The sequence below is a fragment of the Xiphophorus couchianus genome, chromosome 3, assembly GCF_001444195.1.
Source record: "Xiphophorus couchianus chromosome 3, X_couchianus-1.0, whole genome shotgun sequence".
Lineage (NCBI taxonomy): Eukaryota > Metazoa > Chordata > Actinopteri > Cyprinodontiformes > Poeciliidae > Xiphophorus > Xiphophorus couchianus.
Genome location: NC_040230.1, coordinates 22,026,194 through 22,098,282, shown reverse-complemented (window position 1 = coordinate 22,098,282; position 72,089 = coordinate 22,026,194).

Here is a 72,089-nt window from a genome sequence, read left to right as displayed (position 1 = left end):
TCTGAAACTTGATGTGGATGGTTGTTAGTCCGATGTGTTTGTGTTGCATTGCGATGACCTGGTTATCTGACCAGGGTGTAGCCTGTCTCCTGTATATCTACACTAGACCAGTGAAGGGCAGCCCCAGGCCTTATGCAAACTTTCAAGGATCAACTGGATATGCTTGGATGGATGTTCAAATGGTGGCCAGAAATCAAAGACTAAAAGAGGCAAGCCTGTAATGTTGTTTTTTTTCCTCTTTACAGCCATGTACATTTATACATCATTGAAGACAATACGGCTGGGCACATTGGGAGAGTGTTGTAAAAACACAATAAATGCTCACCCCTTCTCACCTTGAAAACCAAAGCTGATATCTTATTTCTGCATTGTTCTGCAACAAAATTCCAGGATACACACATTTCAGAATTAGATCAGGTTGACAAGAGAAAGTAAACATTTTTAATAGAAACAATTTTTACTTCAATGTTCCGTATGACCAAAAAAATATAAAATCGTACCCCATCTCACCCAGCTCCAAAAATTATTTGTATGCCTTTCTATTAATAAGAAAAAACATAAAAGTGCCTTTGATATTTCATATCTGCAGATTCCTTTACTACAAAAAACATTTATTTTTTTTCATTAAACATCCAGTGTTCAGTTTATTTTTGAGCAGATACAAAATGAAAAAAAAAAACAAAGAACAAAGACAAAAAACAAAAACAAAAATCCTTGTGTAAGAGAAATGCTTTTTATTGCTTTCTTATGGGAAACAACTAAGTCCCCACCAGATGTTTAAATGAGTGTGTGGAACAAAAGATTTCTAAGGAGTAAGCTATATAATAAACTAAATAATAATCATTAGTTTATTCCTTGTTATTTTATGATGTTTAAAAGTTGACAAAAAAAATATTCAAGATATCAGATTTGATTCATTTTAAATCTGAAAAGCAAACATGAACAGTCTTGTACATGAATGTCTGCTGTCGTTTACTTCCTGGGTTTGTTCAGTAAAGCACGATTTCAAAGCATTCAGCCATTTACGCTATTTGAGCAACATTAAATCTGTTTGATGAGTGCATTATGCATGTTGTTTAGTATGTTGTAAAGCTACGCTGTTCATCAATAGACTGTTTAAACTGTAGTCAGACTGGATGGAAACTACAACAGAATAGTGGAATAAATGCCTTTTCCTCCTTGACAAACAGCCTTTGTGAAACAAGTGGAAACCTTTACGTGATATCCAAGGCTGCATTTCAATTGGTCTAATTAGGATGCTAACACATCTTGGGTCTGTGCCAAATGTTTGAAGACTGACATCCTTTTATTCTGTGTCGGGATTTAAAGTAAAAGGCATGGACTCGGGGACATCCATGTTCATGCACGCACACTCACACACAGTCACAGAAACACACTGACTTCTAGAGCCAAGGCCACATTCCACATTGACTGAAAATGTTGTGGAGGGGGGAGAGTGGGCTCTGTAATTTTGTTTTCAAAGGAGAAAATTTGATTCTCTGATTGTAGGATAATAGGAGCTGCTGTACTTAAACAAAACAACACAAAAAAGAAAAACTGACAAGACGGATGACCAACACCCGATGTTGGGCAAGGCTGCACAGAAAATGCATTCTATTTGTTCATACAATTTAGAGATCAGTGATAATGCATGATCTGCCTGTGGTGTAAACTTGAAACACTTAGAATAATTCCACTTTGGCATTAAATCACATTGTTGTTCATGCATAACTGATAAGATTTCAGTGTCTGAGCTAATTTCATAGCAGGTTGCAACCTGCCACTGGCTGCTGATCAGTTAAATCATTTTTATATGTTTTTCTTTGCACAGAGTTACTTTGTAAGTATACGCTCTGTGACCACTAGAGGGTGCAAAGACTTTGAAAAATGATAAGCCTTACGTCTGCTCCCATTTTAGAACGTCTTCTCATTGCAGTGCGTCAATAACACTAATAGTACTTTAGTGATAACATCATAATATATACAGATTAAAAAAAACAAACATAATATTGTATAAAATATACCAAATTTAGCAGGGCATTAAATATTCCACCTTGTTTGCGTGCAATCAGTGGGGCAAATGCAAATCTGTCAAGAAAAAAAAAAAAAAAACAGTCCAGGTTACTATTCATGCTTGATATGAGGAATGTCTGCATTTTACTCTCTGGGTGTGACATGTGCTCCGTTCATGTGGTGAAAATGACTGAGAAAAATGCCTTCCATTCCTGCTACAGATCCTGTGAACAGCTGGTTAGGGTTTGTTCTTACACTCAGAGTCCCCTAGAGTCATATAAGGATCCTCACAGATATGCTCAAAGCTGCACCACCAGAAACGTAAGCCTCGGTAAAGATATCAGCACAGCCTTTCTCAGACCATTAAAGTTAAAATATGTAGACAGTTATTCTGCCATCTTTTTTAGGAAGGTTTGTTTACAGTTCAACCAGAAAGTCTGCTGTGGTGGATTTGGAAGTGGAAGATTTTTTCTAATCAGTGTTGTAAAGAGCTTTCTGGACTGCATCCATATGAATTAATCCAGACAGCAAAACTAAGGGCTTAAAAAATAGCACTTACTTTAAGACAAAAAATTTTACTTCGTGAAGGATCACATCTAACAATGAATGTACAAATGACACACGAGTAAAGCGCTCCACAAAACCAAGTGAAGGAATAACAAAAATAATAGCCAAGTGTTTTGAGACTAACAGAAGTTTAGTTTTTTCACAAAATGTACTGCTTGCAGGTCTCCAGGTCTTTTTTACCAGATAGTTCAATGGTGTTAGATAATAAACACTGCATACTTTTAAAAGCTTCATTTAAGAAATACACCAAGTTTCTAGAAAGCTCCAATGAAGTCTCAATTGGATTAAGATTTGCAGAATTTCTTGTCAGTGGCCTCTATATTTCAATGTTTTGACCCCTAAGCCACTTAGTTGTCACTTCACTTTCAACACTTGACATGATGATCTACTGTGTTAGAAATAATATTTTTCACCAGAAAGTTGACCCGATTCCTTTATTAATATCATTGAATAAAGTATATATTCACAGTCAACTCTGAGAGAGAGAGCAAACTCCTGAATGAGAATACCAGACACAAGTGATCTCAGGTGATATGTATCAAACAATCTGAACTGGACTTCTACAGCAAAATTACTTTTATCCCAGCTCTCCGCGCTGTCTATTCTTGGGACATTCTGCAGAATTTGCAAAATTTTCTTGAGCAGATGTTTCCTCATTGCGACCCTTTTTGACATCAGGTCAGCATCCTAAGCTTTCCAACCCGCTGTGCAACCAACAGCAATCTCTTCAGCCTGCTGCTGGTGGTCAACAGTTCTTTCTGTGATATTTTGGCGGATTTTCTTTGTGATATGCCACAAGATAACTGTGGATTTGATGTGCATCTGTACATAACACATGTTGTGAGTCAGTAGCTTACATCACCATCTGGGCTTTCCTAAATTGTTTAAAGACATTGCAATCTTACTTTATGTAATTATCTGAATTTATAGAATGTCATCAAAAGTTCTCCAAAAGATAATTCTGACATTTAAAAAACAAACAAAAAAACCCACTGATCTGGGAATATTTAGTCTGTCCGAACATTTTAAAAATCTGCAATGGTCAAAAAAAATCTAATTTAACATAAAATTATTTAATCTTTCTGTTTTTCTTTTTACATTTTGTCCCTATCAATTTTGATTCCGTTCTTTGAAAGGATAAAGCAGTCACACATGAACTGATCATTGATTTTAAACAAACACTTCTACAAGAAGTAGAAGCCTTCCTACTTTATTAAATGTGAGAGAAAGAACGGCCTTCCTTTTCTTGGAAGTGTTTATGCGTTGCGCCAGGCTCTGCTCTGTCTAATGAATCTCACAGCAGGGAACCGTATTATAGCGCTGAGTCTTTCAATCAACAGTGATAACAACAAGGAGGATTAGCAATGTGATGGGGGGGATTTTCTTCTTTCATTCTAAAACTTATTCTTAATTCACTGAGTCACTTCCATTTTATTTTCCTCTTTGTGGGTTTATCTGAGTGAGCAGTTGTGCTACTAAATGTAATTGGACTGTACTTTGTTGTATAAGCTTTCATTATGCCTGAGTTCAGTTAAACACTATTCTATGTTCCTGTGACTTAGTTTATGTTATGTGGAATTTTGTGCGACTATTCACTGTAGCACAGTGACAGGAAAAGTAAAGATATCTAAAAACCTAAAGTGTATCTCTTTCTACGCAATGATTGCTGGACTGGTTATAATTCAGATCTTTTGTTGGGTCTACAAATATAAGTAATGCAAGAAACTGCATTACTTTTAGGATGTCATTATACAGTCTAAAAGAGATCATCGAAGATGCGATTTTACTGTAGATACTTGTGAATGGTTTTGTATGCCAATATTAAAGAAATAAGATTGATTGTAAAGAATATTATGAAAAATGCAGCTCTGTTTGACAAAAAATAAATAAACAACTGGCATTAAAAGTTAAACTTTTTTTTTTAATCAAAACTCCAAATGGGTTCTGACCAGGACTTATGGGAGGGTGTGTTTTAAGGTAATTTAGGATTTATGTTATTTATCTTGCTATGTTGTTTTATTGTTTTTAAATTGGTTTAAAACTATACATGTCTCCCTACTTGGGGACGTGTATTGCAAACTAGGTAAGGCTAAAAATATTAGTGTTCAGTGTTTGTTTATACTTATCACTTGTCCCCATTCAAATAAATAAAGAAAGAAAAGGTGCAGATAGAAACTGTAAAAGGTTCAATCTCTCCCTCTAGTGGGCATATTTTGGTAAAGACGTAGACCATCAGTCATGATGGTTTTAGAGCTCCACACATCAAACCTTTCAGTTTTCAATGGTCAGCAGACAGAAGACATAGTTTTACTGCTCCTAGTATGAAATAAATTCATTAAAAAAATTCTATTATAATTTGTCTTCTTATTTAAATCCACAATTTTACTGAACCTTTCTCAAATAAACTAAATAAATGAGATGATGAACACACAAAGAATACTAGTAAACAAATTACATACAAAAAAAAAAAAAAAAACAAGACTGAAATACAAGAAGACATCCTTCTGTCTGGAATATTATATTTGACAGCAATGGTGGAACACTAAGTGGGCCCTGATGGAGAGAAAGATCTATATAACGCAAACATGAGTAAGCAGGTCTTGTGGGAACCCTTCCTCTTTGACCAGGCTAGTGTTTCTCAGTCAATTTGCCTCTGCTACCTTTGACCCAGATCAATAGACATCATTGGAGGAGGAGTGATAAAAGAGAGGAGTGACATCATCTTAGTTCACTGGAGAAAGTGGGTCTTTTTTGGCTGTTTGCTTTTTATTCCGTCTGCCAGTACATGTGTTAGAATACAGCAACAAAATGTAAAGGAAATGACATTAGCATCTTTAACGATGGTCTTCAGATCTTAATTTGCATAGTAACAGACTAGCTGTACGCAAAGTTATGGGTATGTTTATAACAATTTTTACTAAACAAAAACAAACATCGATCTCTTTAAGTGTTAAAATATGTGTCTCTACCTCAAGATGAATATTTAATGATGCGTAAACCCTGGGAAAAAAAAAAGAAAAGAAATTCAAGCAAACTGTCAGCCCAGCAGAGACAGTGTGCAGTAAAAAGAGGGGGATACAAAATGCTTGAGCCCTCTCGTCATTACGATAGCCCCTGGTACCCGGAGCCACCAAGGAATCCCTTAATTCCTGCAGCATTATGCACTTCAGACTCTTTCATGTCCTCCGTAAGGGAGACAGCAAATGTGGAGAGGGGGTTGTGGGGTCGCTGGAAAAATTCTAATATGTCTCTTGCTATGAAAAAATATGCACATACATTTAGCATTTAGATTCTCCAAGGGCAAAATAGAGGAGATGGGCACATGTCATAATGTGTGTGTGTGTGTGTTTGTGTGTGATTCGCCCCTGTGTATATGCACAAATGTTTATGCGATCAGTCCACCCCTTTAATGGTTCTGTCTTATTGTGTTCGTGGTGTGTGTCTTGGCCCGCTGTGGTTACCATGGTAATATTAATGATTTAGCTCCTCGACAGCGGAAGAAAGAAAGGTCATGTGTGCTCTCCAGCCTTGCTAAATGTATACAGTGCTAAACTGACAGGTGGAGTATTGGTAATACTGATGGAGTAGTTGACTCATCAGGAGAGGTTAACTGGTTTCCTGTGTGGGTGGCTGAGTGACTGACTAGATATCTGAAGTTTAGACTGGCTGCCACTTCAGTGGCTGTGCGAAAGTAAATTAAATGACTGGTTGATGTGCAGGCATGTTCGCTGACTAACCTCATGAGTGGCAGGCTGACTGGATGGATGCCTGGCTGGTTGGCTGTCTTTAGGATTAGGTGAGCATCTAAATGACTTGTTAGGACAGAGAGCCTTATTTTGTGCTTTTTATTGACAATTGTTGAGATGCTTTGATTGTCTCCAAGATAATATATTACACATTGGTTTGATTGTTGAATGGCTCACTAATTCAAACATAAGACAAAAAAAATGTCATCAGCTTACAGTAGGGTAATTTTTATTGTTGCATTATTGATGAAGGTTTTGTTTGAGTACAACTAAATAAGGCATTTCTTAAATTTTTGTTGCAGTAGTGACGCAGTCAGGGTCTTTTTATTTCCTTTAGTCCTTCTTTTAAAAATCATCCTGTCTTTGTATCTTTTTAAACCAGCATGCTTTTAATTACTTAGTAATATAATATAATATAATATAATATAATATAATATAATATAATATAATATAATAAAATATAATATAATATAATATAATATAATATAATATAATATAATATAATAAAAAGCTGGACAGAATAGACTTTTTTTTTCCAGTGCAATCAAAATCACTCTCCATTATGCACTTCTCCAGATTAATGGCATCCAGAGTTGCTGCAATTAGTTGCAGGAAGGGAACTGGGACAGGTAATATTTCACTGGTTTGGCCACAGGAGGGCACAGCAGGCCCATCTCTCGCCCTGCTGTGTTATTAAGATGGAAACGGCACCAAAGGAGAAATGATCTGTATATCTTCCTCTTCTTCTCCTTCTCATTCTGCTTGTATCTCAACCCTTTGTTAGAAAATCTTTTCTCTATTTAGATGTGATCCTAATTAACCACACAGTTTGGGATTGCCATTCAAAGATATACAAGTGTGCGCGCAGTCATGCACGTGGTTGTGCTGCTCTCCGCAACTGAGGACTTCATTATGAGTAAAAACGGCCTCACATAATTTTAGGGATTGCCTCACTGGGAGTTTTTAAATGTTCACCCTTTGTTTTTTCTCTAATTATCAAAGAACATCATGGAAATGTTCTGATTCTGTCAAAAGTAAAATATTATGAAGCAGTAACAACCAGTTCTTAATTTTAAACATAGTATTATTGTTCGACAATTGTTCGACAACACAAATTCAAAAGTTCAAATATTTTCTAGACTCCTGTTGTTCATTTTTCAGGACACTTGAGAAGAGGATCTTCATAGTTGTCAATTGTTAATATCTGTACGTTCCACATATTTTAAAACAAAAATGCTGAAACTGGCTTAAAGTTTTCAAAGTGTGTTGGACCGTTATTATTTATTTTTATTTATTTTTTGCTATCTGAGTCATGAAGTGTTTGGTAATGGACTCAAAATGCAGACAGAAGCTGGGAGCCTGGATCCTCTTCAATGTGTTTAATGACAAAAATTAAAATTTACAAAACTCAGGGAATGTAGGGAGTCAGAGAAGAACAAAAACACAAATCCAGGGGAAATACCAGCGAGGAAACATCAGGAATGACAGAAGGAACCAACAAGAAGTGAATGAAAGTGGTGTGATTAAAAACTGGAAGTAAAAAAAAAAGAAGAAAGAAAAGTAAATAGTCACTGGAGCAAACAGATATCTGTAGTATAACATATTCCCTTCCTGTTAATGAAGCATGGAAGAGTGAAGTGTTGTAAACCCTTGATAGTTCAGAAAGTTGTCTTCTGTGAATAAAAAATGAACATAAATCTGACAGTCAGGCTTTTAGTCACGACACATGTCTGTCTCGGCTTGTGGACTAAAATTAATGCGCAGGTACAGCTGAACACCACAAACTTTGCACACATACATTTACTGGGCTGTCCTTGTAAGCCATCAACGAAGGGATTTTAAGGTCCTAATCTAAGTAAGCAGATTTTTATTTGTGGATATGAATAATTGAGCATCTATTAGAATATCCTTCACTCATGCATTGATGGAGGTACACATTAATATTTCAAGATATTAGTGAGACCTGGCCTGACAGGATTTCTGTCTATACCATTTAAAAGTCAATTTTTCCTGACAGCACCGCCTCGTGTCTCTTTAAAATGTGCATTTGAATGACCACGATGACAAGGACATTAGTAAAATCTGCCTTTACATGACATTTGTTTTATTGTGCAAGCTCCAGCCTCAGATCATTGCAATTATCCATGCCATGACCAAACAGAATTGTCAATTTTTTGTAGATTTCTTGGAAAAAATTGTCTTTGCTCAGTGATGTTATTTTGCAAGCAAGAAGTCGTTACCCACAGATGTCGCAGGTAGTTTGAAACTTCACAGGACGTCTCTCAAGCAAGTCCAGAATAATAACAAATGTTAAAGGCTCTGTGTCACTGACACAACTGTTGTCATGACACATATCAATGGTGGTGTATGAAACTGTTGATCTTACCTCAAAGGCACAGTGACATGTAACGCAGAAGGCTGGGACCAAACTCACAAGCAGCAGAATGTGAGTGACTACTCTTTTCCTGAAGCCACAGTGAGTATAATTTTGCATGTCCCAATCATTATTTTTGAAAGAGATCAGTCCTCTATAGATGGGATACATAATAGTTCTTGTCTTAGAAGCAACACCAAGTGATGGACTAAAACATACATTTAGATTTTTAGTGAAACTGAGTCAAAATCATATGTTAAGTTTAAAAACTATTTAGTTTTTAAAAGTTTTATCAGTCCGGGTTGTTGGTGTGATTTGCAAAGGAAATTGCAAAAGTAGTCTGTGTATTTTCTAGGCAAAAAAATATCTGTATGCCTGTGAAAGTGTTTAACAGGCTGTTAACATTTCTGAATCAGTGAAGCTCCCTCACAGCTACAGGTTGTAAAAAAAAAAAAAAAATGAAACAATGCCATCATATTAGCCTTGCTGTTGAATCTGAAGCTCAGCCACATTATTTGATAAATTTTTTTAATTTTGATAACTTGCTCGAAAACATTATTTTTTCTCAGAATACCAACTTTTCCCCTCAGTCCATATGCATCGATGTGTTGTTTGTGTGTTTATTTATTAGCTCAAGCTGCAATCCTGAAATGTTTGTCTGCAGGTTTATATTTTTGTACCTATGTGCATGTGTATCCCCCTGTTTCATGTGTGATAGATGGCAGCTGCTGTCACCCGGTGGAGCTGACAGTAGTTAAAGACAGTAAAGCTGTATGTGAAACAGGCCTGCTGTCACTTCCTTCCCTGTGTTATTTTACTTCTCTCTAATGGGCTTTATTTCATTGTCAGCTGGCAGTCTACCTCCTCCTCCATTTCCTCTTTCTTTCCCTTCTTCCATTCCCTCGTTCCTCATTTTTTTCCCTCCCCCGTGACACATTCCAGGCTGTCTTTGGAGAACAGCAGCGGGCCAGAGACCCCCTGCCAGCTGCAATAATATGGTTAAACAAACCGACAGGCCGAGTTTGTGTGGCTGTGTGCATTGACACATGTGCACACATGCATTTGTTTTAGTCTTTGGCTATGCAGGAATGCATATGCACATCAACATGCGAGTCCGTTGCTCATCTTCATGGCCATAACATGTCTTCCTCTGTATGACTTTTGTTGCATCCTGGAAAACCTATCAAAGCCTCCCCACCTCCCCTACCTATTAAAATGCTTTTCGTGGCACGTTATTAGCCCCCGTTACAAGGACAATCTATCTAAGCTCGAGCTAAAGGGGAAGGAGAGAGAAGGTGGGCCGGGTTTTGGAGTTGTGAGGGAGATTCCTGTCAGCTCAGAGAACATTACCTGTCCCAGAGTGCTTGTAACCACAGCGGGTGTGCTGACCCACCAAGACCCTCCAGCCTCCTGCCTTTCTCTCTTATACAGCTCTCCCCTCCCCATCATATACAGAATCCCAGCTCTGATGGGGACGAACAAACAAACGGCATCTCAAAGGGTACGAATACACAAACGTGCAAACACTTTAAGCAATACACTGATGTAACTGGATGAAAAACCAAAATCACTTAGTTAGGACAGATCCTCTTTTTAGATCCCCTGCAAAGCTCTAAAGTTGCTGGAATAAATGCATAGTTAATTTAGTTGTTGTCATACGGCGGGAAATAGATGCTCTTTTGATATTTGAAATAAAGGTTCGACTAACGTACTAATAACCCAAATGCCATAAAATCCAAACTGTCTGTGTTTTTTGCTGTTTTAATGTTATTTAATAGCTTTTCTAACTCATAAAGCCATCCAACCATCTGAGTAGTTTCCTACAGTCTGTAAGGTTTCTGTAACATGCATGTCACAAAGCAAAAGAATCGCAATAAACGAAAACCAATTTGAACTTTCCCATGTCTATGAATTATTTGGTGGCTTTTATATTCTCCTCGACTGCTCCTGGGAGAATCATATGTATCGCATCCTATTGCATTCGATCTGCTCATTTGCTTGAGAAGTATGAATAAAATAAATAAATAAAATAAAAAATCAAGTATAAAAGGTTTGCTTTTTACCATCGGCAACCACTGCGCAATTGTGAGGGAAAGTGATGGGTGGGGTAAGGTGAATGGAGACACACGGGAATGGGAGGAGGAGGGTTGTAAATGTGGAATAATGTAGCGAGAGTGAATTTGCATGGTCAAGTGTCAAAAAAATAAAGTCTTCCCCTGAGCCTTGTCAGGAAAAATAACATAAGTGGCACGCTCCTGCACTGGCATGCCATTAGCGGTTAGTTCTGCCTGTCATCAGTCACTGAGAAGAAGAAATGGTCGTCATTATCCCCAAAAAATGGACTGGAAAAGATGGATCCACCCCCCCACCTCTCCCTCTGTGGCAATGAAGCATGTGCACTTGCGATGTGTGAGAGGGCACTTGCAAACAAAACACATTTAAGCCCAGAAAAACCCAATACACCTGCATGTGTTTCTGTGTGAGAGAGACTATGCATGTCTCGCCGAGACTACACAGAAATGCACCAAACACATGTATGATTTGGATCTTCTTTTACTTACGGACAGATAAAAACTGCCACTTTGAAGGAATAATAAATAAATACCTGCTGCTCCTTTACAGATAATTTTCAAGGCAAATTGTAAATTAAGAAGGGCAGATGATTGCTTTAACATTGATTTAATCTTGTGTTTTTAAGGTTATGCCTATTAAATACATTAAGAGTGTTAGTGGCACAACATGGATGAATGAAAATAAGAGAGATTTTTAAGACTTTTCTTTTTGTTTATTATTTTATACATAAAGGCCTTGGATTAAATTTTCAGTACAGTTTCCAAAGTGTTGTAAGAAAGGTCTGGCATATAATAAATACGCTAATCAGCTTTGCAGTACCCCACCAGTGAGCTTAAAAATGTAATTTTTAATTCATGAACGTCAAAGCATAAGTTACTCTTATGAACAGTTTCAATTTATTGACTTTTACAGAACTTAGTAAACTATTTTTATTACGATGCTGTGCTAGGTTGAACAGTGGCGCAGTTGCCTTGCAGCAAGAAGGTCCTGGGTTTGATTCCCGCCTGGGATCTTTCTGCACGTAGTTTGCATGTTCTCCCTGTGCATGCGTGAGTTCTCTCCGGGTACTCCAGCTTTCTCCTACAGTCCCACAGACTGCTAGGTTAATTGGTCTCTCTCTAAATTCTCTCTAGGTATGAGTGTGTGTGCATGGTTGTTTGTCCTGTCTGTCCCTGCGACAGACAGGACAGACAGGTCACCAGTCTGCGACAGACTGGTGACCTGTCCAGGGTGTACCTCTCCTCTCGCCTGAAACATTAGGTAAAGATAGGCACCAGCATCCCTCCTGACCCCACTAGGGACAAGGGTGTTAGAAAATGAATGGATGGATGGATAGATGGAGGCTGTACTAAGAATATTAATAAAATAAATCAAAATAGTAATGTACAGGACACCTTAGGGAATATCAACAACAGTACTCTTTCCTTCTACTTCCAATCAAGCAAAAGCGTTTTGTAAATTTAAAAAAATCTCTAAAACTCTACACATATGGTTAAGTCCTTAAGGTTACAGGTCAGAGGAAACTGCACAACTACCATCCAAATGTAAAAGTACAGCGCATGTTGTGTAGTCCTTTACAACATAGTTGTAAACCTTACATGTCTCAAAATTTAGAATTGCAAAAAAAAAAAAAAGATTTCAATAAGATCAATTAATAAAAACTGTTCTGTCCAACAAAATATTCAAAAGGACAAAAAAATACTGATATAAGTGTGATTCAGCCTTATTCCTTCTTTCGTAACTTCCACACCAAAGAGTGTTGTTGTAAATGCCAAACTTTTAAAGCTTAGATATTGTGAGTTAATCAATTGAAAATAAGCCGCATGTTTTAAGTTTTAGACTTGCCAATCTCTAATCAGAATTGGTAAAGCATAAACTTGACAGTTTCTGAAAACTAACCAATTTCTCGACTCATCGTTACTTACGAGTCATGGATTGAGGTTTTCATCTGGTTTTCATTTTCATTTTACAATCTACTTCCAGGTAAAGACTGGAAATCACCTTAGTCCTTTCTATGTCCTACATTCCCACCAGATGAGTTGCACTGTCTTGGTCACTAGCTCTACGCAGTTTGTTGAAAACAGAAACTGCTACAACCCTTTAAATGCTTTTTTCTGAAAGATTTTGCCTCTGCTTGCACACAGAGCAATAGGCATTAAATTTTTACCAGTAATGTTTGCAGTTCAAGAAATTATTGTTTATTTAACCATAGATGTCCAATTTCCAAACATATATTGCATATTGACATCATATGTGACGTTAAGCACTGAAGAACATCAGAAATGCTAGACAATTAAATGCACTGCCAGCTGAGATAGTGGAATGGATAGTGGATAAGGATTTCGAACAAATGTGGATTAGAGGACTCATACGTTTGCCTTTGATATGTGTGCACACACACACACACACACACGCCGACACACACAACACAGAAGCAAACTCATTATGGTTCAGCTCACCGCAGGAAAGAGGCTCTGGCAAGCAATTATATAATAAGCTTAAGCACCATAAAATTTGCAGTAGCAAGGACAATTAGCCATTACATACCGTGGAACTGAAAGCCACACATTGCCATCTGAAGATAAAAAAAAATCCACTCCTGTTTACATTGTCTGGACACCATGTTGAATTGTTTTAACAAGCGTCGACAATTCAATTATACTTATTATTTATTTATTTTTTAAAGAAAAGATATCTCTGTATTTGCATACCGTACCGTCACTGGCAGGAATTCAAAAAAATAAATAAATAAATAAAAAATCTAAGACGAGTTTACTTGATTATGCGGCAGCTTTGTGCCATCTCTTTAATTTGCCCTTGAAAATATTGCTCTTGACATTTAACAATGCAATTTCCATGTGGCAATAGGAAAGAGAGGGTGACGGCCGGAGAAAACGGGATGTAGGTACGTATCGAGGAGAAGTCCATGAATTTTAAGACAGGGAAATTATTGAGAAGCCTTGGCACCAGACAATGAGAGCGAGAGATAGAGAGGGAGAGCAGAGGAGAGGGAGAGAACATCCGAGCAAGAGATCAGCATGGCAGCTAATGTAATGAATAATATCTCAAGTGTAAATCCAGCCAATTGAACCCAGGGCTCCCTTTTCCCTCTAGCTAGGCTAAATGAGTTTCCATGGGAATGTGGATAAAAGGAGCACAGACGTCTAGGTCAGGGATATTTGGAGAGGAAGAGGCAGAGAGACGCTGGGAGTATGAAATAGAGTCCTTAGGGTCTGGTTTGGAGAGATTTGCACTCGTGCTAAGCCACTTCAGATGTGAGTGGAGGGTCTAACAGCCTTAGACTTGAGCATCAAGGTGTGTGTGTAGGTCTGTTGTTGAGCTGTGTAAGCACTGAGGGCAGAATGTGCCTCAGACATGGGCCAGAATTTCACACAAGTTACGCCTTCTCCGTGCTCAGTTCAACTTATTATTGGAGAATGACAGCAGTGGTGCCGAGCATTGAATATGTTTCCTGTCAAACCAAGAAAAGGCCACAAACCAAAGTAAATCTACAGGGCAGAAAAATGCATCACCACAGATGATACACCACACAATTCAAAGAACATTCCCACTTTCTTTCATATATTTTCCATCTTGACACGCTCACTTTAATTGAAAAAAAAATAATAAAAAAAATACACGCCTAGCTGTTTCTCTCTCCTCGGAAGCTGTCTGTGGCACTCCTGAAGCGGCGCTGACCAAGTTCAAAGTGACACATCTAGGACATGCGAGCTGCACATTACCTTGACATAGATGGGCTGTAGAAATTAGCTGCTGTCTAAATTATTAAAATAACAAGGGACATTTCATGTGACTGGGCAGGAGAGACATACCCCGCCCCCGTAATTCTAATTGTCCACTTTAACAAGTTTCCATAAGCCTCTCAGGATCCGTCAATGTAAAAATATTGGTTTGCAGATTTCTTCCCTCCCATTAGGGAGAAGGAACGAGGCATGGCTGTCCACTGAGCCCACCTCATTTATTATAATGACCTGCCAGGCCCAGACATGAACATTTTAAAGTTATGGGAGAGTCGGACATGACAGGTGCACACAACCTTGTCAGATCTGTGTTGGTCTAGTTAGAGCATAAAGATCGTCCACGTTAAAAAAGACAGACAGGTAGTTCGGTTGCTAGCATGTGAAGAAATGAAAGGCTGATTGTTTTTATTAATCCATATATTTATTTTAAAAAGGTTAAAATATTAGCAATTAAAGAAGCATGCATTGTTGATTAAACGTTGCTTAGAACTAAGCTTTTGAAGACATTGAAGACATTCAGCTACTTTTTATGTAATGAGTTTGTTTGGATTGAAAATAGCATGATCTAAGTGGCAGCCATGCATTACATTCAGAGTAGGTAAACATAGGCAACAGTCTCAAATTTGACCTCAATTTCTGACCACCTATGTCACAATTTGTAAAACTAGCTTTTCAGCAATTACAGAGGCAAGTCTTTAATTTGTTATGTACCAACCAGTTTTGCACATCTAGGAAGTGAAACTTGTGCCTTTTCAAAATAGCTCAAATTCAATCAGATATAAGGGTCTGTCTGTCTGTCTGTCTGTGGACATTCATTTTTAAGTCTTCTCACATATTCTCAATTGGATTTTGTCTAATTTAGAATTATTAGACTCAATTATTAGAATTCAGTCTAAAACATTGTCAAAAACCAAGAGTCTCGAATTCCTGTCCTGGTGGTTGAGTGTCCTAAAGGTTTTGTTCCATACACCTAAACTAAATATTAAACTTACCTCTCCAGCAAGCTACCATGTTTCAGAAAGTCCTGCAAAGGACTAAATGACTTGGTTGTGTGGATTGTTTATTATCTTTCAGTTGAATGGTTTCACACAGTGTTTCCAGTGGTCATTGTGTGACAGTACAGACATACTGTATGTCCTTTGACAGAATAAAAGCCATTAAAGTTTGAATGTCAGACAACAATTCATTAAGCCTTATATTGTCAAAGTGAACTCAATTTTGATCCTCTAACTCTCCATAATGAGGCTCTCTTTACATTTACCTGTGGTTCTAGCTGTACGTTTGAAACCATGTAATACATAGACACAAGAACACTGCATCTATAGTCTGTTTTTCCTCCCATTGGAGAACTAACATCCAAACTAGTCTCTATAATCCTCTGCCGTTCTTTTAATCATCTGACACCCAGAGAGGGCAATATCTATTTTCATCTTGTCCTGATAGGATCTCTTTAGGATTTAAAGAGGGGTCTGAGCATGCTGTGCCCAGCAGCTCAGCTGTGATCTGGAGCTTCTGGGAGTTCTCATTAGGCGCTAGCAGCCCCCAGATCGAAGAAACCCAGTTCTGACTAGTGGATTTTTAATCCTCCTATGGCATGTGTTGGGAGATGGAGTTATTTAGAGCCCTTTGATTAGCCTCACAACTCCACTTTGATTAAGAGAACTTCTAAAGATCCAGCTTCCAGGCTGCAACTTTAGTGGTGGCTGTAATTTTATGTTGTTGTTTTCTTTTATGTAAAAATGCACATTACATTATAAGAGTAAATATCTTAACATATGTGCATGATAATGTAAATTGAAATTAGTCTTACATTTTATGGATACATTTATTGTATATCTGAGTTTTATAACGCCACAAATACTATAACTGTAAAAATAGTTAGTCATTTAAACATCTTATATTGAATTATAACAAAGTTTAAACTGCAAAACCATTGCGGCAAGTAATTGTAATATTGAAACCGTTTAGTACTAAAGCTGCCTTTTGAAAATAGGCAAGGGATTGATCCAAGGTTTTTCTTCTGGATCACCTGAAGTAACAGCACTAAGATCAATTAAAAAGTGCCAACACACAGGAAAGAACATTTCATGTTTCATATGCTAATGCATCCGTTTAATGATAGTGAAAATTACAATGCATGCACATTTGTAATATTATGTTCTATGTCATTCTACTATGCTTATACAATTAGTATTCAAAGCAATATATAATAAGCTTATATCCTAAATATAAATATTTAAAACAAAATATGATGATGATTGCTATTGCTTAAAAGACTAAAGCAAGAATTGTCCAGAGTATTGAAAAATATCAATGGATCATTACATAATCTTAGGTATAGTATTTTTGCCACTCATATTTTAAGTCATCGATGAGGAAGAACGTTAACATCTGCTAAATGTTCTAGTAGCTTCCAACTGCTTTTTACACAGAATTTTAGTCATTGTTGTAATTCTGCTTTTTAGCCAGTAACACTTGTATAACAAGCTGTTTAATTAGTTGGGCTGTCTGCCCGGATAGAGCCTGCATTTAGCTGCTTTACAGTCATACCACTTGTGGTTTGCCAACTGCAGTTTCAAAACAGCCTTAACTTCATGTGACGGGTGGTCCTCCAATCCATGACAGTCTGTGTTGTTCCTGGCTGGAAATATTTCCAAACTGCCAAATGCATTTGTCTTGTAAGCTAGGAACATGTGTGGCCCTCTTTCAGTGAAACTTAGCAGGAGCGGTTAGCAACAGGTAGCGGAAGAGAGTCCTGTGCCATTTTATTCTTCAAATAGGCAGAAAACACTTGTCACACCCAAACTTTCTTTAGCATTTCACTAGAAGGATTTCAAAACATTTAAACTTGCCATCAGGGTGGGAAGAGTCTAACTTAAGCAATTTACATAAACTAATTTTCAACATCAACTTTTGTTATGTTATGTAACAGAAGGAAGCATGGAAACCTCTAGGCATATTGGGAAATAGTCACCATTTCTTATCAGGCAATAGTCTATCAGTGTCAGTGAATCGGTATAGCATTTCGGCAGCGTGCAGTGCAGGCTGAAACAGTTGTTTTGTGTCTTTATATCAAATGTTATTTGAGGGATTTGCTGTAGCATGCACAAAATGTGGAAGTACATGACTCAAAATGTAGGCATAAAGGCAGTCTATTACGCTGACTCTGACTTTTTTATTGGATAAGTAAAGTTCTGGTAAAACAAACTCGCTAACCAGAATCCCGCTAAAATTTCTTTTTTCTTTAATCTAAAAAAAAAAAAGAGAAAGCTGAAGGGCCATTGCCTGGAATAAGTAAGCTCTTTTCTCGTGAAATGTTTCCCGAATGATCCTGTTGCTTCAGGTAGCCTACCGATTTGAAAAGTCAGGTGAAGAAGATATGAATCTTTCTCTGTAGGGTGTGATTACTTAAAGACTGGATATTAATAATTCATGCTTCGTCACCATGAACACCAACGGTTTTTGACAGCTTTACCTTAGTTGCTACAGTAAGGACAAGAGATTCTCATTGTAGAAAACACATGGTGCACCTACATTACTTAATCCATAACTGTCATCAGTCATTTATTGATTCTGATTGTGTCACGCATTGTTCAACCATTTTACAGTGAAAATAAATAAAATGGGGGCTGCACAGTGGCACAGTTGGTAGCAGCAAGAAGGTCTTGGGTTTGATTCCCGGCCCGGGGTCTTTCTGCACAGAGTTTGCATGTTCTCCCTGTGCATGCATGAGTTCTCTCCGGGTACTCCGGCTTCCTCCCACTGTCCAAAAACATGACTGTCAGGTTAATTGGTCTTTCTAAATTCTCCCTAGGTGTGAGTGTGTGTGTGCATGGTTGTTTGTCCTGTCTGTCTCTGTGTTACCCTGTGACAGACTGGCGACCTGTCCAGGGTGAACCCCGCCTCTCGCCCGTAACGTTAGCTGGAGATAGACAGCAGCAGCCCTCCTGACCCCACTCGGGACAAGGGTGTACAGAAAATGGATGGATGGATAAATAAAATAGACCATTATTAGTTTTTAACAGGTAAAGAAATCTAAAGACGTTCATTTTCTAATCTTGTCAAACCCAGTAATAACTGCATCACAGTTGAATCCCAGTAATAATGACAAATAAATGTAAATGTAAGGTTTTTTTTCTGATCTGTTCCCACAAGCTGCCCAACCACACCCTTTCAGTGTTCTAACAAGATCCACTGTATGATCATGCTTTGTAAAGAACAAAGTGGTACATAATCATGTCTATGCCTTCCCCAGGGTAAAAGTTGAGAGATGCTTTAGTTTACCATGCAGCGATGTCACTTCTGTGAATATACAAGGCGAAGTAGTGAGCTGGTGCTGCCACCTTAGCTTTGATTTCAAGGCTAAGTATGTACAGATATCTAGGGTGTTGACACTTCGCCCTCTAAGCCCTATTTCTTTTCTCTGGGATCAGCGAGGCTCACTGATAACAGATTATCTCGGCAGCATTTTGTGGCCCAGTTGGCACCCTCATTTGTTATCTGCTCACAGATACACTTAGGTGCAGTCATATGGGTTGACAGAAAGGCCAGAATAAAAGCTCTAAGACACCTTCGCTTCGTCTTTTCTTTATTTGACAGGACGCATGTAAAAGAGCTAAAGTCCAACAAGACAGTTATCTGTTCGTTGACGGAACTGTCAAAGAAAAGGAGGTCATAGTCTCTCCAATGTGGCTGGTGCCTGTGATAACTACTGCAAATACTGTCTGTTTGAAATAAATACAGTTAATCCATAATACAACAGGTAAAAACAGATTCATTGCTTTAAGTGAAGATAAATCACTTGTTGTTGGTAGAACAAGTGCAGGTTTTTCAATGGTTGCTTTTTAATAAATTCACACTTGTTTCATCTTTTTGTCATATTACAACCACAGACCTCCATGGTTTTTGAAGAATTGCATGGCTAGAGCAACGTGTGATAGTGCAAAGGCTTAAAGCAATAGGGACAACACATCATCCATTATCTTTTCACATACTCAACCCAGCTTTGCTTTCATTGTCAAGGAATGGATTCCCAAAGCATGATGCTACCACCGCCATGTTTCGCAGTGGGGATGTTTGTCAGGATCTGTGTTTTTCTGTGTTTATTTAGAGTTTTCTGTGTCCTTAAGTCTCTTCGTTGTCCTGTCCTCCCCTTGATTGTTCCCAGGTGTGTCTCGTTTCTGTGATTACCCTCCCGTGTATTTAACTCCACCTGTGTTCCTTGTTCCTCGTCGGGTCCTCGTCAATGTTTAGTCTCTTCGTGTTCAGTGTGTGTTACTCCTGCTCGTTGTTTGGACTAAGTTATTTTCATTAAAAAACATCATAATTCATCATACCTGGGTCCGCTGCATCTGCCTCACCACCTCAACACCCGCACTTCGTGACAGAAGGACCCGACCAGACCGAAAGGTGAGGCTGCTATGATGGACCCAGCTGGAGTGAGGTTACCGCCTAAAGGGCAGAGCGGCCCGTGGCGGAGGTCCGGCAGGGAGGACAGGGAGCTGGCGGAGGCTCTTGCCGACTTGCAGCGGGAGCTTTTCCGGGGGACGAGACTGGTGTTGGCACCCCCCGGAGACGGCCCCCGTCGATTTCTCCGTCCGGGAGGTCAGCGACGTGAGCCGCCGGCAGATCCGGCCCCTCGTCGCTTTCCTGAACCGCCACCTCCGCGACCAGCTCACAGACGGCGACGTGAGCCGCCGGCAGATCCGGCCCCTCGTCGCTTTCCGGAGCCGCCACCTCCGCTGTCAGCGTGGAGACAGCGACGTGAGCCGCCGGTGCACCCGGCCCCTCGTCGCCTTCCGGAGCCGCAGCCGGTCCCAAGGCTTCGCTCCGGCTCACCTCCGCAGCCGGTTCCCAGGCTTCGCTGCGGCTCACCTCCGCAGCCGGTTCCCAGGCTTCGCTGCGGCTCGCCCCCGCAGCCGGTTCCAAGGCTTCGCTGCGGCTCGCCCCCGCAGCCGGTTCCAAGGCTTCGCTGCGGCTCGCCCCCGCAGCCGGTTCCAAGGCTTCGCTGCGGCTTGCCCCCGCAGCCGGTTCCAAGGCTTCGCTGCGGCTCGCCCCCGCAGCCGGTTCCCAGGCTCCGCTCCGGCTTGCCCCCGCAGCCGGCCCCGAGGCTCCGCTCCGGCTCACCTCCAGCCGGCGCACCCGAGGCCGAATCAGCCGGCTTTCCAGCCGGCGCACCCGAGGCCGAATCAGCCGGCTTTCCAGCCGGCGCACCCGAGGCCGAATCAGCCGGCTTTCCAGCCGGCGCACCCGAGGCCGAATCAGCCGGCTTTCCAGCCGGCGCACCCGAGGCCGAATCAGCCGGCGTTTCAGCCGGCGCACCCGAGGCCGAATCAGCCGGCGCACCCGAGGCCGAATCAGCCGGCGCACCCGAGGCCGAATCAGCCGGCGTTCCAGCCGGCGCACCGGAGGCCGAATCAGCCGGCGTTCCAGCCGGCGCACCGGAGGCCGAATCAGCCGGCGTTCAAGCCGGTGTTCCGACCAAGACTCCCAGTGTTCCGACCGAGACCCCCTGTGTTCCTCCAGAGACTCCCTGTGTTCCTACCGAGACTCAGACCCCCAGCGTTCGTACCGAGACTCAGACTCCCTGTGTTCCTCCAGAGACCCCCTGTGTTCCTACCGAGACTCAGACCCTCTGCGTTCCTCCTGAGACCCTGACCCTCTGCGTTCCACCCGAGACCCTGACCCTCTGCGTTCCACCCGAGACCGAGACCCCCAGTGTTCCACCCGAGACCGAGACCCCCAGTGTTCCACCCGAGACCGAGACCCCCAGCGTTCCACCCGAGACCCTGACTCTATCCGTTCCTCCCGAGACCCAGACCCCCCGCGTTCCAACTGAGACCCCCTGTTCTCCACCAGAGACCCTGCCTCGGGGGGCTCGTCGTCGCCGTCTGTGGGCGGCCCCCGGAACTCCTCGTCGCCATCTCCAGCACCACGGGCAACCGCAAGGACCGCCTCCGGGGTTCCCGCCTCCAGCGCCGCAAACGGCCGCCGGACCGCCTCCGTGGTTCCCGCCTCTGGGGTTCCCGCCTCCAGCGCCGCGGACGGCCGCCGGACCGCCTCTGTGGTTCCCGCCTCCAGCGCCGCGGACGACCGCCGGACCACCTCCGTGGTTACCGCCGCCGCGGACGACCGCCAGACCACCTCCGTGGTTCCCGCCTCCTTTGCCTCCGCCCACCCTGTGGGTAGTTTTTTGTTTGTTTTTGGACTCTTGGCCCTTCCTGTGTTTCCGCCCACAATGGTGGGTTGTTTTTTGTTTTTTCTGGACTCTGGCCCCCCGTCCAGCGCCCCTCCGCCCACCCTTGTTGTGTTTTTGTTTTGTGGGCGTCTGGTAGCCGCCCTTGAGGGGGGGATACTGTCAGGATCTGTGTTTTTCTGTGTTTATTTAGAGTTTTCTGTGTCCTTAAGTCTCTTCGTTGTCCTGTCCTCCCCTTGATTGTTCCCTGGTGTGTCTCGTTTCTGTGATTACCCTCCCGTGTATTTAACTCCACCTGTGTTCCTTGTTCCTCGTCGGGTCCTCGTCAATGTTTAGTCTCTTCGTGTTCAGTGTGTGTTACTCCTGCTCGTTGTTTGGACTAAGTTATTTTCATTAAAAAACATCATAATTCATCATACCTGGGTCCGCTGCATCTGCCTCACCACCTCAACACCCGCACTTCGTGACAATGTTCTTGTGTGTGTAGTTTTTCATGGGGACAAAAATATTTCATATTTAGACTCACTTGGATTTCATTTGGGGGTGTCGAAATAACTGGGGCTGTTCCATTCATTTCACATTTACACGCTACTTTATGTTGGTTGTGTTACATAAAATTCCAATTAAATATTTTTAGGTTTGTCCTTGTAGCGTGACAAAATAAGTCACCACATCAACACATCAATTTTAAAAACTACAGTGGGAAAGTGTGAAATACAGAGCAGCTCTTCTACAAGAATGGATCTGCTGAGTCATGCATTTCTAAGATATCTTGTTCAGGTATTACACTGAATGCACCCAAGTTTAAACCCAGTGTAAGTGTATTTTAGCAACAGCTCTGGAACACATCATGCCACATCCCTATGTCTGAACATTTTGTAACCTTTGATTCAGCCACTCTCTGGAGTTTGTTCTCTATATTTCTCACAACTTCCTCTGTGAAGCACGAACAGCATGTTGGAACACTGGTAAAGTTAGTCTGAGATGAGAAACATGTCAGGCCCAATTAAAAGGCAGCCAACAGGCCGCTTGACACAAAGTGACAGGACTCAGATTCAGTAAACAAAAATAAGAGGATCCAAACATCTCAAAGTAGTTCATGCTAAATGTGTATTTTTTAAATATATATTTATCTAATTCATTTTTTATTTTATTTTATTTTTCCCTCCTCACTCTTCGATGTGTCCTCTTGCTCCTGTGTCACTTTGATATTGGTGGGTCTCTGGAGTGCTGACAAGCCTTTGATACTAGAAGGGCACAAAATAATATCATTCCTTTGAAAAACAATTTCAGGAAGAGGGGATCAGTATAAATAGGCCGTTTTATGTGCTCCTGGGGCCCATGTGAAACTGATGGGGAACTTGTGATAGGCTTTTTTTTTTTTAAATTGCAATGCAAAATTGATGAGTGGAGAGGCCTGGGTTGTTGTCGCGTGGATGGAGATGTGACTGCATAAGGACATCAAGGCCTGACAAACACACACACACACACACACACGCCTGCGCACCCCTGCATAACATGAAAATGCAGGAGATGCACAAGAATAAACACAGCAACTTCGGAAATACGCAAACTCTCAGTGATGAAGGCGAACACGCACCATACATTCATGTCACACTGTGGCGGGAGCTGAAGGCTAAATCGAGATAAAGAGCGAGCGCTTTAGAGGAAAGGAAAGAAAAGTCTGACCACTTGTTTTTCTTTCTCCCTGTACCTCATCCTTCCATCTCTTTTCCCCCAACTATCTATTATCTGCACACGGCCGCGCTAGTCTCCACCTCGTCCCCTTCCCACCCACCTTCGCCACCCCCACTTCTTCTAATCTCGATGGATATTGGTAGAATGTAAGAGAAGAGTTTCCTGATAAAGCTGTCTAATGAACATACAGGAACTTTAGTAAGTTAAGCATCAAAACATCGAAGACTGTTTGAACTTTGACTCCCCCTGCATTAGTGCAGTCCTTATCAGGCCTCTCGAGTGGAGAGATTAGCCACTTCCTAATGAAGTGGTGAAATCGTAAAGGTCTTACTCCAAGGCAGAGTGGATTGCTTCCAACATTTTTCACTCCGTTATCTCCCATACCCAGATTGCCATTGCTGGGAAGAAAAAAAAAAAGGTAAGGTAAGGTTTCTTCAACTCCTCCTCCACTGCTTGCTCTAGATTTAGGTCAAATACACAAAACATGACATAAGACCATGCTCAAAACAACCTAAAAAATCATCAAACATGGGATCTCTGAGAATTCTGTGTTATATTTTTAAGGTAAAAACCTATCGCAGAATGTTTTTTAGTAGATGTTAATGCATTTTTTTATTATTTTACTTTTGACTTAAGCAGTGGTTTGGAGTGAGACTACATTATCTAAATGTTCCCCTGTGTTTTAGTCAATCATGGGTGCTGCATATGACTTATAAATCTTACATGGCTCCTCCGTGCCTGCCGAGGTCAGACACATATTGCATATTTAAAATCTGCATTAAGACACCCACCCTTTTCCTCTCCCTCTCATCTGCTGCTCCTTTCGGAGCCCCGATCAAAACACGGCCACTTTTCGCCAAGCATCTGATTATCATACAAATAGATGGGGTTGTTATATATTCAAATTAACACAATTTCGAGCGATCATCTCTCTGCATAATGAATGCGGTCTTTGTTTAATGGTCGCAGCGTTTACTATTGTTTACATATGTACTGTTGATGATGGGCAAGAGGGAGCGATGATGATCTTCTTGACTGACTCGCATGCCATATTAATATTCTTGAGGGCAGGGGCAGTTTAATACTTTGTCTAGTAAATTTATGTAATTAAGGGATTTAAAAGTAGAAAAGTATATTAATAAGCTTGTAACTTACAGCTGCTTAGTTGTTTACTGTTTCAGTAAGTGTTGGAACCATATGCTGTGTTTAGTCATTATGACTGACTGTAAACTTTTGACTTTTTCCACTTCAATAATAATGATAATACGATCCCTGTCTATCACATTTAATTATAACCGGCAAATGTTAGCAAAAAGCCTACATGGAAACTTTGAAAAGTTTCTAATGTACCATCTGACTGCCAGGCACATTTTGGTATAATGCAGGCTCTGCTGGATGCATTATTCAGAAATTAAGAGGCAGACATTTTCTGATTCCGCCGTAAAATCTGACTTCCCCGACAGGCAGGAGAGAGTGAGAGTACAAGACGTGTTGTCAGCTGTGGCCACCGTACTGTACAACATGGATCCCAATCCCTGTAATAGCACTCCTCATTCTGACACATGTTAATAATTGATTGTTAAGTGATGAACCTCACCCAAGCATGAGAAATAGCAGAGGTCCAGAAATAAATATGAAAACGCATCACAGGATAATTCATAAGGTTGTGTTCGATCAGTGTAGCAGTCTCTCAGGGTGCTCTATTATTCATAATATAGCCTAATATGCTGCATATTTCGCCTGTCCTGGCATAGTCATTAATGCTCTCTTCTGTTGTGGTTTAATTCGGGGACAGTGACGGTGATCATGCAAAAAATAATGTGAGGCTTAAGACCGCATTTTCTTCTAAATGGATCAAAGCATAAAGAGTATCCATTTTTCATTTTGAATACATCACACCACATGCTCCTGTAGTCATGAAAAGTAGGACATGGATGTAAAAACTGTGGCGAAAACCAAAAAGTGACAGCTTGTTGTGGGATTGTATACCCTGTTCAGTTCATTTTTCTATAAATGGGCATGACTGCACCTAATTTGAAGAATTTCCTTTGAAAGTGTTCTAAAATAGTATCACAAACAGACAATTAATGAATTATTCCTTTGTCATTATGTTTTCTAACATATTCCCTTAATGTCCACATTTTGTGGATCTAAAATACAGAAACACTACTTATTGTCGGATAAAAATACCCTGCAGCAGATAGTGAGGGGAACTAAGGAGTTCACTCGATTTTTCTCCCTATCTCTCCAGGATCAGTTTGTTCTTTCAATGGTAGTGCAACATCAAAACCAAGGTTACAGTGGTGTAGTGGTATAGTGGGAGCCCCGTATACAAAGGCTGTTAGTCATTGACGCAGCTGTGTGGGGTTCAATTCCTGACCCCAAAATGAAAAAAAAAAAAAAAAGTTTTTGGAAACACACTTGTTTTTTGTATCGACTTAATTTCTAGCCAGGGTTTGACTTTCCCAAATATTACGCTTAATTGTTGTTTAATTCTATGGTGGCTCTCTTTACCATAGAAAAAGCCATTGAAAGTACATCGTTTTTGAGTTAAATGGATTAAAGTTTCATAAATATAAAAATCTCTGCTCAGTATTGAATCATTCAGTTTATTTTTGGTTAGTATAAGGATTTTAAGGACAAGAATAGATCAAATGCAATCTGGGTCAAAAAAAAAAGTGAGTCTCACAGTTCATACTAATTATTTGTTTCATCCTCGTCTCTCTGTCACCATTTCCTTTTTTTCTTCCAAAGGTCTGCCAGATGAAATATCCAAAATGCTGAAATCTTCCTCATCTGCTTACTGTATGTAACTGTCTGTTACTTGTCAACTGTCATTGGATTGACGGAGTAGGACTTCAATAGCTATTTCCTTTGTTCCTTCACAATAAAAGTCAGATTATGGAATTTTAGGCCTAAACAGTCATCTTCACATCTGTGGCCTATAAAAATAGCCACACGCTGACAGGAAATGGGCAGCACTTTGTGAAATAAACCCTTATATTGACGAGAAATATAATGGTGTTGCCAGATATTGAGGAAACATTGTTACTCTTTTTTGTGTTTTACCTAGTTTGTCTTATCTATTTGTATTTTATCTCTTTGTTGAAGTTGAGCACAAGAAAAAAAAGGTCCCAAAGAAATGCTGCTGTATGCTGTTTTTGTTTATTTATTTATTTAATATTACTGACTTAAAATACATTACACAGAATTTTTCTTTTTACTAATAAAGCTTAAACATTCCATAAAAGTTGCAAAGATATTGTATTCTTCGCCCCATTTGCAACGCACAAGTTACAAAAGTAAATAGCCATTAAAATAAATACAGTAAAAGCGTAATTAACTCAGCCACAATGCATTATTTGCTCTGTTTACCAACCTTGTGAAATAATGAATGGCTGAGGTAAACTGACAAACAATAAGCCCCATTTCACTGGCCGTCTGATTATTCGATCTGTCACTTACCCAAACCTGCTGCATCCCTCCACTTGACAGCCTCTTCTTCTGGCGGTAAATTCACCATCTTTATTGCCTCTCTCTGTCGGTCTTCATTTACTTTTGTTACTTTCATGTAGGGACTCATTGCGATGTGAGGGGCTCATCGTCTTATTGTGCTTTTCACATGACACGCACCAAACATCCTGTTAGCGCTTGTCTGGAAATGGTACGCTTTTCCCAAAGACATACTACTTATCACTACTCATTACACCAATCCTCGGGAGGGCTCCTAAGTTTGATTTGTATCCAATATCAGGAGGTGAACCCCTAATGAGATTTTATGGACTTTTCCTTCTAACTTCATTAGGTTTTTATGAGTGAGGGCGGGTGAAATCCTCCCCCCACCCCCATGCATCAAAGAGCATACGACGAGGGACTGGGATGGAAGTAGGAAGGGACAGATGTGTAAGAGAGGAAACAGAAATTTTTCATGGCAGGCGAGAAGCTCTCTCTGGAGACTCAAAGATAATCCTGCGAGAGGCTCCCATCAGGCAGAAGCTGAGGAGCCTTAAGTGTTTTATACGAATTCAATACGGCGGTTAAAAATACCAGAGGGAATATCACATTCATATCTCTGTCGCTTGCCTCACTTAATTCTGGGATGGTTGGCTGGGTGAATGGAAGGGAGAGGAGAGGAGAAGGGAGGAAAGGGGATTCATTTGGCCCTCTCTTAGCCTCTGCTGAGGAGGTGACAGTTAATTCTTGATGTTGCAGTCAGCAGCTGCTGGCGAACTCCTTTCTGCACAGGGCTCTTTATTTAATGAAAGCAGCCCACCGAATGCAATTACATTAAGACCAGTTTAAGCTATTAACTGAGATGATCTATCAATTTTTCACAGTAGTTTGCTTACTTATCACATCCATCATCGCAAGTGGATTTTCTTGCTTTGTTGCTTTCTTTTGTTGTTCAGCTGATATAGCTCAATCAAGGAAAAGTCAAACAAAAGAGATCCCTTAGAGGAAATGCAGCTGTACAATTGCTCACTGCAAAGAAAAACAAATCTATCAAGTAACGCCATGGAAGCTTAGATGTGGAACTTTTAAATTGCAGAGGGCACTTAGTCCAGTGATGCAATACACATCAGCAGGAACCAAAATGTCACAATTAATTTGGAGTTATACTTTAGTAGCAGTGGCTTTTTAAAATTACTATATGTGTCTCAGTGTTTGAAAACAAGTCATTGTCAAAGTAGAGGTGCACCAGCAAAATGAATGGTGACTGGGACTGGCTGATTTTCAGCTTGAAGCCCCAACTGGTGTGCAGCTGAGTGCTGATTGGTAAAAAAAGTTTTCGCCAATCAATGAAAACATTTTAAAACTAACTACCAGGTCATCAATGCAGTATATGCTGAATGAAAAACAATCAAAGTTTACAACTTTTTAGCACCAGTAAGAAGAAGAAAAGAGATATAAGGAGCTGTTGAAAGGAAAATGTATGTTTTTCGACTAGTGGAATCGTTTCTGAGGTTTGTTCAGGAAACAAAGATGAGAGAGAGCTAGGGTTAAAGAAGATAAAATGAAAACTTCTCTGTTTTACCCTGTTGTTCTTTCAGTTATGGGGGATACTGTATGTGGACATATTGGCAAGCCTTTGGAAGTTTAGATTCAAAATAAAGACTGACAAATTCTCCAGAAAACAGAACAAAACAAAACAAATCAAATTTTGTTTTCCAGCAATTCTGACAGAGACTCCTCTCACAACTTTGCTCCTACCATAAATAACAAAGGTCTACAGAGACTCACCGAATGCAATTACATTAAGACCGTAGAGACTATAAAATATTTTAGATGCTTTTTTTTAAATATGCTCTTCTATTATAGTTCTTACAGAGAAATGTGAATTGGTTAAACCTGCTCTTGTGAAGTTAAAGTTTTGGAAATCAGCCTAAAAAAATCTATACATTTCTAATGGTCTCATATTTAGCTATTAATTTCAAAGTGATTGAGCACATTGGCCTCATTTGCTATTTTCGTCTTAAATATTTAATCTCAGAATACATCCTTGTTTAAATAAACCCATTGTTTCAGACTGTGACCTTACCATATACACTTTGACTAACTTAATTTGCGTAAATCAATATTCTGTATTAATTACAGTTACTTTACTATTTCTTTATCAATCTCTCTCTCTCTCTGTATATATATATAGATATATCTATATATCTATATATATTGGGAGGGGGGAACAGTTGTAAAAATAAGAATTTTAGTGAAAAATTGCATATTGTGTTATTGTGAGGAAAACTACTGCTTCTACTAACATTTTTTTATATATATCTTAACTGGACTGAGTTTTTACTCAAATGTTTCTACGATAAAAAACACTTGTTTGGGTTTTAAAGTGCTGTTGTTTTCCATACAGACCTGTATGGGTAGACCTGTAACACAATACATGCTGAATTGTAGAATATTGCCTTGAAGGCTCACTTTTCTTTGCTTAACTTCCCCTATGTTGATTACACACACAAAAAAAAGAAAAAAGAAACATAAACCGCCTGCGAGCATTGTGCCATTGTTTGGCATTATCAATTAAATTAACCACCGTTCCAAATCCGCCCATTGCTGCACGCAGACAGACTCTTATCAGCTACTGTATCATGACAGTCAGGGGAAAATGAGCGCTGCCTTTTGTTCCTCAACAATCTAAGCATAAAACAACGCAAAAAAGATGCTGTGCATTTCCTCTTCTTTCTTCTCGCCAGCTTCTTTTTGTTCAAGCCTCTGCACATATCCATGTCTTTCTCCTACCCTCCCTCTACGCCTCTTTAGCTGCTCTTGGCTGCTCTTCAGTCTCACTTAAACCCATTAGCTCTATTACTGAAATTATTTTCCTCTCCGGCCTTTGTGTATAGGGAGTGAATTTCACACTTATCAGAGGCGGTAGAGAATAGGGAAGAATAGTTGTGAATCAGTGCAGTATATATGTGTGTGTGGGGGTGCATCTGTGTGTGTATTTCTTCTGTGGGCATTAGGCTTCTTGGCTGCTCATGGTTGCTTCTTAATTAATCCTTCTTTGTCCTGGAGCAGTTATATGGAGAGACAGACAGGGACTGGGTGAAACCCAGTGTGCATTGACCCGGTTGTGCCATTTGAGGGCAGTGCAGTCTCAGAGATTTGGGCAAACACAGCGGCCTCATGCACGTTCTGCTTAGTTTAACAAAGAGGACAAGTTGACTTAACCTTTTTCTGGAGTCTGTGCTTTAATAAATAGGGAACGATAGGGGACAGATAATTAAAATGAATTTATTGATTTGTAACTTCAACGTACTAAATGCCCTAAAATGTCTGAGCGTTTTCTTTATTAACTTATCAATGAATTACTCTGTTGTGATGTCAGACAAGGCTGCGAGGCTAGAAAAATACAAAAACTATATTACCTGTTGTTTCAATACGGCACAACAAAAGTTAAATTTAGCATTTGCATTTTGTCATTTTTATCTGTAAGTTAGTTAGTGTTTTCTTTTATGTGGGCTTTTTATATTTGATTAAGAAAAAGAAAGAAACATATATATATATATATATATACATTTGTGTGGTAGTGAAAACAATAAAAATCTGTGCTAATCTAATGCCAAATGACAATGAACAAACATTAGCCTATGTGAGAACATGAATTTAAATTAAAATTTTTGCAAGTTCTTATTTCCACAAAAATATATGCAAAATGCCAAATATACCTATATTCTTTAAGCATTGTGCTTCTACTCTTTTAAGTAAATATACAAAAAAAGAAAAAAGAGAGAAAAAGACACTTAATTAGCTGTGATAGATGTAGAGTAAAGTTTTAGTGCATGTGTTTCTATAAGTTGCCCAAATTTTTTTTATAAAAGAGACTTACATTTAGGTTTGCTTATGCCAACATATCTAAACTGCTTGCTATTACAGCCGTAGTTAAATGGCCTCGGCACTGTCTGACTTCTGTTTTAATCTATGTAAAACAAAGACCAAAAAACGCTTGATAGGTGAAAGAGTAGAGGCAGCATCAAACATAATGACAGGCCGGCTCTTCCAAATAACTGGTTGCATGGCATTTTAAAGAGCTTTTATCACTGCAGCTGCATATGTAAGTGTCAGCTTATAGTTGCTTAAAGAGACAGTTTTTTTTTCTTTTTTTTTTTTCAGTGGCAGCCTACGCAAGCTACTTAATAATGGTTATTTTCATTTCATTGAACCACGCTTTATGAATAAAGAGATCAGAGTGTCGCCACTCTTAAGTGGTGTTTTTGGTATGTGAGGGAACGGGTGGTTTTTTCAGTTGTGTTCAGTGCAGCAAGTTTAAGATATTTACATGCTAACAGCCCTTCTCCTTGCTGAGACGATGCGCACTCTGTACGGAGTGCAGAGTTTTACTGTACTGTTAGCAGCCTCATTTGTTATATGAAATTAACGTTTTGGAGAAATGTAAATTCTTACATTGCAGTTTTAGGGTATCTTTTTTCCCCAAAGAGAATATTTGCAGAGCAATACAAACAAAGTATGCCATGTGACGAGTAAACCCAGAAACCACTTGAAGTACACATGAGGCATTAGGGGATTCGCTGCACATCCATTGCACCACATAAAATTGGAACACATAAACAAAGCTCCTGGTGTAAGCTGCATGCTTGATTTTGCTGCACTTCATGATTGATAATGTGATCTAGTGATCCCTCCTGAGTCTTGGTGCAAAGCTCTGCATCATGCCTACTCAACCATAACCCTGATCTCACTGGAGCCCTCCTTTACCTGTGTGAAGAAGTGCAAGTGGATTTTCATGGAACACGGTTGTTCATATGTCTGCATTTTCTGAAAATGCAGGGAGGCTCATATATGGGTGGCGTAAGTGTAATAACTGTAATTTTCCAAAGATCCTCAAATTTTAAACCAACATGATGAATGCTTTTTACACCATTTTTTTTACTTCTGTCACTGCTATTATCGAGCTTAAAGCGCTGCCCTAAAAAAAGACAGTGTGTGTATATTTGCTTGAAAATGTGAAGGGAGGACAGACAGAGAGAGAGAGAGAGAGAGAGCACTAATTCCAGACACCTTCTTGTCATTGGTTTGCCTCCTAATAACACCTTCCTCTTTCTTTCCCACCTCTCCCTCCCTCTCTCATTTCCTTTCTTTCTCCTTTCTGCCTTCCTGCTGCTTGTTTCTTGTGACAGGGGAAGTGGCAGCTCCTGGTGACCCTTGAACCCTGGTTGGTCACTTAAGCAGATACATGGGACGTTGAGGGGCTTTGTTGGAGGACGACAAGGACTCCAAGAAACCAAGGCCAAGCCTAATCAGATGAAAGGGAAAAGTTATTGTTTGTTATTGGGACCTCAGATATGGAAACCAAATGAGGCTGTCGTTTTTATGCAGCCAGCGCATGAATAAACACCATGTTAAAGTTTCTTGATCTAGACAAACAAACACTTAACTTGACCAACCTTGTCTTCGGTGACATGCAAAGCAAAAATCTTTAATAGAAAAAAAGACCAGGTTAAGGTAAGAAGTACGTGTACTCTTGTAAAAACTCAGACATTCTGAGAAATACCATTTGTTTAAATCTCATAATGTCTCTAAACCTAATATTTCTCATCAGAGAGACTCTGTCTCGTGAGGTAAGGCCAGTGTTAGGAACCCTGAATATGAAGGCTTCTTTCAGAAATCATTAAAATTATAAACCCACAAAATCAAGCCCTGTCTGTGTTGGCCACTCATAAATCACAAACTGAATCAATTTTATCCTGCAAACATTTTGGGCTCTCATGCAAAAATAAGCTTGACTCTATTTTCCAGCATGACCACGACTGAAATAAAACTACTCTCTGCTGAAGTCCAGTGAGCTACACATATATACATACTTGTAACAGGACATTCAAAGTTAATAAGACATGATGAAATTCCTTTCATCCTTTCAAATGTGTATTTAAGTAATTTTTTGTAATGTAGCTCAGTTAACAGCTTCCGTGATGGTCATTGTATTTCCTTCACTGCAGAACCTTCAACTATCAGTACTATTTTTTTAAAAAAAGGACAATATAGCCCCAGTGGCCCTTGATCACTTGCTAAATCCACAAAAACACCACCCACAGGATGCAAAACAACAGTTCACCACATACGCATGAATGATCACAAAGCATTCTTAGCTTTTTTTCACTCTCATGATGTTGTGTTGTTTTGCTTGGGACCACATTGTCTCAAAGGCTCACTTAATAAATTCTGTACAATTAGTGGGATTGAAATTTATTGACAGAACAGCAGCGAGCCGGTCTGCCTTCCTGCCCAACTGCGTGGCTCTCATTGTCCAGAGTGTTCAGAGCATATGCTATTGAGCCGCACTGCTTGCTTGACAGCAAAGGGCTGGTTCAATTACATCAATTGCTTGATGACTGAGGAGAGAGCAGCGGGGCCATGCATGCTAGTTTGTGATAAGAGGGGAACTCTGCGCTGCCATGGCCCTCATTATGCAAGTAACCTAGAAAACCCGGGAAACTGTACACAGTACAAAGCATATGTTCCGTGTTTCTTTTGGGCAGGGAAATTGATTCCGAGAAAGAAATGATGTAGACAATGTGAGGCAGGGCTGACGCTCTGACAAAGACCGATGTACTGTTTTAAGGTGGGTGGTGTTCTCACACCAGGGAATATTTCCTTTTTGAAATCAGCCACACATTTCCATTTTGCTCTGGGTGGATCAAGAATGTAAGCATTTACTGAAAAGTCCCCCACATAATAACTAGCCTGTGGTTTCACTGTTTTCCCTCTCAGTTTATTTTAGATGCACAAGTTGACATAATGCCACAACTGGGTGCTCTGCAGACTTTTCCCTCATCGTTTTTACATGCCATCTCTATAGAATACATCATAATAATAATAAAGGCAATAATAAAATTAAGCAGGTAAATTACATGCATATTTATTTATAACTTAAATTTTAAAAAAAGCTTATTCGTACTGTTAATTTTTCCAGATGGAGTTTGTGGCCATATCTTCAGTTTTATTTTCATTTGCAAGACTTATAATTTCATAATAGGAATCGGAAAGAATCATTTCAGTGCCAAGATAGACATACTGGCCAGCTGCAGAGCTGCTAAATTTGAACTAGACGGTAAAGTGAGAGAAGGTTTCGGGGCACAACAGCCTATGTCACATCAGGAGTTACAATCTACTCAAAAATATATTGAATATATTGTGTAACTTATTGAGCCTTTGTGTTGGGAGCTTTCATTACTTTTTCATGAGTAGATCTGACTTTTTACCCAGTGTGTGCCTCAGAGTCAGATAAGTTACATAAAAATATCTAATAAATATAGGCATTTACTCTTTGAGTAAAACAATGTCAAGAATATATGATGATAAGATATCTGAACTGCTTTTAGCATTTTCTTATTAGTGACAAGTGTCATTTGGATGGTCAACATTGCTAATTGCATCAGTTCAAAATCATGCAAAGCATATGACATGTGACAACACTGTTGTCACGAGTCTCTCTCACTAGAAGGAATTTTCCAAACGGCTGTGCTTCGATGGTGCATTTAAGTGCATCTTATACACTGGAATGTGTAAATACCAAACCAATGAAAAAGTGATTTATACTTTTTGTGTATTTTTATAAATTCCTAGACAAGAACACTGGAAATTTTAAGTGAATTTGTTGCATCATCCATCCATCCATCCATCCATCCATCCATCCATCTGAAAATACAATCATGAAGTACTTTTATTCCCAATTCTCCTGAATGACGCAAGCCAAGAGCTTCTAGGTTCTGGACCTCAACAAAAGGATGTATACGTGCATGCCTAGATCACTCTTCTGCTTTTGTTTCTTATTTTTGGTAAAATAGTCACAGCATTAAATTGTCTGCGAAAAAAAAAAATATATATTTAATAAGTCACAGACTGCTCCTAGCACTGTGTAATGAATAATAAATGAATAATCATAATGAATGAATAATAATTTAAAATAATAGTGGATAAATAGCTTAAGACCATTTATATTGTCTCAGATATCCCAGATGTAGGAAGGACAGCAGCTGCAGGACAAGGACAAACAGAGGAGAACTTCTCTAAGTTCTCCAACAAACTCCACAACAGCTGGGTGAATGCTGCCTTCCAGAGTGTCCTAAACCTGAGCGTCACCAGGAGGTGTCTCGCTCAGGAAAGGGTTTTTCTGGAGGCATCGTCCATCCCGTGTTGTGCGAGTCTCATCCTCTCAGCTGTCCGTCAGCCCGGCAAACATTTTTCTCAGAAAGACCTCTCCCCAGTTCTGATGGAGCTGAAAGAGAAGAAGCTGCCGTCAAACGTGGGGAAGGACTATGACATCAAATGTTTGCTGGAGTCTGTGTTGGTCTGGTTGGATTCTTTTGGCGGTGACACAGACAGAGAGTTATACAACAAAAACTCTTGCTCAAACTGTGGAACTACTTTCCTTGAGCTACTGAGCAACAGCCCCCTGGTTGGCCTTCCACCGGCAACCTTTCCAACCGACAGTTTTTAAGACTTGGTTGGATTTGGGGAGCAAACGTTGCTGTTCAGGCTGCGGGTCAGTCTTGCAGAAAAAACACTGCCTGAGTGATAACAACGTGCTGGTGTTTTTTCTGCATAGGTCGACCAGGACACACCAAGTAGTTGCCCATCAGATCATGGATGTTCCTGCAGATTGTGACCGTGGAAGTGAGAGGTGCCACCTGTCCTCCGTTAGCTGTGGGGATCCAAAGCCAGCCAAGTTCTACTTTTATTTAATAAAAGGAGAACAAACCGTGAAGGCTGACAACGAGCATGTCTTCACTGCAGACAGCGAGAAGTTAAGAAATTATGAGACAACTGATGTTACAGTTTCTCCAGCTCCTCCTCTGGAAGATGATAAAGGTGCCTTTGGAGAGAAACTAAAAATATTAAATTCAGAAGAAGAAAAAATCCCAGAAGACCTAATTAGTAACCATTTTGAGGCTGGAGAAATCTGACTGGGACCAAACATGTGTCTGACTTAAATCTATGGGACAAAAGGGTAAAAAGATTTGACAGGTTTCTTGTTTGCAGGTTTCTCTCCGGGTGCTCCGGCTTCCTGCTACAGTCTGAAATCACAACTGTTTAGTTAATTGGGCTCTAAATGTGATTAAAACATTTATTTTTGTGAATAAAACCGTTCCCTGGGTTTGAATCCCTGCCTGGATTCTTCTGACTTCATGGGTTTGTATGTTCTCCAAGTGCATTAGTGGGTTCTCTCCGGGTTCTCCGGCTTCCTCCCATACTCCAAAAAGATGACTAGCTGACCTTTGCCCCATGTCTTCTCCCCTCTCTTTTGCTTAAAGTAGTTTTGACTACTAGGCCCAAAACTACTTCAAGCAAATGTCAAAAATACAATTTGTAATTAGATTTCATAAATATCAAAAAGCAGTTTTCTGTTTGCAGGTTTCTCTCCGGGCGCTCCGGCTTCCTGCCACAGTCTGAAATCATGACTGTTTAGTTAATTGGTCTCTAAATTCTCCTTAGACATAAGTACAAACATTAATTTGTGATTAAAATAGCCAAACTTATATATATATATATATATATATATATATATATATATATATATTATGAAGGATTAATGATGTCCCAGAACAACCAGCCTTTGTGTTTTACCTTTTGTTGCCAGACAAAGACACAACGCTGTGACATTCAGTATTATTTATCGCAGGCTTTGAATTGACTCGTCAGCCCAAAGGACTGCAGTTAGCCAGTTAGCTATGAGCATTCTGTTTGTGTCAACAGCCCCTTTGTGTGTATGGAGTGATTTATTATGTAAAATAGGGCAGGTTTGGGTGGGGGTAGCAAGGAGGGTGACACTGACCTTCCTTTAATTAACACTGATGGAGACCAAGGTGAGAGGCAAGATGATGAAGATGGATCTTTCCACATAAATCATCCTTCCTTCGGGCTGCTGTACATATATGTGTGCGTAAATGTGTGTTAATGTAATTTCTATCAGAAATAACCTTGTGGTTCACAGGTTAAATGAATGTTTTCATAGGTGCACAACCTTCATTATTTACCCCCAATGGGCTCCCCCTTTATGGTTATACACTCACAGGTTTAATTGATTAATCCCCCCTTACCCCACGCTCCATTCAATCTAATAATTCTAATGCACATTTTCTGTTGTCCTTCGGGGGTGAAAAAATGAATATGGGCATTTTAAATGATGACAAGATGCTGCATGGGCTTGTATGGGTAGCAAGACAGTAATATGTCTTGTACAGCGAAATATGGACAGCCTCTGGACCACCTGGGGCCTAAATATTGTGCGAACAATCATATACTCAGCTTTTAGATTTTATTCAAGGGATGCACTCACATATGCACTCTGAAACAGAACAACAAACACAACATGATGCAAAATTACTTCCACACAAAGCTGAAACATGATTTATTTGCTAAAGGCAAAAAAGGATTCCAGCAAATCTTGATTGCAGCTCTCATAAATACTTAGAAGGGAATTCATCTTGTTTTTGGTCTTTTTAAATAATCTGCAGTGCTTTTATATATATATATATATATATATATATATATATATATATATATATATACCGTATATATATACATACGCCATGCCAATGAGTACTGAGACAGAATTTCAGAGGCAGGCTATGTATGTTCCCAAGGTCCTTATGCGATATACTTACTCTTTCCTCTGTTCAGTTAGCAATAAGCTCCGAATGATTTCTCCACCCATTATCAAACCTCGACCCAAGATGTGTTGCTGTGTTCACCACCACATTGAGAAAATAAATATTATGTTCTCTGCTTCTCTAATTTGAAATAATTGTAAGAAATAACACACAAAGTGAGTGTATTTGCAGAAAGTCTCAAACAAAACAGCCTTTTTCATTTAAAAAAAAGGCTGTTCAACTAGTCACATTTTAATTTTGCTTGTTTAATGTTGATTTTTGTGGCTTTATTATGACAGCTTGTTAACACAGTGAAATGTGGGAACTTGTACTGTAGTTGGTCAACATGCTAGCTTATTTTTATTTCCCCCCACCCCATTTCCATAAATTTCATGAGGGCAATTAGGCACTGCGCTGTATGCTGCTTGTTGAGGTTGTCATGTCGTCAATGTAATTGTCAGAAATGAAATAATTGAAACGTTTCCATCATCATCATCATTCCCATCAACATATTTCCAGACTTTTATGACGGGGCGTCGAGTACGGTGTATTATTCTGATTGAGACTTTGTGTAAGCAAATGAGCACAACATATGCTCCGATGTGCATATGCTAATCAGTTTGTTTATCAGTCAGGCAGTTGGTCGGCACGCGCCACTCTGTGCGTCATTCCATGTCTCCTGACATTTCCGCGGCATAAAATGTTTTATGCATTTTTATCGTTGTTTTCAGTCTTGCCTGTTCTTAGTGGTTTGCTTGGTCTTCTCGTGCTGCAACTAGCCCATATTTCATAAATAATGTATTTATTTATCATGAAAATCTGTTTTTGGAATTAGAGGCTAGCCCCACTTCAAAGACAGGAAATCTTTGATATGTTTGATTCTTGCAGAGTATCCGTTGGATTTATTCAATTTATGCAAAGCACCTCCAGGGTAATAAAGGTGGCATTTGAATACATTTGACTGGACTAAATCACATAATGAGGACAGTTTCTGCCCTATAACGTAACAAAAAAAGACCCTAATCCCTAAATATTAATGGACTATTTGGTTTAAGTAAAAAAATGTTTTGCACAGTGAATTGACAACCACAGGCAGCAGTGATTAGTTAAATTCTGAGAGTAATGATTTATTAATTAATTAATTTTTGAAATTCAAAAATGAAATTTGGGTGGGAGTTCACCTTAAAAATTGTTTTCTTTTAATTTTGACCTTTGTTTTTACGGCATGTTAAAAGGAAACGTTACGTTTAAATTTGTATGCAAGAGCAAGCACATCCTGCCTTTGAATCTATGCCTTTTTGTGAATTCTGTGATGAAATGTGGCACTTGCACAGTTGTGCTGCCAGTGGTGACTGAAAAGCAACATTAGAAATCTTAAAATAGCAACTGTTTTTGTTAGGGCCTACATTTTTCTGTTTTGGTATCAGTGTGTAATTATCTATTTGCATCTATCAAGTTACGGAGCCTAGTACTGTAGAAATTAACATTTACTTAAGCAAGTTCCTCAATTAAAAATAAAATAAAAATCTGCTTCATAATTATTAGTATTATTTTTATTCGCCTTAGAAACATTTTAATATATGCTACTTAAATTGAACTTCTTTAATAAAGCCATTATATTTCCCTGTATTTTTTTGTTAGTTTGTGGTTTCTCTGTGTATATTTCCATAAATCATCAATTTTAAAATTACTTTAATAGGGATCCATTCAAGTATGTAGTTGCAACATATTATTCTATCCACCTGGGGAGAAAACTAAACTTTGAGTCACCTTGGCCTTTGCTTGCAAAAAACATGAATGTGGTTGGAAATATTTTCAGCCTAAAAAAACAATCAGAATCAGAGTGTGGGAACTAATAGAGCACCATCTATCACTCTTATAGTTCTATTTATAAACTGTACATGGAAATCTACTGATAAGTAGTCATTTCTAGGCTGGCCATTTGAGTAGATAACTAAATCATCACCTTGTTTTAAACACTTGTCAAATTACAGCATAACTCAAAGAAAAAAAGAAAACATACACACACACACCTCCACACGCCCATTTATATACAGTATATATATACAGTATATATACACAGCACAAGAAGCACTTGAAAACTACTATTTTATCAAGTCTATTTACTAAAATCAGAACTAATTACTATAGTTAATTATGTAATGTAATAATTAGGTTTAGTTGTTTTAGCAGTAGGAATGTGTTTTCTTTCTCTGTTCTAAATAGAAGCTATCAGATTATGTTACTCATTTTTGTTTGTATTGTGCAAAATACTTCAACTTATTGATTTTAATTTGACTTTAAGAATTTGAGATCTGGACCTGAGCCACTGAGGCAAAGCACTTGTTTAGAGAGTCAGACAAGAATCCTTTCAATTCTAAAAAAAAGGTCTAACAGTATATTACTTGTGGAATCAGGACTTGACTTCAAGAAACGGCAAAATGTAAATAACAAAATATAAATTTAACATATAGTTCAAATGCAAAATCAAAAATACCTTACCTAAAATTGAGGAGACATTTTCAGTCTGGGGATCAGATGTGAGGTTTACTTTCCTTACTTGTGGCTTACCTTCTTTACATTGAAAACAACATTTTACTTCACTTCATAATTTGTATTAGTGTTGTGATATGATTTAGTCAGCTCAAATTATATATAAGAAAGATGACTTCATAAAGGTCAAATGTGAGAAAGCATTAAGAGACACAGATTGAGTCGCTCTACTTTACAAATGCACCAATCCGAGCCAAAATTTTAGCACATGGTTCTTCACCTTTACACTAAAATGTTTGCCCAATTTTCTGTAGTTTCCTGTCTAGCCTCTCAGTCGGGGTGATGTTTCTCCTGGACAGCTAATTATCTGGTCAGCCTCTCTGGATAGTTTACATAAGGCCATCAAGTTCACATGACACCCTGTCATCTCGCCGTATAATTAAGCTGAAAGGCGGCTGTGTCCGGTCTCAGTGTCCGATCCCTGTCAGCCTACAAATAGAATCTATATATCGTAACTTTTAGCCCGGCTTGGACAAAACAATCCTGTTGATTACCTGACACATTGTGGACTTTCTTTGGGATTCACAACATTAAGGCCACCTCACAGGTTCGCCCTCCTGTCCACTCACCGTGAAAGAGTGATGTTTCCTCTGTGGACAACTAATTATCAGGGTCTGACCCTCAGCTGTCTCCATGCAGGATCCTATTAGGCATCCAGCAGGTTGAAATCACCACGCCGACCCCCCTCCAATCCCTTTCCACCGTATATATTTATTTCCCCTCACTTCCTGCTTGTGAATATTAAGAATAGATTTTTAACATGTATATGTGTGCGCGGGGGATAGGATCGAGAATGAGGAGGAGGAGGACGCTGGGGGGATCCTCTGCTGATGTGTGAATGGCGGGGCTGGGGAAATGACGAGTGGGCTGACTGAATGCTTGTCCATCACTCCCCATTCTCTTGGTTACAGGTGGTCTCTCATTTTCTCGACCGGCACATATCTGCCTGCCTTTATATGACAGCCCGGGCTCGCCAATTTGCATGTTCGACAGACAACAAACGGGCCTGTGCATGTCAAAATAGGTGGCGGTGCGTGACAGTTTCAACACAATGCTGTCTCCTTTTGGCTTGACCCTCGACCTCGCGCCATGTCTCCTTTCATAATCAGGGAAAGGGGAAGACGGGGCAAAGAAATCATCCGCGCTTCCTTCCTGCCTCCTTCTGCTGCCGCTTCTTCAGAATAAATCTGATACCAAAGCCATTAGCAATGCTCTCCCCCCCCTCACTTACGCTTATTTTCGGCCTGTTTTTTTTTGTTTTTTTTCTGACTGTCTGCCTGTCTCTCTCCACCTATTTGTCTCTCCCTCCTGTTTGTGTTTTGGCATGAAAGCACTCAAACTTAAAGAGTAGCACATCTCAGTTTGTCTGTTGTTTCTAGATAACATTTCATCTTTTTTTTTTCCTCAAACAGAGATAATGAGATCTGTCTTCTCTTGTTGCAGCCAAATGAGTGCCAAAAAGTTAGGTGATTATTTTTTTGGATGCTTGCTTGTTTATTTTCATATTTTGATCTAGCTGACTTGAGAACACCATGAAGAAAAAAAAAAAGAGAAAATCTTGCAATTAAACCTCTACCATTTTAAAGCAGCCCTCTAGGAAAATATCAGGAGTTTTATCTCATATGGAAGCATCAGATGTTCAACAGAGTTGCTCTGCAGCAAGGAGGTTTCAAGTTTTCTCATTACTCTGCTTGTGTTTCATCTATCTTAAAAGCATTACCTCCTACTGAACTCATGATAATGAGCTTCATATCGTGATTTTCATCACTCTGATTAACACTGTGATAATGCAGGGAGACTAATTGCCTTTTGACACCTGTGACATTTACCTCACTCACCTTTATTTCAGAGTGTTTGATATCCTCACATAATATTTGCAAAACTGCAAGCAAAGAAAATTCTTTTATCAGGAAACTTCCACCACAGAGATGTGCGCAATTTACATATGAACTTTCCTCGTCTTGTTCCAGCGGATGAGAGGCTGATTAAGGAGTGGATCACCTTGTAGAGCCGCACATCCAGGAGTAGGGTTTTAGACTTAAAACATAATCACACTGAAGGGTTTTATTAAGACTTATACTTTACATATTTGAGGAGACCATTACATCATTAGCCGTTGTTTAATGGGGCAGTGTTAAAAGTCAGAGAGGTATCAGGGAGAGGTTAACTGAGAAGAAGGGGGCCGAGTATTGAAGAAGCGCTCCATCATCAGCATACAGTGATATAATCCTGAATTATATGTTAATCAGTGGAAGTGAAGTGCTCTATCTTATGTTTGAAACTTGTGTAAAAGTACTTTTCTTGATCAAAGCACGCTAGTACTTGGTGTAGCCCATTGTTAAATTATACACAGTCCTGTTCTTGCTGTACAAGGCTTTTCTGTGCCCCCGTATGGTTGATGTATTTGTAGCGTATTTCATTCTTTGTGTGTGCCTTTGTGGGGCTTTTTCTCAAATTGGCAGAGATTTTCAAGACATTCAAGATTCCAGTATGTTCACTAATTTCCGGTGCATTAAAAAAACACAATGATGGGACAATGGCCCCTTACATTTCTAATTTTTTTTTTGTCACATTTCAATGTTTCTGTTCATCAAACCCACTTTTAACATTAGACAAAGTAAATCTGAGTATCATATGTAGTTTTCAAATGTGGATTTTCTCAAGGGAAAAAAAGCTATTGAAGCCAACTTGTTCCTAAAAAATTGCCCCCTAATAACAGGTTTTGGCATCCTTGGCAGCTACCACTGTCTTCAAGCGTATTCAAGCGTCTATTACTTTGTTGTAGAAGAATTTTGGCCCACTTTTCTTTGCACAATTACTTTAAATCAACCACAGTATTTCCCAGAATGAATTACTTGTTTAAGGTCATGCCTGTTTAAGGTCATGTTTAAGTTCAACCTTTTCAATCAGTTTCAGGTCCAGACTTTGCCAAGTATCAAACCCTCATTTTATTATTGCTTGAGCTAGTCAGAAGGGAATATATCTGGTGTGCTATGGATCATTGTCCTGCTACACAACCTGGGTGTGCTGGAGCTTAAGATCGGAAACTGTTGACCAGAGATGGTCCTTCAGGATTTTCTTCAAGAGAGGAGATTTCATGCGTCTATCAATCAAGGCATGATATCCTGGCCCTGGTGGTAGTGTGATGGTCTTTGTGTTGCGGGATGTTTTTAATGGATGAACAACCTTGAAATAAACAGACATATTTACCTTATCTAATGTTCAGCTCTGAGGCAGCTCAGCAATCATGCAAAAAATAATAATTATAACTTTCATTGTCACAAATGTCAATTTATTATTCTTGGCCGTTTCATACAAGAAACTGTGCTTTTTCCCAGTACTCACCAGCACTATCAGCACTCCAATAAAGATATCCTGCGCTGCAGTGTCTTTGTTTCTTTCTTTTGCTTAAGAGGCACCGTTTGACTCTGGGGATTAATTTTAATGTTGCTCTAATCCCTCCCCTGGAGTTGTGCGCGTTCTACCATCACAGGATTCAGGCTTTGATATTAAATGGCAAAGAGAGAAACTTTAAAACCACTTTAGATCTCTCTTGTGAGATGTGTTGTCAAAGCACCAGTGGAATGTGAATGTCTAAACTGTAGTGTGTTTCAACCAGGTTCAGTCTCTATCTTCACAGTCTTAGCAAAGGGCTCACAGAGAAGCAAGGCTCACAAAGGCACACGGGGATACAGACAGGTGTATAGAGATGAACAGTGAAAAGACACAGATATTACTTGTACTGAAAGCAGAAAGTTGTGAATGTTGAAACTGTGACTAAAAGCCTTATACCAAATATTGGAAAAATGATAGTATGAGTGCTACAGTTCTTTGCAAACGTAGTCACACCCCCTTTAACATTCGTCACACTTAATTGCACTACAACAACAAACCTAATGGTATTTTATTGGGGATTTAGGTCACATAACAACAAGTGGCACGTAATTGCAAAATTAAATAGTGTTCTCAATGAAATTGTGTTCTGTTTAAAAATAGGTGATCTTGCTATAACTACAAACCTACACAGATAAGGTCATCCACTTAAACTCACAGGGTAGAAAGGGAGAAAGTTAACCAGCGAGGCATTCTAAAGCAACACAGTAAGTCTAGAGGAGCTAGACTTTATTGATAAGTGATGAGCAGAAAGCCCTAAGAAATCCTGTTTAGACTCTGCTAATCTATGTAGATGACATAGTAAACATAGGAAATAAGGTGCTTTAGAAAATACTATGTGAGGTAGAAAACTAAAACTGGATCACTCTGAATACTCATCCCCACATGATTGTAACAGCAGGATAATGATGTTGGGATATATTGTATTAGTTACATAATTGATAAAGTATGGGCAGAGTCAAATGCAAAGCAAATCTTGGGAGAAAAGTTGTTTTAGGTTGCAACTCAAAGCCTTTTTCAGTGGGACAATAACCCTAAACCTGCAACCAAGTGTTTAGACAAATATGCCATACAAATAACAATCTAAATGCGTTAACTTGTAACTGTGTATCTTCTTTGCTAGTTACGACTAAAGCAAATACCATCTTTCTTTGAGTGCATTGCAAGAAGCACCAACATTTGCCTCACTCAATATAAAGAAAAGTAAATTAATGGAAATGGGTAACTGTTGTGATAATCTATTCTGAGTTAGACATGACATGTACTGTTATACGTTATACACAGCGCTTATCCCATTCCTCCAAAAATCCATCGTATAAAAAATTTCAGCTTATTTAGCATATTTATAACTTTATATAGGACAAATAAACAAAAACAGACAAAGGAAGAGAAGATTATTTTTCAAACAATTTCCTATTAAGCTCTAGTCTGTACATCACAGCAGCAAAGATAGCTAAGCATCACCGACTGCACAAATCTGTCTCTTTGACCACAGTTTATGACTATCATTTAAATTTTACTTCATCCATTTGTTCGTCCTGTCATTTTCTATTCCTGTCTGTTACAATTTTATGAGCTTGTTATTTATTCCCCTCATTAGCAATGGTTCCTTTCCATTAGAGCGCCGCTTGATGCCAACACTTTCCTCAGGGAGAACTGAAAGACCTGTGTTCATCTTGGCACCAGTGACTCCCTTGCGAAGCCTTTTATATAGAGTTGAAACAAACCCCTGCCATCCCCACGCTTTTGGGTTCCAAGTTAAGGTGGAGTGTGTATGTGTGTGTGGATGCCTGAGGTTAGCACAGGTATAATAATGAAGTCAAGATTTGATCATAAGCCCCTGCCATTACCTTTGTACTGGCCTTCTGGTGAGTCAGGTGCCATACAGTCATATCCTACCAAATACACACAGGCGTACACACTTTGTGAAACCCCCCATGGGTGCACACAGGAATTTCCAGAGCCCAAAGACAACACAGAGGGCCTTCTGACATATTTGCCATCATCCTCAGAGGCACATCAGAAGTAAGCAAAACACATAATTACTGGTATTAATATAACGAGCTCTTGGAGATAAGCCACTTACCTAAGCCCACGGCCCCCACCCCTCATACTTGGAGGGCATGAAGGAGAGGAACAGAGGGAAGGTAGAGTGCCCTTCAATTAAGTGAGCTGTTCGACCAACATGAACAAACATACTTAGTAGATAATTAGTGGATAATTTTTCAGGTATGTCTGGCACAAGCCACAAAAGGCAGTGATAAGGTAAATAGCACAGAGGGTGTCAAAGGATGGGTGCTTTTGGGATGCGCAAAATGCCCAGTGGGCCTAATAGACTTTTAACAAACATTAACTATATAAACCAAATACACACACCTATATGAAAGCCCTCATCTTCCCTCTACCTCATTCCACCCTCCTTCTCTCTACCCCTTGCTTGTTCTGCTTGCTCTCCAAGGAATCCCCGCTTTTCTGTGTGATGAGCTCCTGGGGGGTTACGGTTTTTGGCAGAAGGCTTTGTCTCTCATACAAGATGAAAAAAAGAAAGGTGAAGAGAAAGAGAGAAGACGAAACAAGGAGCCTGAAAACTTGAGACCCCCAAGGGCACTCCTCCACCACATTGTGAGGATTTGCCTAACAGCTTCACAAGAGGGTTTACATCTCTTTCTGAACATGAGGGGTATAATCACAGATCAAAACAAATTACCTATCTGTAGTCAGCAGAGGTGTCTGCCTGTCAAAAGCCCAGAGTTACATAAGATTTAAGTCAATACTAACTGAGCCTCTGATTTGGGGCATAGGGTGAATTCTTACTTTGAAACGTTGAGGTTATGAAAGCCAAACGGGAAGACTCACCAGTGGTACCTGCATACCACACAAAGTGACTTTGAAGAACAAAGATTTGCTTTGATAATTACTCACACTCCTCTAAAGTGACATTGTCATGACATTTGATTAACTTGAAGCCATAAAATTAATCATTTCCACTGTCTACCTCAAGACCCGGAGAACATGTACTTTGGCAGGAATAAAGAAGTATTCAACTTGCAACAAATAAATAATAAAATAATGAATTACAAAAGGCAAAAACTGGAAAATGAAGGGACAAATGAATTATCACACGAATACAATAAGATGAGGGAGGCTCACTTTATCTGCCAAACCACTCTCAGTCAATGCAAGTTACATACCTGTTGTTTCCTTATGCCCTAGATTAACCTATCCAGAGCTTTCCTCATGTATTCCCTGTCAATAAATCAATCAATCAGTCAGTCATATTTTATTTGTATTGCGCCTTTCAGCAAAAAGACATTTCAAAGTGCTTTACATCATTTAAACACAAAAATACAAAGTCAGAGAACACAGAGTCAACAACTGAAACATTACATTTTATCAAGTACCACCATTATACATCAGATTGTGCACTGTTCTCTTTATCCTCTGGCTTCTTCCTGTGTTAATAAAAAAATGTTCACAAAAGAACATATCCACTAATCTGCACTTGTAATGGGCAGAGTGATTGAATGTACTGACTCATCTCTGAACGTACCATCAAACTTTGAGGCATGTGGACTGCAGCAGCAAAAAACCAACCGGGTGCCAAAGCTGTCAATGAGGAACAGTTAACTTAATTTCCAAAAACTCCCAAAAGTTACACATTAAAAATGTTGCCAGATCTACTTTGTTTGCATTTGACCTGGGATATTCTTAGTATAAAGTCCAAATTTGGCATAGATGACATATAGCAGCCTAAATATTACTGCTGACACTTTTTATCCCTTCGTCACCACAGGTTATCCATGTTCTGATGACTACTTCCAGCAGGATAACAGGAGACATTTTAAAAAGCTGCAAATAGCAAAGTACCATCAAAATAACCTTTCCAAAAAAATTATGGCAAAAGGTTTTTTGGGGTACTCGGACCTCTTAGCAAACACATTAGTTGAAAATGATAGTTTCTGTCACTGCATCTGTAAAGGAATATGAGGCCGATCATCCTGTTAAGTGGCAGTTCATGTGTTTGTTTTCCCAGGTGTGTAATATATACCCTATTTTTGGTATATCTAGCTCCTCTAACCCTCTGCCAACATTTGAGAGGAGCTCCATAATCTGTTATTTATGTTTACTAGTGACCCTGTGGCCAGTGGGCTGGCTTTTATTTCCAACAAGTTATAAAGCCCTAGGATACGAGGAAAACACATTTCTTTTCTAAATAGTGTCATCAGTTTTTAGTGATAGATCTTTCTCTCAGATTTGTAGCATTTTAGAGGCACTTTTTTTTGCTCTTGTAGCTGTTTACCTTAGATCATGATGTCATTGAGGAAGTATATAAACAATGAGGCTAGAGTGGCCCCAGGTTTTAACCAAACACATGCAATGATGACATTGACATTGCCAGAAGAAGTACTGACAAATGCTTAACAGATATATAAACTGATAAAAAAAAAGTCTCTATCACATGATATGCATTATACCAGAGTGAGGTGTTTAAAAGCTAAGCTTGAGGTAAAGTTAGGGAATGGTTAGGAGGAAAAAGCAAAACGAGGAGAAAGGTATCTGATAAACACACGCAAACACACACATACATAAACTCAATCTTTGTGTTCCCAGGAATTCTGCTGACAACAAGGTGTCAAGGCAATGGGTGGAAGTTAAGATAAGGTGTCTGATTTTGAGAGGTCTATGTAAACAATGTCTTTGTGAGGACATTCAGGGATATAGTTAAAGGATCAAGTCCTTGTCTTTGATGTTTAACTGAGTTGCATCTGCTATTATGATGCAAGAGGAAGAGATTTTGGGAATATTTGGGACAAATAACTACACAGGGAGTGTCAACTAGTGCTAGGTAGAAAGACCAACATAAATCAGCTAAGCCCCGAAATTACCCCGTTTTGTTGCCAACAGCAGCACCTTATCCCATTTAATGCCATAATGGATCAGTTCTGGGGAGTTTAAACTATGAGACAAACTGTACTCACAGGTGTCTGATATAAATTAAAATCCTGACGCTTTTGATGTGAGGCAATGCCTAACTTAATTCTAGCTCACAAAATCATATGATATATGATATTCATGGAAAAATTAAGAATCTATTTGCTTTTCTTTTGGGGAAAGCAAAAGAAAAGCAAATAGTTTGCAACTGCAATTGGGTTGCAAACGAGGTTTGCAACCCAATTGTTGCAAACTATTTGTTCTGACTAGTTCATATGTTGGATTTTTATTTTTTATTTTACAGTATTTGGAAGCACAACTATTGTCTACAGTTAAAAAAAAAATCTGAAATAGTTGTTTAGTTTGGTGTTGTTTGTTGGCAAGCGGATCCCAACTTCAGAATTATGACTTAGTAATTTGGCCACAACAAGTTGTTTTATACTTATGGTGTTTCCACATTGTTTGTATCATGTCTGTCACTTTATAGCTCTCAGTTTTTGTACTGATTGCCTTAAATGCTATCTCAGGAGCAACTTAAAACAGATTTTTTTTGTATCCTTTTAGAACTAATTTTTTCCAACCACTCTGGCAAGAAATCTCCATTGACTCACTCTAAATAAACAACATAACTACTTATTACCTTCTTCAAATTAAGATCATTACACATAGACAAGGTTTTTCAAACTTAATGCACACAAAGTCATTTCTTATATGTATTGGTTATCTGATATAGCAGCAATATTAACATCAGATATTGGGATCGGCCTAAATTTTCAAATCAGTGCATACCTGCCATTAATCATTGAGCAAGAAGAAGCGTGCACCCTGGACAAGTCACAAATTCATCAAATGCCAGAAGAGAAATACACAGGACAAACAAACATGCACACACACACTCAAATCTAAGGACAATGTAAAGAGGACGATAAAACTCACAGTTATGTTTCAGACTGTGGGAGGAAGTGAGAGTATCCAGAGAGAACTCATTTATGCACAGGAAGAAAATGCAAACTCCCTCCACAAAGTCCTAAGGCTATAGGAGATATACTGTAGCAGGATATATAGTGCTTTCCAAGAACAGACTTTACCCAAGATGATCAATATTTTGACTATTTTATAATTCAAAATACCATACTGTAAGTTCCTGTGATATAAAATTAACCCCCTTTAAATATGCTCTTGTAATATCTGCAGCTAAGAACTGCTGGTAATGTTTAAGCTACAAATTCTAAAAGCCATGAAAACAATAATGTTTCCTGTAAACAAGTCAATCATATTTGTAAGCCACTATGAGAGGGGAGGGAAAAATGAAAGTAAGTACTGCATTTGAAATGCTGTACAACATTACACCTTCAGGTTTGGATATCCAACTCCTCCAAATCCCAGATTAATGGATCACAGGATCTCAGGCACTAGTGAAAACAGCCACGTCTGCCGATGACTCAGTTATTGTTATAAAGCAGACTTGAATGAAAAGCTCATTAGTTTTATCTTTGAGCTGGAATCAGGGGGTGCTGTCTGGCATGGATTCCCAGCAGTCAAAACAGAAAACAAGAGCTCACTGTGTGCTCTTTGAGACATCAAGGTGTCTGATCTGAGTTGCTTTAGCTTGGAGGGAGAATGGCTTTACCGTCTCTGTGAAACTGATCCGTGAGGTGGATTAGGGATGGTTCTCCTTTCACGCAAAACAACACAGTGAGAAGAGTTTAATGCAGAGGTGAATGAAACTCTCTGGGTTTGACAGGCAGGCCTGTACGTAGTATGCTCACAAATAAACGTTTGCCCTGCACTCGAGAGTTTTGTAAGTGACTGAAAGTTGCTAAGGCTCACCACGAAGACTCAGAACAACCATGACAGTGGCTTGAAAATCCGGCTGTCAGATTTCACTCTGTCCCACTCTAAGAAGGTTCCACTTGCTAAATACGTTTGTACAAAAGAATGAAAGTACAAAAAGTTCAACACATTCATTTATACATACTTATAAAGATAGAAACACACCAAATAAATGCAATTTGACATCTTCAACTAATGCAACTAATTTTAACAGTAAATATCTTCAATTGTTCTATTTTATTAATCCATGAGGATATTTTGTGGCTTGTCTCCAAGATTTACGTCCGGAGTTGAGGGTCAGACTCCTCATGGAAACACACGCACACATGTTTGCTCACACACTGTTTGTCCTTGGCCTGGCACTTCTTTTGGCAAGGTGGCAGTATGGCTCCATAACAAATGAGGGACACCCAAGCTGTGCCAATGAGCGTGGTCCCTTGGCAGAGTCCAACAAAATTATCTCTTCTTTGTAGGAGTTTTAACTTTGGAGAGTTGATCATTAGTTGGGATTCAAAGGCGCCGATGTGCTCATCAAATGCGACTCAGGTTGTGACTGACCTGACCGTGGTGACCTAGGACAAAAACTTGCTGCAGTTGAAGAGCCTAAAGGCAACATTTTGACATCAGACAACGAAGCCCGGCTCATCTAACTTTTAATACATATTTTCTCCTTTGAACATCATGTTGATGGAGTTTTAAGAAGCTTGAGGTAATGTACTTTTGCATATAAATAATATGAGTTTAAAAAGGGACTGGTTCCTACAGATTCTGGGACAAAGTGGTGTGTATGTGTTGAGCTTAAGTAGGAAAAAAATTTGTTTGTTAAAAAGAAATAGAACATTGACTTAATGGACTGTCCATTTTAAGAAATATTTGTGTGTGTGTGTGTGTTGTGAGTTTAATTCTGATGTTAATCAATGTATTCAATATAATAAAACACAATCTAACTGGACTTTGTAAAAAAAAAGTTAAAAATAAAGGCCATTTTACAAAATAAAATTGTTACTGAGATTAAATAACATTCTGACATGATATAAAGCTCAAAAAAGTTGATTTGACACGATAAAAAAAAACTCATAAAATGTACTGTTTATTATCAGCTACACAACGGAAAAATTATTTACACAATTTTCAGATTGGGCCTTTTTTCTTCTTGTGTCAAGTTAGGTTAATTACAAAAACAAAAAATAAAACAATACCACATAGCGAATTTTAAAAAAAAATAAAAAAAGCAGTTATTTTTGAAAAATTGCAAAATAATCTATACAAAACCAGCAGAGGATAAAAATATTGTGTATGCCGGTCTACCTCAGGTAGGATTTTGTTGCTCTGAGGTGGATAGAAACACACACAGGAATGGCACGATTGGGGTGCTGACACGTTCATTAGCACATAGGCAGATTTGACACAGCTGGAAGATGTAGCGAGGAGCTGCTGTCAAGGTCTTGGATTGCTCCAAGACTGGCACAAACTAAGGGTTGGATGCTCATCGCCGTGTCATAAGAGACCTGGTGCTGTCTCGTCTCCTTTTTTTAAAATATTTTATTTATTTTCCTCCCTCGTGTTGCCGCAACATACTGAGTGTCATGATTTGCATGAGTTTGACACCCCGGTGTCTAGCTTCTTTGTCCTATCTCCAACTTGTTTCCTCTCTGTCCGTCTCGTTCTCTCTCTCCCCGCCTGCCGCCGTTCATCACGGTCGTCTCTCTCCCCCTCTTTTCCAACTCCGTGCCTAGCCTCTTTCTGCTGATGGTGGTGGTGCCATCTATGCCAATTATGGCAGTCGAGCAGGTGGCTCCTCGCAGGTGGTAGAGGATTAATCCCTGTAAAGACTTCACTTCATTAGGAAATCCGTTTAATGTGGCCAGTTGATTGATAAATCTCCCGGACCTCTCAGAGTCCCCAGATTACTGCCAAGTTTGTCTATTATATGCTAGGTTGACCCTGATGTCAGAGACAGAAAAGTGAGGAATTTGGAGAGAAAGAAAGAAAGTGTTTGCTACATCTTTCTGAAGTTTTTTTTTTTTTTTTAGGTACTGTGTTTGCTGACTGAGTCAGACTGTCTCAGTATTTTGCAAGAGATCGGGCGCCGTTTGATTTTTTTTTTTCTTAAAAAAAAGAAGACATGGCGGGGACTCCAAATTTTGCAGTAAATAACCTAAAAGGCTCAGGTTTGTACAATATTTAGGTTAGAAAAAGGCAGAACAGTGTTTGAAAGCACACACACACACAAAAATCACCAAGTCTTATTAGATGTAATGCCAAAGTACACATAAGTGGGACAACAACCACAGCGTTTAGCAGTCAGCTGCAACAACTTGCCCTCGCGATCTCAGACCACCCATGCTCTCCTTACTCCGGCAAGCATCTGCATTTAACTCAAGCATCTCTTTTTGCCTGCCCCTCTATAATTTTCCAACTCGGCATTATCACAATTGCCTCGTGAGCCAGGAGGGGTAGGGAACTCCCCGCGGCTCGTGACTGTCTGTGTGCCACCGGCGGGCTTGCGGTCTGCTTGGATTTGTGAAACACTGACAGACAAGCCCTTCATCAGGCCTGTCAAACACGGATGACAAATGCGTCTCCACATCCCCGAGATGCCTACAATATTTAAAGCCATGGGAGAATGGCGAAGCCGACAGAGAATAGCCCCTCCTGGCAGGCGCAAAGTTCAAGCTGCGTCAGTCCGGATCATTCTCAAATTCGGAGCAGAGTCTCTGAGCCGAGTCTGATGGCATGTTGACTTAATGATTCTGGCAGAGCACATACGGTGTCTGTCTAAGGTTTCTACCTGGTAGTGAAGTGAACTCTAAATATATTTTCTGAATCACTCATTCAGGTAATAATACCTAACATGAAGTGGAGGTAAACAAAAATATGATTCTCTCAAACTCCAAATTATGAGATAAATAAAATGTGCAAAAGTTATGAACATATTAGCTCCGCTGTTGCTGATGAATTTGCACAAACTGTTTAACTCCTTGCCACACACATATGATCCACACACACACACGCACACACACGCAGCTTTGATCCCTATCACCTAAAACAATAGCTTGGAGATACACTCCGGCTATCAGGCAATCAAACACCCAGTCATTCTTCTTTCCAGCTGCTACCAAGCATGTAACTATATTGCTTTGCCCGGTGCTCGGAGCCTTGTGACAGAAGATGACAGAAGATCCCACCTTTTTCCCAGGGTGAGTGCTTTAATTACAGCACGGCTTCTAGCCTTACCACATCTGTACATGTGTCAGTCCAAAGTTCATCCTTCTTTGTGGATGACTTTGTGGAAGAAGATCCCTCAAAAATAATATTTAAAAAAATCTGCTTCTAGTTTCTCAAAATTATTATATAGTATTGGCTCATTTAAGGTCACCCTAGTCCTACATTTTTTTTTTTCCTCCTTTCCTTCATTTATGACAAGCCACGTGTGCTCCTAGCCCTCATCCTCACTGTAACACATTTCTTTAAAAGTCCCTGGCTCTGACACTTTGACATGTCAGGTTTTAATTCGAACAGTCATGTAATTTGCTGTCCAGCTCCACCAATAAGCTGGTTGTGGAACAATAAGGAGGTTTTTGAGATCTGATAATTCACTGCATGCATGTTTGCAAGGATGTATAGCAAAACCATACGTGTTGGTTTTGTCAAAATGGAATTATGTTATTAAATTGGAATGTTTAATAACATAATTGTAGTGTTTCTGCAATTTAATAATTCTGTGCATATATTTTTTTTTTTACTATAATTATGGATGATGAAATTACACTAGTAACATTTTCTTTTACTTATAAGTAAATTAAAATCATACTTAATTTTTAAAGGGAAAAGTATAAACGTATGCAATCATAAAAATACACTTTTTTATTTAATATTTTTTGCTCTAAACCTACAGTTGACATTTTATTTTTCAATTTTTTTTTATAATGTCCAATGCAAAGAATAAATGTATAACTTTTCATTTTACTAGACATAAGATGCTAATCTGCTCCTTGTAATCTAAAAAAACTAAATTGTGAAAATGCCATTCTCATCTACTAAACACAGTTCAGTTTTTTGATTAAGTCTTTTACGTCTCAAAGTGTTGCTCTCCCTCCCGTGTCTTTGTTCACACCTACAGCTGCAGGTGGCAGCACTGTCTTGAAGGACACCTGAGCCTAGATTGCTTAAAAGATAACGCATACAAGCAGAGACCCACGCCACTTAGCCTTGGTCAGCTTTCTACTGTTCCCCAGAAGCACACTTTGACCTTTGGATATTTGTTACCCGGCACAAAGTGACATTGGGAGTCAGCCAGCGGCTTGTTATTGCCCCGACTGTCTCTGTTTGTAAGGAGGTGTAATAATTAGCAAGTTCTCAGCCTGTGTCGTTTTTTTTTTTTTTTTTTATGTTTCTAATTTGGCCTTGACAGAATTCATGTATGTGCCATGTGACCCTGCTTTGCTTTTTCTGAAGTGTTTCTCATGAAGAGTTGCAAAGGTTTTGATATTCTCCTACACTCGGTCCTGCATTTCATTACCACCAGTGAGGAACGGTGAAGCTGTTTATGATTGCAAAACAGGGACAAGAGGTTGAACTATTTTGGCTGCAGGGAGGAGTGTTTTTTACACTGATTTACCAGACTTGGATGCTTGCATCTTATTATATGGACTATTCTTTAACCTCTTCTGTTCAAGTGTTCAATGTGAGACTGGGGTGTTTATGGGCTGTGTGGGGAAAGTTTCCCAGGAATGTGGGGAAGAGAAAATAAGTGTTGATTTAGATTACATTTTTTAAATTTAGCTTAATTTATAGTCTTTTTGATTTAAACATTTGTAATTTTGGTTACATTTAGTCAAGTAAAATACACAGTCATGAGAAGAAATTGTTATTTTTTCCTCCGGGACTCTTGCATATTAAAAGAAACACATCTCTTTACATCTTTACAAAAGTCCAAGAACGGGCGTGCATTGAATAAACAGTATGTTACGTATGTTCAACAGATTTAAGTTACTTTCTGAAATTACCATGTTGCTACTAAGAATTATAGATGGAAATTTTGAACAAAAATGGCCAGAGAGGCATAACCTTTTTAAAAATTGTTGAGTTAAAATTGATCTCAAAACGTGAAAAAAAAAAAAAAACATGACGATGTTAATCACAAGATTTTTTCGTCATCATTCATGTTTTCACCACTTTTATCACATTCATGTTCATCTAAGAAACTATTGGCACAAATGTAAAATATTTCAATCAAGTTTTTTTTCTACTGGTCTCAACAAACAAGTAGGGCAGTGAAACACCCAGGACTTGATAAAATATCCTAAAATCTTGAACACAAATATATATTTTAGAGTTTGACTAAAAAAATCAGTTGCAAAATCCAATTACAAAAGTGAGGTTTGAGATAAAAATAACAATGGACATGAATGTTTGTTTTTTTTAGTATTAATGTCCATGGATTCTGTCAAGAAAAGAATAATTTCATGAGAGCAAAATTAAAGGTTTGGAATTGCCTATCTGTCTATCATTGTATATCAGTGAGGAGTCATGAATCTCTCACTGGCTTTTCTATCAATAGTAATGCAACCAGAGTTAAATTAAATAGGCTACAGCTCCATAGTAAATTTACAGCAGCAAAAAAGAATTAATAAATGAAGTGAAATAAAATATATTTTACTATTTTGTAACCTTTGAAGCAACTCCCACATCCATTTTTTTTTTCTGTTGCTGAACACTCGTTACAAGCACAGCTCCATCTCTTACAAAAATATGTCACTAGGCCAGCTAAGACACCTCCTGTCCCACTGTCTGCATATCAATTATGACTGACAAATCAAAACGTCGATCTGAATATAAGCTGTCATGTAGATTAAAACCAAGGATATTCAAACCAGGGTGCAGAATACCCCTAAAGTAGACAAACTCTGCCTACTGACCACAGGCAAAAAATTTTTTGCTATAGTCTCTTTTTCTTCCCCTTGTATAAAATGACAAATGACAAAACTTCTTAGTGCCCTTCTCTGAACACCTTGACAACTCTGATGGGCGGCCATTGCTGTGAATAAAAGTTAAGGCTGCACTTTTTGCCTTTAATTATTTTGTCCCACATTGCCTCTAGCGTTTTAGATGGAGACAATATAACTTTAATTATGAACTCTAATAAAACACCAGTAGTGAGATAACACAAACAGGCCATTGTTGTAATTGTATTTGCTGAGAATGGCCAAACTTCAGCCACCTTTCATTTCTCACATACAGTACAGACCAAAAGTTTGGACACCCCTGTCTAATTCAATGGGTTTTCTTTATTTTCATGACTATTTATAAGGCAAGAAATCCCACTTATTAACTTGACAGGGCACACCTATGAAGTGAAAACCATTTCAGGTGACGACCTCTTGAAGCTCATCAAGAAAATGCAGAGTGTGTGCAAAGCAGTAATCACAGCAAAAGGTTGCTACTTTGAAGAAACTAGATTATAAGGGGTATTTTCAGTTGTTTTACACTTTTTTGTTTAGTGCATATTTCCACATGTGTTATTCATAGTTTTGATGCCTTCATGTCAATAGTCATGAAAAAAAAGGAAACTCATTGAATTAAAAGGTGTGTCCAAACCTTTGGTCTGTACTGTATGTAAAGTGTTTAAAATGACCCTGTCTTGTTGCAGGATATCTCAACAGGAAATGTCTAGGTTGCTACATTATGTCAGCTCTGCTAAATAAATACAAGTCCAAATGTCTCAAGGCTGTTCGTTGTCATTCATATAAAATAATATGATTCATTATTGTTGGAGACTCCAGATCTGGCCAAACTGTTAACCTTCTGGCTGTGTGGTTTGGAGGTGAGTGTCGCTCAGTCCCCCGAACCCTCCACCCATGGCTTTCACCTCTCTGGCGCTACGTTGTTGTTAGGGTGCAGAGCGGTAGCTGTTACGGTGTGTGTGTGTGTGTCAAGCCAAGGGGTGCTTATGGCTGCCCATCTGGGAACAGACCCAGGGTGTTTAACACTGAGGAGATGGAGGAGAGGACTCTGTCAGCTTGGAGGACACAGCACAGCAAGCGCAGAGGTCAGTGGAGCTCACACACACATGCCGCGTTCACGCAGACATACACACACCCCGAGAGCAATGCACATTGTCGCTGTCTCTCTGTCTCGTTCGCACACAAACACACGCAGACTGCCATTCTGTCTCTTCTCTGTTGTGTTTGACGCATGATGCTGCTTTAACATACAAACACAAACAGTGAGCACTTGAATATCGCTTCGCTCTTTCTCTTTCTCTTCCCTGATCATGACAGAAAACTCCACAGTGAAGTCAGAAAAACGGCTGTGAGAAGAATTATCGAGATTCAGCTCAAACAGGTAACATCTGACACGTTACGAGGAAGTAAGTGAGAAAGAAAATATGATAATGTGAGGTTTCAGTATGAGTTGATAAGAGATTATTACAGTTAGATAACCTTGGGGAAAACTATCACTATAACTCGAGGTTATCCATGCGTCATTTTTACTCAAAGCAGAGAGTAAAAATGATGCATGCTGCTGCTAAAAAAAAAAAAAAGGCAGCAGTATGTGCATTACTGTCAAATGGAAACAGAAACACACGTATGGAAAGCTGATATGGGCAGGTTCATTGGTCAGGCTATCTGCAGCGTCAGAGCCTGCAGTAAGCTTCTTTACATGACAAGAAAAATGTTATTTTAAAGGAGAGCTATTTTAATAAAGGTGATGGGTGGCATGTAGTCAGAAACGCTCACTACATGTAATTTGGCATCATAGTGACATTAAACTAGAGGAATATTAAGAAATTACATATTTGTTGTTTTAAAACTCTTTTTAAAACATTTGTGTAGAAATGCTAAATGTTCATTGAGGTTTCTGTCAAATATTAACAGTTAATATTTGTATTTTTCTGTAATCCAGTTTGTGTATATTAAAATTTTAAGCTCAGACGTAAAATAACACAGTCAGACAGGTAGTATAAGCTGTTATATCCTTGCACACTACTGTGATGATTGTTTAGGAAAAGGTCAGAAGTATTTTGTTCTCCACGTAAATCAGTTTGTTCCACTTCAATACAGCCAAAAGACACTCATTAACTCTTTGTTTTAACTGTTTGATTTTGCATTGTGTGAACTGGTCAATCAGTACAACACATAAAATGTACAAGTGTCACACCACCCAATTTCAGCAGTAAAAGTGTATTAGTGCTGCAGGCAATGAGTAATTATTATGCTGAACCAAGATGCCTTCGCTCGGTGCACTCGCACACAAGCATGCTCGAACAGGTACGCTCACGCACTTTCCTCCCTTCAAAGGTTGACTTGTCAGCTTGAGATGGCTTCATTCACCATTTATTATTTTTATGTCCTTCTTTTCACCTAAACAGGCTCTGCATATTCACCATGGCACTTACTTGTGCATCATGGGAGCGAGAACACGCGCGAGGAAGGCAAACACACACATGCATGCAGCGTCAAATGTTGGCTGCGTGAGATTTACAGCCCGGGACCATCACCTGTGACTTAGCGACTCTGGAATTAGTCACAAATAGCATATTAGGGCAGCTAATCAGGCACGCCTGAGCACTTGGCTTTCTTTATGTGGTCATAAAGGCGAGAGTATATGGGCACCCTCGGGCCTTGGGGTGAATAATCGTCCTGACCTCCAGTGAACCAAAAGCCACACACAGCTGGGGAGAGATGGGACATGCAGGAAGGGGTACTCCCATATAGACAGACTTTGATTTACACGTGAGGAGAACTGTACTTGATCGGGAAGTAATTTGTCTTGGTTTTACTGTTACTTTGTTTCACTCAAAAGTGTCGCATATAACAAGAGGGAGGTGATTACATAAATAACGAACATATTTAGAGATCCACTGGGGAACCGTGAAGTGGCCAGACTCAGATGATTTTCAACTCCTTTTGGCCCTGATTATTATTACCGAGTCACAAACTAAACAATCTGTTAGTCCACCATCCTAAAAATGCCATCCATCCATCCATCCATTTTCTGTTCACCCTTGTCCCTAATGGGGTCGGGAGGGTTGCTGGTGCCCATCTCCAGCTACGGTCCGGGCGAGAGGCGGGGTACACCCTGGACAGGTCGCCAGTCTGTCGCAGGGCAACACAGAGACATACAGGACAAACAACCATGCACACACACACTCACACCTAGGGAGAATTTAGAGAAACCAATTGACCTGACAGTCATGTTTGTGGACTGTGGGAGGAAGCCGGAGTACCCGGAGAGAACCCACGCATGCACAGGGAGAACATGCAAACACCATGCAGAAAGACCCCGGCCGGGAATCGAACCCAGGACCTTCTTGCTGCAAGGCAACAGTGCTACCAACTGCGCCACTGTGCAGCCCTCCTAAAAATGCCATTGTGTAACATTTGATACAGGACTCTGTGGTGTGGTAAAGCAGTTCTCTTCCACAGTGTGGACCCTGTTGTGGACTGAGAAAGACATAAAGTTTCTTTTTTTTTTCAATATCAGTAAAAAAAAAAACAAAGAGCCTTTTAAGGAGAAATTGCATTTTCAATGTTAGGACATATCCGTGAATCATTACTGCTGCAAGAGAGCAAGTGAAAGTAAGACTTAAAGCCTAAAGCAAAAGTACTGGACGGAGCAACATTTCTGTCTTTATGCTTTCCAGGTTTCAGTTTGGAAATAGCCTTTCAAAATCTCAAGGATGTACATTCTCTTGAGAACAGACAAATTTTTAAAAATGTTTTATTTTATTTAAATCACAGTCTTGCTAACTGTGACAAAGCTAAAATAAGATATTTGTTGTCTCATTTTAAAATATTCTTAAAACCCTGTGTAGAGAAAACAATATATTTTCGATTTGTTATAAAGATGAGCCTGAATTGGCTAAAACTGACATCTGCAAAGTTTCTTTTAAATCAAGAGATTTAAAAGCAGCTACAAAATTCTACTGGGTGCTTCTCCGATTGTACTATTTGCCTCTCATCCTTTTACAAGATTGTTTCTGATTAGGAATTTCGTATTACATTTTCTTGACAATTTACCACGGATGGCAAATTTAATTGTTTATATCACAAATTTGATCATTGTCCAAATTTACTCAGATCCTTATTGACAGTAAAACAAATCAATATTTATATTCAATGTCTAAGTTTCATTATCTGAAGAAAACCTATTTAGACACCTCTTCCAAACTGTTTAACTTTGAACACATAACTTCAGTCTTGCGTTACCTCCTCATGGCTGAGTGGACTTTGTTGGACACGGAAAACTCTGCCACTACCAAGAAACCTCAGCTGTTCATAAAATAGTAAAGCCATCTACTGCTCTCTGACTTGAATATGTCGAATGAACAGGAGAGGGCAGAAGGGTCAAGAAATGCATAAAAGGACAATGCATTATAGCAGATGAGCACAGAGATGGAGGGAAAAGGAGAAAAGTGAGGGAGTGTAAAAAATAAAACAGGGCAGAAAATAATTATTGTATTTCACACAATCTTCCATTCAGAATGTTTTTTTTTTTATCAAGGCAGTTGTTTGACAGTCAGATCTAATATGGTGATTGAGTAACTACTTGAACAAAGCTTTGATATTCTAACCCTAATTGACTTGTGTGGCCTTACTAAATCACAGACTTTATTAAACACAGCTCAGATAGACACTGTGGTTCTCTTCTTCTGTCTTCTTCTTCTGCCTTCCTTACCTCCCTCATCTTTGTGATTTACCAGCGAGGAGATGAATGTGAAATTTCAGTCATTGAGTTGTTAAATATTGATGGGCCTCCTTAGTCGTTAATGAGGTCTTCGCAAGGACAAGGGACTCAGCCCTTCAGTTCGGCCCCTTGCTTCACCGCAGCTCGGCTATCTATAGGGGATCCAGGCAGGTCAAAGGTCACTGTAATCTTCCCATCATAATCTCCCAGACTTCCATGAGATCCTTTAATGTCCTGCCAAAGCTATTCTCTCTAACATCAGCTTTTATCAAATGTAGATTACCATATGTGAATTAAAAAAAAAAAAAAGTGAAAAATAACTTTCTAATTATGCAATATGTAGAGCAGCCTTTATTCACTGTTCACGATGTGTCACTTATAATGAGAGCATTGGTGTGTGATTTGATATGATAATAGAAATCTTTAACTGCGTCTCAGCAGACGCCATCTGTGTCAGAAGTGATCATGGCTGAGAAGAAAAAAAGCGCCTCCGGGCCACTGTAGAGCAAGATAGTTCAATATACGGCACTATAAAACCAAGATGAGACTATTATTATTGCTGCTGCTGAAACAAAGTCCTGCCATTTAATCAAATGTTATGTTTTTGAATATGTGATTATTACGTCTTACAAAAGAGTTCTAACAAAAATATATATATATTTTTTTTTTTGTTTCTGGAGTGTGGTTGATGGCATTGGCTTGTTTTCTTCTTACTTTCGACAGTGGAGATCTGACTGATAGAGCAAGAGGTACCATTACTGTGGTTCTTAATCCCAACCATTTACTGTGTAAACTTATGGACTTTAAATGCTCTTTGAAGTCCATATTTACTATAGCTTGCAAAAGTATTCAAACCCCTTTCACTTCCTCACACTCTGACATTACGGCCACAACAGTGCTCATTCTGATCAAAACAAAATAGGATAGTTTGGAAACAGATTAGTGGTTTTTCAAGGTTTTTACCATGAGAAATCATAAGAGTAATTTTGTATCACGCCTCTTGACTGTGACACCCCTAAATAAAATCCTGTATGACCAATTAGTAAAGCGAGTCTATCTGTGAGAAATTAAATTTCTGCATAAATACAGGTGTACTGTGAAGGCCTCACAATATGTATTTTAGACCATTAGGGAACAAACACCACCAGATGAACGAAACAACACACCAGATCAAACCAGAAAGGTCAAAGCTAAAGCTGTAGAGAAACTTAAAACAGAGCTGAGCAGGGAAATGTATTTAATTTGCCAATGTCAGTTCATCAATAACTAAAAGACATAGAGCAAAACTATCTGTGGCAGAGACACGTGGATCAATCTCTGGTTCAGTTGGCCATCACATATGGATTCAAACTGCACCAGAGTTTGTTTCAACCAAACCAAGACTGATGCTTTTAGGTGGACCAGGGTTTGCTATTTGAATCCAAACACACTGGATTTTCTAGGCAAATGGACTGCAGTTAGATTAGCGTGGACTAAACAGGACTGGTGTGTTATTTTGCAAAGACTGGGCAAAATATCAGGGTTTTAGATTAGATTAAGCTGGTCGGACATTCTCCAATAAACAAATTGAGGGACTGGGCACATGCACACCACTTATTTCATTGTGTTGTTCCTTTGTGGTTGTAATGTGACAAAATATTAAAATATATATTTTTGCAAGGTAATGTGACTAATTTATTCCAGTCATATATATTAATGAAGCTTGCAAATGTAAGGCACATTTGTTTACAAATGATTTTGAATAACCAAATTGCTGCAAAGTAAGAGTAACTCACAACAACCTAATTGCCAATAATCTCCTGTTAGTTCTTGTCACTTAATATTTCTCCATGCTACACTCCAGCTCTTCTAATGATGCCCAGTTCCATTGCCGGGAACTGGGAGTGCCAAAGATGTCACTGATGGTAATGCAATAAAAACCATTTTGGAGACATCTCCATTCTTGCACTTAGCCTTTTGGCAGGGGTTTGATCAAGACAGAATAAGCTTGTGACTTTTCAATTCCAGCCATAATTTGTTTCAATATTACATCCCCTGGATAGAGCAAGTGATGGAATTTTTCCTATCCGAGGCCGAGGCTGTGGGGAAGCTGACGATGTCCCATAATAGGTTATCACCAACCATATCTTTTGCAAAATAGAAACCCAACACATGTACATCTGTGGCCTAGTGTCAGAGCCCTAAATATACATCAGAAATGCATTAAATTTGCTGATTGCTATTCTTTTCCAACAGCATGTCAAGCCCCAAATTTATTTTTGTTCTGTGGCTTCCTGATTACTTTCTATTGCCAGTAGTCTCTCTTGACACTGACAGCTTTGAAGGAAGTGACAACATTAAATTTATTTTCCGTGTGCATGCGTGCGTGTGTGTGGGTGTGGTGAGCACATGCGACTCAACAGCGTACCAGTGTTTTCTCTTAGATTGTTTGAGGTCCATTGAGTGGAGCCAGGCTCGTTTCATATTGTATGTAATTTACTGAAACCACATTTTGCAGCAACAGAGCTGCTGAAATAGTGATCAGACCTCTGGAGCCACAATGCTCCTCGTAAGGAATGTAGCCGGCAAAAAAATAAAAAGTCCCAATGAATATTCTCACTGAACTCCCCAACCCTGCCGTTCTTCTTCTATGGTGAAAATGTCGCGTGTGTTCAATTTTATTAGTTGAATCATGATTTCTGCTGATACAGATATAAAAAAAAAGATTAGCATTAAGATTTATTAGGACATATGGTAGCAAGAATAAATTTATTGGAAACAAGAATGTAACCAGGTTCATGTTCCTGGTGTGCTGTTGAGAGAATGACAGAGTGGGGAAAAAGAAAAACTCTGAATGAACTGACTTAATGAGAAGCCCATTTGGACAGAGGCATCAAGCGATTGACCTCTCTCGAGGCTTAGGAGTGAGCACTTTCACATGTTACTGTCTATAAATTTCAGGCATTGACATAGTGCCCTATTTCATCAGGGGCCAGTCTGACATGCTCTTTGGATTGATGTTCCCCTGGCCCATTTGTCTGTTTTACACTCCTTAGTGTCTTTGTGGTCCGCTAGGCCTGCACCTCTTTGTCGTGATTGGGTATTGACAACAAATCAAAGGACATAATATATGGTGATGCTTGCCAGTACCCCAACAGGACAAGATAGTCTTATGGCCAGCCCGACTGGTTTACATGTGTTCTTTGTGAATATCAGAGAGACTGCTTATTGATTCCCCAGTGGACAAAGACTCATTCCTCTTCTTGTGGCCAATACCTACTTTAGTTCAAGGTGTGACAACGGAGAAAGCTGGAGGGCACAGAGTTTAGAATTAAGCCATACTTGACATGCAGTGAAAGACCCCTTTCTGTGTAGCGGGCTCCTCTTGACTTAAGTAATAGACTGGGATCGCAGTTATTGCTTAGCCTTCAGAATTCCTTTGCTTACGAGGTAATGTGTATATCAGAAAAGTTTGTTTTCAGCCCCTCAGGCCTACTCAATAAATGAACATAACAGCAGGTCCTTTTCTGTGCCTCTCTGTCACAAACACGCAGTCTCTCACACACGCTCACCGAGCATCTTTGAAATGGGTTTTGTATTGATTTTTGTAACTACCCTGTTAGATGACGTTGTGCCTTAGCGTGTCATTTCTAGATGGCCCTGCCCCGAGCAGGTCATTGAGGTGCTAACTGTCATTTGGAGGGACAGAAAAGCAATCATAGCTTTTTCATTACTTACTGTTTTCCCTCCCTCCCCCTCCACGTTTTCACTCTCTTTTTACCCCCAGTAGTGGGATCGCCTGACATATTATGGCTTCTGTGATTTAACTGCACTCTTAAATTAAGTGCTGGAATATCAAGCTGTAGCCTTAGAAAAATAAACTCTGTGTCAAGAGATCAAATACCCTGGAGGTCAAAGTCATGAACTTGTACTGGCACTCTCATCAATTTCAAACTTGTATGGGCTTGTTCGGTTTCAGAAACACAGGAGGATAAGGTCGTAGTTTGATTAGGGCTCTCTGAACAAAACACTCCCATTTTACTTTGCGACATTACTGTAGAATACGATATAATTCCGTTATTTTGTTCCCTAATCATTAACGGTAATGAACAAAAACTCTACTTATTGGTTTTCTTCGTGAAGATTGTCATTGTGTAATACAATCTAAATAAATAATCAAGTGGCTTGTATAAATAAGTAAGCAATGCTCCTTCACAATCCTGAAAAACATGAAGAATTATTGAATTTGTCTGAATATGGAAAAGTACTTGCATGTTCAAATCTTATTTATGACAAAATGTATAAAACTATACTTGCATGGAAAATTATGTTTTTTTTCTCTAAATAATATTCTTTAAATTTGACTTGAGTTTTGTGTAACTTATTGTTTTTGAACGCATGTTCAAAAATGAAAAAAAAATTAATGACAGTAAAATAAAAAAAATAAATAAAATAAATTCACAACTTTTGACCTCTAGACCCTCCTAGGTTTAAAACCCTTAGTTTTAAGCTAAGGGTTTAAAACTTAGCATGTATTTCTTAAACTTCTGTTCTGTCATGATCAAAAACTTTATTAAACTACGATAGCATAAAAGATTCTCTCCTTAGATTTATGATATAATAATGTGTGTGAGAAAATATCTGCTCTAACTTAAAAATAAAGCTCTCCTTCTTTCTTGGATCGGAAACATTTACCCAAGGAAAAAGAAAATATTTAGGTAGTGAGAGAACACATACAAAGTTCCTATCTTTTTCTGCCATGGATTTCAACTTCAAGTTACTAAAACATTATGTGCAAAGCAGTGAAAACAATTTGTACAATTTATATTAAATATAGAAAACATGTACTTCTAAATATGTGTGGATATGTGTAATATGTAAGGAGTACAAGAAAATTTTACTTTTTGAATTAATCCTTACATAAAATATTTGTTTCTGTTTTGTTCTTGTGTACACAAAAAGCTTGACTTGTTTGGAATAGTTAAAAGGAAAATGAACTGTTAGTTCATTTAAAAATGAATTTCAAACCTCAATCAGTACATCAGTAAGAAACAAACTTACACTGTATCCCAAAATTCTGAAAGCAAATTTGTGACAAAAGATTTATCTAATGATAGTCAATCACAGTTTTACCAAACTCAATGGCCTTTAAGTTCCCTTTATTTGCAACAACTTGAAGTAATTCAGCACATAAATGAGACAGTTCTTAAGTTGGATAACTCCCTATCATAGTGCAAAGAAGCAAGAAAAGCTGAGGTAATTGGAAGCTCATTTTGTATTGTTTGCATGCTGCACACTATGGCTTATGGTTTAAGAAAGTCTGAGAGTTATTGGTTGTAATTCAGATTTTTTTTAATAACCTGAAACATACATATTCCTAGAAGAGAGGGGAGAAGGCGAGAATACCTCTGTTATAGATATTCTTAATGATTGATACTGTAATGGCAATCAAGGCTCTTCCAAGTCACGTGTCACAAGTGTGCATTTCCTATCCCAAAAAGGCAGAACGCAGTCAATAGAGACAATATTAAAGACAAAAAGAATGTAGTTTCTGTAAGTAGAAGTGCTGCTGCTGCAGAGTGGTGAAGGCTCTTGTTTGGATTTAATCAATGAGCCAACTCAATGCCACAGCCTTGCAGTAACTCCAATCGTCTTATTGGGAACTTAATCACCTGAGCCATTTCGAATTCAGTGGAAGAAGGAATGAGGGTGATGTCACTGCTTCCTTGGATTACAGTAAGCACTTGGGAAAGATGCCAGGGAAAGTAATCACAGATGATTTACCTCAGCCACCAACCTCATTTACTTTGGGTGTAAACTGAAAAAAGAGAGATTATTTATGATACACAGACCCTAAAAACTATTGCAAACAGATGCACTTTTAGTTAGAAATGTATGCATATGCAATGCATGATAGAGTGATACCCAGTGCCTCATGAAAGTATTCACCCCCATTGGTAATTTTTAATGTGTGGCGACCTCACAACCTGGTATGAAATTGGATTATTTTAGTTTGCATCATTTAATTGCAGAACAAGCCTAGAACTTTGAGCATTTAATTTTCTTTTACTTATGAACCAAACAAAAAACAGGAAAAAATCAACAGAAATCTTCATTGTGCATAACTGCTCACATTCCTAATTTCAGTACATTGTAGAGCAACCTTTCACAAAAGTTATTTGTGCACAGACAGATCCCGTGACACCTAAATTCTTATTTCACTTCACCAACTTAGAATATGTTGAGTAGATGCATCATTGTTACGACCGGTGGCCTTGTATGTTTCCTTTGTCTCTTTCTTTTCTGTATATCTGCAGCTTTCTAATGAAATTAACTCCATTGGGAACTGGCTGCAGCCCTAATCCTCCTGTGCCACTCCCTGAGGTCTACAGGGCTGATTGGCTCACCAATTATCAGCTCCACCAATCCCTGATGAGGCCTCCCTTTTTAAACCCAAGACTTCCTGGGAGAAGGTGTGGCTGATTCTTTACTGAGCCAGCTTGCCACTTTGCTGGGTGTTTGTTGACTGCTGTATACCGCATTGTCTTTTTGTGAGCTTTTGTAAATTTTTGTTACCTGTGATAGTCCCTGTGGGGGCTATGTATGTAAGCTTATAGTGGCCTACTAGAGTTTTGTTGTTTGTTGTTAACCTTAGGTTTTGGTCCTTTGTTTGGTTAAGATCTTTGGTTTCCAACTCTGGTTGTTTTGTGGACATTGTTTTATTCAGTGTTTTTCTTTTTGGTTATAACACCTTAACTTTTCACTGTAGTTTTTTTTTATTTATTTTTTTACCTTTTATCTTGTTAAACCCAAACAATAAATTCCAAACTGATAAACCTTAACATCTAGGTTTCTTTAATGTTACTTCTCCTTCCCCCTGGCTGAGCTGGGTCGTAACAATCATATACAACTTAGATAGCAAATAATAAGAAATCATACAAAAAAAAATATTTAAATGCAGGCTGTAATGTAGCAAAACACAAAAAATACCAAGAGGATTGACTATTTTAGCAAGGTACTATATATTAGGCATCTATTGCTGCTGATGTGTTTATCTTTGTATGTTCTGCCAGGTTGAACCCAATTTTCCTTAATTCTTTGTGACATAGGTTTAGCAGTGTGTTCAAAATTCTCCACAAATCTGATAGAGCGCTCACACTGAATGCATATTTAGTCAGGTGCATCTTTATGGAGGTGTGTCGAGGGCCCCTTGTGGCATGTATTACCTGTCTAACGTGGTGGAATTTGAACAGTTTGAAGTGTTTTGAGCGATTGTCGTGTTAAGAGAATCCAACAATGCCTTGAACAATTTTGACGCATCTGACGCGCCCTCGAAATGCCTCCACATGGACTTTTAATGTATACCAGTCGCGTGAAGCGCTTGGTGTAGAGTAAAATGTCAAGTGTCTGCTTTCAAAGTCCACACGTGCCAAACTTGAAGAGTTGGATGCATTTTTGACATGCTTAACTCTTTTGGTGTGAACGCACCATTAGTCCATACAGAAACCTGCCATGGATTTTAAATGATGCGCCGCTGAGTTTTGTGAGTTTTCCTTGCCATTGTACCCAATCTGCCTTAATGCTTGAAGTTACCCTGGTTGTCAAAAGTGGCTACATGAGTCACTGTTGCCATTCATTTATCTTGAACAAGACGTAATTTTTGATCAGACCACTGCTGCTCACCAGTAAAAAAAAAAAAAGAAAATTTACAAAGCATCCAACTATTCAGTTAATTGGTGTAGTGGTTTAAGTCATGGTGCTTTGCACCCAGTGGTAATGGTTTTCAACTCTGCATAAGGCAATCTGTGGTGACGTCAGGAAAATCCTGACACACAGATGATGTCATGGTGGCTCGGATGTCATCCGGATTACCAAGGTCTGTGTCAGATGTTGGAGAACCAGAACATTCTGAGAGGAAGTGGTCTACTGTTGAAAATGGGTTGATACATATAGATACCAAATGTGGCTGCGTTGCTAACCTCTCCAGACGTCCTTTTGGGACACGAGATGAGGACTTTCATACTTCTCGGCTTACCCACTCACCTCATGTCATAGAGCACTGGCTAAATCCCTAAGACAAACAAAAGTCGGCACATACACATACATACTGATGCTTAGGTGTCCAAGCAACATTTTGCCACTGCTTCATTCATTGTGCCACTGGAAGATTCTGCTCTGCTTCTCTGAAGGTGTTATGGGTTGTTATCAGCAAGACCATTCCATGGATGGCTGCCCTAATTGAGAATAATGAGGGTCACATTGAACATATGGTCGCTGTTGTGTCCTCTTTCCCCCTTCTCCTCTCCTTCTCTCTCTATCTCTCTGTCTTTCCCCAACTTGCCCAGACAAAAGGTTCAGTCAAACTTTGCCTCAACAAAGATAAACATCTGTGTGGTCAGTAGAAGAAGGATAGGACACTATGAAATGTGTTTCTCGTTTTCTTCTGACTCGTTAATGCTCACATACAGAGACATGGGTGGTGAATAAATGCGGACATTACCAAGACAAATACTGGTTGGTGGAGATGCTAGCATTAATATTGTGCTTATATCAATCTCCATTGTACTGAATACAAATATGCACGTATGCTTTTCATAAGGTCCCTGTTGTCAGTGAGAGTTTAAGAACAGATGAGCCAGCAGATTTCAGCATCATACACCTCACAGCTGGTCGGTTGCCAATCTAAAGAATACACTTGGCTGCTGTGAATTATTTTGAAACAATAACAGTATAACTATGCAATTATGTTCTAAGTCAACTAGTACCATTAAGTTAGGGCCAATAAATGTGGGATTTTTAAACGAGTCAAAAAACAAAGTGCATTTATTCCAAAGAACAGGAAATGTGTCTGTATTGAGGGTATCTTAACGATTAGAGGATAAAATGCCAGAGGTGCCAATGTTTTTATCAGAGACTAATAACCATAGTCTATGAAGCCCATAAATGTCCCTGATTTCTGAAATCCAAGATTTATAAAATCAGACACACCCTTTCACAGGAAAATATGTGCATCTCTCCACAGACCACAGCTTGCTCAATAGCACCATTAAATACAAACAGATTAACTTGGAAGCTTTTAAACTCCCTTTATAGGCACTTACAGTCAAGAAACAAACACAGAGAACCATAATGTACATACTAACCTTAGCACAATAACTTGTCATAAGTGATTACTCATATTACTAATTTACTCAAACAATCTGCCATTACAACCTTACTTTAAAACCGGAATACATTAGATATCTCATGTGACTTGAGTCCCAAGAGTGTAAGTGTAAGTCAAGTTTCAAGTCTTTAGGTTGTGATTGTAAATCAACTGTCTAATTCTTGTCTAAATCACAGAGTCTCCCATCTTTGGTTCAGCATGGGTCATATTGAATGTCAGCTGGAGTCAGCAACCAAGTTTACTATTCTTCAAGCAGTTATCTGATCTGATTAGATTTCTTTATAAAACCTGGTGGCCCTCATGTCATGTCTTTTATTATTGGATATACCTCTACATGTGATATTCTCTATAGTTAAAACATGTCCAGCTTTATGTCTGATTTATGCCTGTGCTATTTTATCGGCACAGTCTCACAGTTAAAACAACACATGAAAAAACTAAAACAGTTCTTCCACTAGGTAAGTCGCTTGTCATTTTCGCCCTATAAAAAGCTCATTCCCAACTTCATAACTGCAGCGACTCCAGAAAGTATAATATTTTCCATGAAACAGTTTCTGGCCCCCAATCTGTCAGTATTTGATAAAAAGAAAGTTATGTGTCAAAACAAGATAGTGGGCTATTAAATGCACTGAACACCATAAATTAACCAGATTAACATTTGCTAATGCTTAGCCTTAATTTTTTTTTTTTTTTTATGTAACTCATCATAGAGTGCAGTGTCATTCCCAGGAACTCCCTTTGCGTGAAATATTGTTAGTCTCTATTTACATAGGAAACATTCTGATTGGATTAAGATGAGCTTGTAAAGTCACTTTATGAGTCGCGCTGCCAAACTGTGAATTGATTTGCTGGCATCTCAGTTTCGTGTGTCTTAACCTTAGCAGGTTGGATTTATGACTATCATTGACCCAGCTGCATTGTCAATCTGCTGCACAGCCCCTGGATGCACGCTGGTTTCTGGTTTCATGTAGAGACAGGTGTAGTCTCAACTTCTGTTGATATGTGGAACACATGTGTGTGCAATACAGACACATGCAGTACTGCCATTCAAGTGTATCGCTCTAGCACTGACATACGTAATACGTGCAGCATATGTGTGTATACAATAAAAATGCACTTCCAAGATTATGGAAAATAAATCTTTCACTGCATAGTCACACCTGATATATGGAGCATATGTATTTGAGGTAAACTAAACCCCAACATGTCATAAAGTATAAATTTTTGTAAAGTAAACTGTGTACATGGCGTCTTCAGCTCTTCCGCAAATACTCATGGGAATAAGCTAATTCATTTCCAGTGCTGAAAGCTAAACCTTGCACCACAGTGTTAGTGAGAAACTTTGTCAAGTTCTGCTATTTCTATCTGTCTAATACAGTGGTTCTCAAACTTTTTTCAGTGATGTACCCCCTTAAAAATATATTTTTAGTCAAGTACCCCCTGACACGGGCAAAACATTTTTGGAATAAAAAAGAGGTACAGTGCTGTAAATACTGAATATAAAATTCAGTGCATGAACACACATTTATATTTTATTGAACTTTTTACAAAATAATTTTTCCCAAGACTTATTATGAGGAGCCTACTGATTTTTTAAAGATATTTTGAAAAGCTTCACGTACCCCCTGCAGTACCTCCACGTACCCCCAGGGGTACGCGTACCCCCATTTGAGAACCACTGGTCTAATATATAGTGTCCTTATACAACATAGACAAGTTTGTTTGGCTATCTTGGTAAATATGTGTAAAAAGTCTAGAATAAATCTGTATTTAATAGCAGCAGCATATTGTCGTTTTTTTAAATCTTTAAAAAAAAATAAGATAACTCAGTGAGAAGAAAAAGAACAAAGCCAACAGTGGCACAGTTATTGGTACACCTTTAACCCTCGTGTTATGTTAGTTTCTGTGTTACAGCAATAATGTTCGTGGGTCAATTTTACCCGGGAGTGTTTAATCATGCAATAGTGTCAGAAACCACATTTCACCACACACACACA